Source organism: Lactuca virosa, chromosome 8 (assembly GCF_052849685.1).
Source record: "Lactuca virosa cultivar CGN04683 chromosome 8, Lactuca_virosa_CGN04683_v6, whole genome shotgun sequence".
Lineage (NCBI taxonomy): Eukaryota > Viridiplantae > Streptophyta > Magnoliopsida > Asterales > Asteraceae > Lactuca > Lactuca virosa.
This window is the reverse complement of record NC_136433.1, coordinates 326,194,664-326,266,752: the sequence shown is the minus strand read 5'-3', so window position 1 is coordinate 326,266,752 and position 72,089 is coordinate 326,194,664. Positions and strand designations below refer to the sequence as shown.

At 33.9% G+C, this 72,089-nt stretch overlaps 6 protein-coding genes, 1 long non-coding RNA gene and 1 pseudogene across 8 annotated transcripts in view; 3 read left to right on the top strand and 5 right to left on the bottom strand.

Moving 5' to 3' along the window:
* The window catches only part of LOC145131766 (uncharacterized), a 592-nt gene extending 133 nt beyond the window's left edge, over positions 1–459 (top strand). The window contains exons 1-2 of the mRNA XM_079066420.1: positions 1–219; positions 449–459. The exon at positions 1–219 is cut by the window's left edge and continues 133 nt beyond it. Of these exons, the coding sequence (XP_078922546.1) occupies positions 1–219; positions 449–459 (230 nt within the window). The remainder of the gene's footprint in view (positions 220–448) is intronic.
* A 1,356-nt stretch (positions 460–1,815) lies between these two features.
* On the top strand, positions 1,816–2,583 carry LOC145131765 (uncharacterized). The gene is made up of 2 exons (XM_079066419.1): positions 1,816–1,968; positions 2,059–2,583. The coding sequence occupies exons 1-2, from the start codon at positions 1,816–1,818 to the stop codon at positions 2,581–2,583; spliced, it is 678 nt and encodes a 225-aa protein (XP_078922545.1).
* A 6,717-nt stretch (positions 2,584–9,300) lies between these two features.
* LOC145131764 (uncharacterized) lies at positions 9,301–10,275 on the bottom strand. The gene has a single exon (XM_079066418.1). It carries the CDS (start codon positions 10,273–10,275, stop codon positions 9,301–9,303), a length of 975 nt encoding a protein of 324 aa, XP_078922544.1.
* Positions 10,276–10,466: 191 nt separating this feature from the next.
* On the bottom strand, positions 10,467–11,624 carry LOC145131763 (uncharacterized). The gene has a single exon (XM_079066417.1). The coding sequence runs from the start codon at positions 11,622–11,624 to the stop codon at positions 10,467–10,469; it is 1,158 nt and encodes a 385-aa protein (XP_078922543.1).
* Positions 11,625–19,060: 7,436 nt separating this feature from the next.
* On the bottom strand, positions 19,061–19,721 carry LOC145129375 (uncharacterized). Its single transcript, XR_013717472.1, has 4 exons — positions 19,653–19,721; positions 19,408–19,460; positions 19,230–19,279; positions 19,061–19,137 (listed from the first exon to the last, which is right to left on the bottom strand). It is a non-coding gene; the product is annotated as an uncharacterized LOC145129375 (long non-coding RNA).
* A 16,734-nt stretch (positions 19,722–36,455) lies between these two features.
* Positions 36,456–37,618, top strand: LOC145131762 (uncharacterized). The gene is made up of 2 exons (XM_079066415.1): positions 36,456–37,487; positions 37,604–37,618. Exons 1-2 carry the CDS (start codon positions 36,456–36,458, stop codon positions 37,616–37,618), a joined length of 1,047 nt encoding a protein of 348 aa, XP_078922541.1.
* A 2,311-nt stretch (positions 37,619–39,929) lies between these two features.
* On the bottom strand, positions 39,930–41,212 carry LOC145128635 (NADH-ubiquinone oxidoreductase). 2 transcript variants are annotated; one of them, XM_079063448.1, is made up of 3 exons: positions 41,081–41,212; positions 40,203–40,500; positions 39,930–40,122 (listed from the first exon to the last, which is right to left on the bottom strand). In XM_079063448.1, the coding sequence occupies exon 2, from the start codon at positions 40,496–40,498 to the stop codon at positions 40,208–40,210; it is 291 nt and encodes a 96-aa protein (XP_078919574.1). In that variant the 5' UTR covers positions 40,499–40,500; positions 41,081–41,212; the 3' UTR covers positions 39,930–40,122; positions 40,203–40,207. The 2 variants fall into 2 exon arrangements, with proteins under 2 accessions (XP_078919574.1, XP_078919575.1); XM_079063449.1 differs by having other exon boundaries at positions 39,930–40,116.
* Positions 41,213–43,701: 2,489 nt separating this feature from the next.
* Positions 43,702–46,044, bottom strand: LOC145131761 (uncharacterized; annotated as a pseudogene).
* Positions 46,045–72,089: the final 26,045 nt, after the last annotated feature.

Sequence of the window (72,089 nt, the reverse complement as noted above, 5' to 3'; positions counted from 1 at the left end):
TAAAAGTGCTGACAATGAACCGTTACGAAGATTGTTCGGAATTCGCTTTAAAAGCTTACTTTACAGAAACATTGAGGAAAAATTACGAGGAGTCTGTGAACCCCTTACCAAGTCCATCTGAGTGGGAGATCCCCGATGATGTGATGACCGTGAAGCCACCCATAATGGAGAGACGTCAGCCTGGTAGGCCAAGAAACACTGGACGTATTCCGTCGCAAGGTGAGCGTCCCATACGACAAGAATGTTCTACATGCGGTCAATTTGGACACACTAGGAACGATTGTACCGGTAGGGGATCGGGGAGCGGATCTGGGGGAGGAAAAAATCTACACAAAAGGGCATAATGACTGATGAGTTTGCATCCGGGAGCGGGTCACAGAACGAAAGCGTGTACCCTCTTTTGATTTCAATAGTACATTTGATTTGAATTGTCCTTAGATTAATGTAGGAAAGCAATGAATTCCCGTATTTGTAATTTGTATTGCTTGTATTAAAAAGCACTTCTGAGATTATTAATTAAATCTAGTACTCCACTTATTAACTCCTTTATTCCATGAAAAATAAAACACAAACATAAAACATTATAGAAATCGAGATACACCCTTACGAAACATTACATAAGACATTTCACATAAAAGAGCCTTCTACATGAAACATTTGTTATTTTTAAGTAGGATCCATGCATCCTCATACTCGAAGTCACTTCCCTCGTGCTCCAAAATGTAATGATCTTTAACCATTTCTAAAAGATCTTCGTCGTTCTTTGGATAACGATACCTGTTTTTAAGATGATGATACCATCGATTAAACCATGTGATTTTTTCCTTTAAATCCATCCACTTACCAAAAATATCTTCTTGTGTTCGGTGTTTTCCTTCTCCCAACGAGAGGTTAAACATGGCTGTTATGCGGGTCCATTCATCACCTTCTAAGCAATCAGGGTTAACCATGGTTACATCATCGTAAATGTTCAACCAACAACGTGTTACCACCATTACCTCTCTTATCGTCCATGGATGTGGAGTATTGGACGGAGCAACTGCGTTGGAAGAAGTTGGTTGATTGGAGGCCATTTTTTAAAGTTTTTTGTTAGTTTGTTATATTTTTATAGGAGTACTTAAATAAGAAAAAAGAATAACATACAATTAGGTGGATTCCCATAAGTACTGTTTGAAACTACATTATGAAACCGTAGTCAAATAATGTCAAAGAGTAGTCTGATTGTCAGATACCTTACACGTAGATACTGTTTGAAACGACAAATATACTGTTCGAAAAGACAATGCATTATGCAGGCTAGAAAGTAGTAGTCAAAGTCTATGAAACCGTAATCATATAATGTCAAAGAGTAGTCCGATTGTTAGATACCTTACACGGAGATACCTGTTTGAAACGAAAAATATACTGTTCGAAAAGACAATACATTATGCAGGCTACAAAGTAGTAGTCAAAGTCTATGAAACCGTAGTCATATAATGTCAAAGAGTAGTCTGATTGTCAGATACCTTACACAGAGATACTGTTTGAAACGACAAATATACTGTTCGAAAAGACAATACATTATGCAGGCTACAAAGTAGTAGTCAAAGTCTATGAAACCGTAGTCATATAATGTCAAAGAGTAGTCCGATTGTCAGATACCTTACACGGAAATACTGTATGAAACAACAAATATACTGTTCGAAAAGACAATACATTATTGACCTTGCCTTTGCAGCTATTACTTATTTATGTGTCCACATGTGCAAAGCCCCTAACCCGCACAACCTTACGCACACTAAGTAATTGCTAATTGTCTCTTACAATTGTTTCGAAATGAGTTTCTCCGACACTGACCATGAAGAAAGCTTCAACAACTTGCCTGTTTACCTTCATAACCTAAGGCGAACCAACCCGCATACTCACACTCACATCAAAACGGATTTGATGGATCGTTTCCAATCTTGTTTTGTGGCTATTGGATGGGTGGTATAGTTCTTTTCCAAATCCGTTTTGTGTCTTTACATTTGATAATGTTTGTACATTAAAGTAATTGGTGTGCACTATTAAAAATTACAGGTCCATGCATTCGTGCATTGTTTCTTGCCTATCCTCTACATAGGTACCGTCCCTCTTAGAGGGGACTACCTAAAAACAATGTTTGCAGTTGTTGCTAAAGATGGGAACAATCTGACTTTCCCTATAGCGTTTGGTATGGCGGTTCAAAAAAATGTGGTAAATTCTACCTGGTTCCTGATGAGTTTAAAAGAATGTCTCGGACAGGGTAGGGAAATAGCGTTCATATCCAATATGTACGATGGCGTTAGCTCTTGCGTAGATAATGTTTTCAGTGATTCTTATCGTGGTTACACTTGTAACAGCGTGGAAAACTATTTACGCACAAGAGTAGACTCCGGGAGATCATTGGAAACTTTGTTCTGGATAACATTAAAATCCTACACGTTGTCAACTTTTGCACAAAATTTTTCTAGATTAAGCATTGATGCTCGTGAAGTGCTTACGAATATCGGTCATCCGAAATGGGCAAGAGCCTATTTCCCTAACATCCATTCGAATGTACTCAACATGGAAGTTCCTCAATAGTTTTCAGTAGTATTGCGCAATCATTGTAATGTACCAATAATAGCGCTTATCGAGGGAATTCGTGAGTACATGCAAAATACTTTTGTTGAACGAAGTATAATTGCAGGTATATTTTTGGATGAAATATAAAAGAATTAAATAGGTTGTACAACAACCTTTTGTAACCATATTTAATTTTCAGGGAGTTTGACTGGTGTATTAACACTGTATGCTGAAATGCTGGTTCAAAGAAGGATGCAAAAGTCTGTTCGTTGGCAAGCAACACATATCCCCCAACAGATATCCTCTCCCATGCCGACATATGTGTATGAAGTGTTTGATTTTAAAACAACTTGTGTTGTTGACCTTAAAGCTTATACTTGTTCATGTGGAAAATGGAGCAGTCTCGGTATAGCATGTGGTCATGCCATCACAACAACACGTGATTCAGACATGCATGACATTGTTAATTTGGTTCAAGTATATTACCATGCCGATGTATATCAGCTCATCTACCAGACACAAACCGTTCACGCAGTTCCCCCACCAGCTGAATGGGGAATCCCAGACCCTTTGATGGTTGTTTTATTGCCGATGTAATTTTTATTCCCTTTAAATAATGATGCTTGTAATATATTTGTCCTTGTCTATGTAATATATTTGCTGTTGAGTTTGTAATATATTTGTCTTTGTCTATGTAATATATTTGCTGTTGAGTTTGTAATATATTTTTCAATATCTTATGTTTGTAATATAGTTGACAATGTGTTTGTAATAAGTTTGAAATACATCATGTTTGTAATCAACAAAATTGAACATAACATAAAAGTAAAGGAAATTACAATTAGAATTAAACATAACATTGTTAAAGGAACGTCTCACCACCTATTACATAGTTAAATTGGTTTCCACAGATTAGGAAACTGTTTGGGATACAAGTTTTGTTCACGGTCGATAAAATCCCCTCTAATTCTAACAACATCTAATAGACGATCCCGTTCTGCTTGAAGCTTTTGAAACTCCGTATTTGCATTTCGAATCCACTTCTTAGCTTCCTTGATATTTTTTGTAGTTTCAGCAATCCATTTTTCTTTTTCAATTACTTGATCTGCTATGTCGTTTGCACGTTGGTTGAGTTTAATTTCAGAGTCCCTTACGTTGGCTTCTTCAGCAGCCTTCATAGCATGGAAAATGTCGTCAGGCATGTAATCTGGGAGTGGGAAATATGGGCCTTCAGGAATTGGGTTTGTATCGGAACAAACATAGCAGTCTTCGTCTTCGCAATGCCAAACACCGAAGTCAGATGAATTCATTTTCAATTTTAGAATGTTGTAGTGTATCACGTATAAGTTCTATGTTAGTTGCATATTAATAGTTTGAGAGCAAAAATCACTATTGGATAAGACATCAGGTAAAGTATTAGTCAAATGCGACTAGACAGTAGTCAAAAGCTATAACATAGTAGTCAAACTACAATCGTGTGTCAGAAAAAAACATAACATTACTGATAAAAACATAAAGTAGTAGTCAAATACACTTAACATAAAAATTATTTGAACTTAGAATTACTAATAAACATAACATAATTCTGAAAGGAAATTAGAATTACAAATAAACATAATATTACTGGTAAACATAACTACTAATAAAATTAGTCTAAGTAATTAGTAACGTGTAAATGGTGGTACGACGACCATCTTCTCAGTTGGTATTTCCCAATACAGAAGATTTGGAATAGGATTAATCGTCTCCGCTTGGAATGCATGTCGATACACCGCAGAAGTCAACCTATAATTAACCAATTGTTGTTTCTCTTCAACTGTAAGCCTTCTTAATGATGATATACCATGTTCACAGGGTATGCCGCATTTTTGCCATTTGCCACAAGTACAAATACCACGTTCAACTTGTACCGTTTGTATGGTTAAATTACAACGCACTTCAAATTTGTCACTACCAATATGTGTAACCTCATAACCATTAGATTGGTTCATTCTCCGTTCAAACACGTGTTGTGCATAAGGGGTAAGTTGACCATGCATTCCACCTGTGTAATTAATTTACTTAAAATTAAAAAGAGGATGGAGTAACGGAAAAGAAAGAAAACAATTATTTATTACCTCCAAATTCAGCTCGTTGCGCGTACACCATTTGTATTGACGGATGGAAGAGTTCAATGATTGTCGTTATTGGTAACTCGTGCGTGTTTGATCTAAGCCAACTCAATCCAATCGCAATGCTAATGTATTTAACATTGAAACGGACTTTAGGAAAAAAGGCTCGAGCCCATTTTGCCATTGGGATATTGTCAAGCCAGTCAAGATCATACCCGTTAACCTCATTTTTTAAATTGTTTAAAAAAACGTAAAATTCAGACAAACTATAAGTTTTGCATGCCTTCCAGAACAACTGTTCGACAACGATACTTCCTGTGGAAGCCCGAACTTTATCGGCTGTATTTTTACAACAATACCCATGATAGGAATCTGGGTATACTTGCATAATGGCGTAGTCTATCGAGTCAGACATATGGCTTATGAAACCAACTTCAGTAGTGTCACCTAAGCATTCTTTCAACCTTCTCATGAACCAAGTCCAAGCCTCTTCACAGTCAACACTTCCCAAAGCGAATGCTATGATCAGGGGTTCATGATTACCTTCCAAAGCATGAGCAACATACATTGTTGTTATGTTGGTCCCAATAAGGGGTACATGAGCAACAAATAGTGTTGGTATCATGGATGTGAGAAAGGTAGTAATCTGTAAGAAACAATGGCAACATTACACAAATCTGAACTTGAAATAAATAATAACATAATATAGAGTAGGAGTTACCACGCATCCTAATGCGACAAAACAAAATTGAAACCTGTCTCTCATGTCTTTCTTAATGATTGTGAAAGAGTTACAATTTGTTCTTTGAAGATTATGTAACAGTATCGGTAGGTTGGAAAAGCTTTGTTTGTATATCTCATTAAATCCACTCATTATGAGAATTGGTATGTTTCAATGAATTTGGTCGAGGCTATATAAAGGGATTTCATTTCAAATAGAATTCGGTCAGAAACGTTGCACGGAAATAATGTTTGAAGCGAAAAATCTACTGTTGGAAAAGACTATACATTATGCAGTGTACCAAACAGTAGTCAAAGACTATGAAACCGTAGTCTAATAATGTGAAGGAGTTGATTTTATATAGGGATTAAAGCGACCATCAATGCCTCTGGTATTACATAGGGATTAGAAGGTAGCGTTATCTACAATGGAAATTATATTTATTAAACGAACATCTGACAACCTATTACATAGGGATTAAAACGACCGACAATGGCTCTGGTATTTCCCATTCAGATGGAGGGGGAACAACATTCACATTCCTAGTCTGGTATGTAGTTCGAAACACATCACCCCGATAATATATTTGAACCATATCGGCTAATTCCGTGTTGTTTGTATAACGTGCTGCAGCAAGAGCATGACCACATGCTATACCAAGACTGCGCCATTTCCCACAAGAACATGTGTGTCGATTTAGATCCACAACACATGTACGTTTGAAATCAAAAACTTGGAAAATATCCGAAGGTAACATAGACGAGATCTCAGGTGGGATTTTCGTTGCTTTCCATTGCCAAGACTTTTGCATCCTCCTTTGAAGGACCATCTCTGCGTAAGGTGTGAATACGGTGCTCAACATTCCTGAAAAATCAAAGGATAATAAATTACCGGCATTTAACTGATTTATAAAAAGTTTCTATATTACCTCCCATGACACAGCGTTCTGCAAATGTCTGTTGGATGTACTGTACAATCGCATCAATTAGCGTTATTATCGGTACATTGCGTTGACTAACCGATAACACCATTAGGAATTCTGGAATATTAATGTTTAGTACATTCTAACGTATATTAGGGAAATAGGCCCGTGCCCATTTCATATGTCTGATGTTGTGAAGAACTTCCTGTGCACCATGACTTAACTTAGAAAATGTTCGTTTAAAGTCTTGTGTGGTATATGCTTTGTATACACGGAAGAACAAGTAGTCTAAATTTCTGCTTTGACCAATTCTTAATCGGCAATAATTCAAAACACTGTTACACGAATAACCATGGTAAGCATCAGGGAATACTTGACCAATGCAAGAAGTAATGGTATCGCCCATGTTGGTTATGATCGCAACTTCCGTACCCGCTCCGATAGCATCCTTCAACCTCATAAGGAACCAAGTGCAGGAGTTAACACTATTTGCCACCTCGGAACCAAATGCTATTGGCGTAGTATTGTTGTTTCCATCAATAGCAACTGCTACGAACATTGTATTAAGATACTCTCCTCTGATACCGACACTGCGTATGAAGATGACCGGAAGCATGCATCCTATAAATGCGTTGATCTATTTCAAATTTTATATAACATAATTATTAGTTGTTAGACTAATCTAAAATGGTTTAGCAAAATAATAAACAAATCGATACTACATTACCACACATCGAATAGCAACAAAACATAGTTCGAACCGATCCATAACATCGGTTTTGATGTATGTGTAACTGTGGGGATTTGCACGCTGAATGTTGTGGAGGTAAACAGGCAAGTTGGTAAAGCTGTCTTCATAGTCATTGTATGAGAAACTCATGTTTAACGTTAGGACGGTGAACAGGAACCTTTGTAAAATATATCAATAACGATGATTTAAATTATTTCAAAACCTTTTTATAGAATCGAGCAGTATTTGAAAACTAAAGTAGTAGTCAAATGGTTGTAGACAGTAGTCAATACCTATAACACAGTAGTCAAGCTACAATCCTGTGTCAGAAATTAACAGTTAGATTAGACAACACATAAACCAGTAGTCAACTACAAGTGGACAGTAGTCAATACGTACAACACAGTAGTCAACCTACAATCATGTGTCCGAAATTCACTGTTCGATAAGACAACACGTAAAATAGTAGTCAAATGCTAAAAGGTAACAGTCCAAACCTATAAGACGGTAGTCAAGCTACAATCATGTGTCCGAATATGTAGCTTAATGGCACTATATAAATGAAGATATTTACCTGGCCACACTAATAAAAATTCCATCTCAGTAACCAATGAAAATGGCAAATTGCAGTTGTGGGGCTCAAGGTATTATAAGGACATCAAGGACTTCAAACAACCCTGGACGGCTATTTTACGCTTTTCCTAAAGAGGTATTTGCGTTATCACTTAATTATATATATATATATATATATATATATATATATATATATATATATATATATATATATATATATATATATATATATACACACTAGTGGGGTACCCGCGCGATGCGGCGACGACTATTGTTCCTTTCGACAAGAAGATTCTAGGCGCCGATTAGTTCTTGTTAGGTGAAAAGTTATCTCGGTGAGGTGGTGCGACTGTAATCGTATATGATAATAAATGAAAACCAGCATGTTTCCAATCTTCCTCCAATATGAGAGTTTTTTCTTTTGTTGTTTATAAATTTTAAAAGGAATCAAAATATGTTTTCTTTTTTACCAATTCATACAACAAATGCTTATAATCATTTAATGTAAAAGACTTGTTATTTTTAATTTTTTTCACAAGATTTATGTAAAAACGATTTCATCACATTCATAATTAAATGAATAGTTAATATTGAGGAATGGTTTTATTTCATTGAATTTTTTCAATTAGTTATATATAGAAAATAAATATTTTTAAGAACACAAATAAATTGAAAAATATCATTACCATTTTAATATATATCGATAAGGTTTATACAAGATTTGATCTTATATATCACGCAGAACTTCTTGATACACCACATTTGATGTGTAAATTCCTCTCCCCTGAAATTCTTTTGTAGGTTTCACTAAGACCTTTGTATTCTCACGGGATATCCCTCTGGAAAGCGCCACATAAAGTTGCCCATGCGACAATACTGACTCTGGTAGATAAACACCAACGTTTGGAATTGTTTGGCCTTGAGCTTTATTGATTGTCATAGCAAAGCTAAGCCGAATTGGAAACTGTTTTCTTTTCAATTTGAATGGAAACATGTCATCATCGGATGGACAAAGAGGGATTCTTGGTAAAAAAAACTCGTTTTCCGGCATGAAGGCCAACCGCTATTTCCGCATCGATCACGTTCATCTGAAAACCTCTGCATATCAATCTTGTGCCATTACATAAACCATTCGAAGGATCAATATTCCTTAATAGTATTATAGGGCATCCAGTTTTGAGTCAAAGGTAATGAGGACGTAAACCACTGATATTTATAGAGTTTAAGAATTCCATCGGATAGAAATTGTTCTTATCATCTTCTGCCTCATCAAAACTATAGTAAATCCTCTCCTCTCCACAAAACCTATCAATCAGTTGATCATTAATTTCATCAACACTTTCATTTTTTGTTGATAGTATCGCCCTGGAAATAATATACTCTGAAGAGCCTCCATTGATGTGCAAAGAAGGAAAGATTGCATTAATCAACTCGTTTTTTGATTTGTCTTGGTCGGTGTAAGGAATGCACATATCATCAAGTATTCGGACAAAACTTTCATCGATGGTTTCTTCATCTCCGTTGCCAACTCGTATAAAAAAATCTGAAAACCATGGATCGGCCAGTGCTCTCATATTTATAGTTAAACGTATTTTTTAATCAAATACCAAAGAGGTGACATCCTCAAGCTGGCGTCTACAATCTGTGCTCTAGTACCACGTCTGATTACTGGTAACACCTACCTAAAATCACCTCCCAAGATCATTATCTTTCCACCAAAAGGGAGGCTCACCTTTGTAATGTCTTGCATCGTTCGATCCACTGCCTCTACTGCTTGCCTATTCGCCATTGATGCTTCATCCCATATGATTATTTTGGCCAAACGAAGTAGTTGAGCAACCCCACTTTGCTGATTGATTTTGCACATTGAGTTATTATCAAGATTTATCGGAATCTTAAACCGCGAGTGAGATGTTCTCCCCCCGGGCATATTATTAGCTGCAGCACCAGATGAAGCTGTTGCAAGTGCAATATGACCATGGGAACGAACCTCGGCAAGTAAGGCTTTGTACAAAAATGTTTTTCCAGTTCCACCAGGACCATCTATAAAAAACACACCCGGACGATTCTGATTAACGTGGGTCATGATCTCATCATATGCATTTTTTTGGTTGGTATTGAGAGAATCTTTTGCACGAAGGTGTTCATCATCCACAACGATGGAGTACTCCTCTTGGACCTCGCGATAATCTCCAGATTCCAAATTGATGTTTGTATTTACCATAGGAAGATCAAACTCATTGAGATGCTTACCCATAGATTGCAAAATTATAGAGATATCCATAAGAACCATGGTTTGAACTCGCTCAACACTTTCACATTGTCGCATATAATCTTCAGAAAGTGAATTATAGTGGTCATCCCATAACTTGCGAACATCTCCGGGTTCGCAATAAATGAGTATAGTTGCAAATAACCTTCTAAGAGCACCTGGAAATTGATATAATGAGGCCTCAGTAAGACATTGAGATAGGTTATCATCGGTCTCTATTAACCCTCTCTCAAGAGCAGCTTTACGAAATGTTGGATGTAACACGTTGTTCACCATGTAAAGATCTTCAAAGCATGTTGGCCCTATAAGATGTGATAGGAGAACCCGTAAGTAGTATCTCTCTCCTTCGGCAGGGTTAGCAGAAACCAATCGGCCTCTCATTGCTCATTTTTTCCTTTGTTTCCAACAACGTTTGGTTGCATTCCATGTAAAGTATCTTGGGAATTCTTTATATAGATATTGCCTCGCATTCTCATCCATTTTATTCATGTCAAAAAATGCGGTCAACATTAAACTCTTATCTTTCTCCCTGTCCACAATATCAATCATTGAATCATTATCTGAGAATCTAATCAATTGTTGGTTCGGGAGATGAAGATGCAAAGACATGACGAAAGGGTGGATTTGAGAAAGCGCAAAGCTAAAAATCCTCCATATTGCCTCAGGGGTGAGACGTAACGTGCATCTTGATATCTTTTGATCTCATTGATGATGGGTTCCGTTCCATCTTGATCAATGTGGACAACTTGTTTGTCATGTCCCTTGTAAACGTATTTAAAAGCATATTTCATAGATTTTATGCTCGAGCAAACCTCGACATTCATGTGGCAATTGAACATCATTAACAGCTTCGGGTTATATGGTACCACCCATCTGTTATCAAGTGTATTTCCTCGTACGTTGACCTCTATCCCATTGTTTCTCCTCCTATATAATGGATATGAGTCTTCTCCTTGTGTCGTCGCTTCATTAAATTGTCTAGGATATCTCCACCGACATTGTTTTGGCTCTCCTTGCATACATGGACTGGTTTCTCGTAAATGACCATAAGGACCGTGCATCATATGCTTCACAACAATTTCGTGCATTTTGGGATACTTTTTCGGATCGGGAAGTTCAGCACACACCATTTTGTCATAATGGTCAGCATTTGTCATCTTGTGTTCTGGTCTCATTATCAAGAGGAAATGTGCATGTGGCAAACCACGCTTTTGAAACTCCACTACATAAACATATGCTCGAACCACACCCAGGATATGGTGCTTTAGAAGTTGGTCCTTTAGATCCTCTAATTTTGCACGAAACACTCTTGATACAAGGTCTAGTCGATCTTGTGCACTTTGCCCGGGTTTCAAATCATCAACAATTTCTGGCCAGTTTGGATTGCATGTTACTGTAAGGAATATATCAGGCTTTCTGTCATCTTGAACTAACGTCATTGCATCTAGGAACCTTCGTCGCATGTCACGTGGTCCACCGATGAAAGATGCAGGTAAGACTATCCGTTGACCGACTCTACTTGGTTCAACTTCACCGGCATTGACACAGTCAACAATTCCTTGGTAAAGGTCGGATCTTATCTTCTTTTGGTTTAGCTTACAAAAAAGCAAGCGTGAAGTCTCGATCTTTATGTAGATATCTACCACAAATTGTTGTAGCAATCTTCTTCCCAATAGAATTAAATTTTTAGATGAACGAATCTGGAATTTGTAACAGTAGTACTCACGCATTGTTATGGTATTCCTACCCTTCTTTGACTTAGCCCCTGCATAAGGGTAATGTTAGAAACATGTAAATTTTGTATTTATGTATATTTTTACCGAAATCATTCATTTTCATATTTCAAAAATGTATGTACCTTCTAAATCATCCACAATATTTTCTTCATTACCCACAACTTCATTGATGGACACCCCATCCCTTGCTATTTTTGCATGCCAACCAGACTCACCATTAGGAAAGAACAATAGATAAGACAAAGGATCATAACAACCTTCGTAAGGTTGAATTTGTGTACTATAGTCAGATCTCCCATATACCACAATGCTTCTTTTATATGTTGTTATGTTGTCATTACCTTCTACCCAAATACCAGCAACCTATATAATTTTTGATTTTAGTATGGTGAATATATAATACGATAACTGATATAATGACTTGAAATTAAGAGAAATAATTATTATATCCAAACCTCAGATGTGGTCGGCCGATTGTATACCCTTTGGTCAAGTTCCACTGATGCGTTCAAAGTGACTCTATAGTTATCGAGAGGTCCTAGCTCACGAAGGCTTCGAAACGTTGTAGCATACAAGTTTGTTGAAAGAACGCCCACCAACACTTGAATGATCTTTCGATCAATATTTGGCCATTGAAGTCTATGTGTAAAGTCGGTTTCGGAATCATAGAAATATAATTGTAAGTACCTAGGTAATCCATCCCTCGGTACTAACTGATCAATTCTGTGATATATTGCTCCGTTCGCACGAAATGTATATACTCCGGATTTCATATTGCTCAAATCATCATCCAACTCTACTCCCATAGATGTGAAAGAAAAGTTTGTATTGTAAGCAAATATATTATCTCTAAATATTTTGCTTGACTCCTCTTCTGATGTAAAAAGACGATATAACTCATCAGGAATTTGGGAAGATGCCAACTTTGTTTTCCCACTCATGCAACAAAAAGTAGCGAATTCATGTTTGAACCGTTTGGCTCCACAATGAACACATATATTACTTCCCTCCAAAATAGAATGTACTTCAGGGATACCATCGAAAATAGAATGGTATGGATCCTCTAGAAGAATGTCATCTGGAATTACTTGATTGACATGGACCTCGCTACAACCTCCAACTTCTATAATATATGAAAAAACAACTATTTTAAATGAAAGATAAAAAAGATGTAATTGTTCATTTTAAATAATGATGGTTTATACTAAAATTTGTTGTAGAATTAAATTAGGACTAACCATCTAATGTTTCGTGTGTTAACCCCGAATATATTTGGTTGTTTTCTTCAGCACGTGTAACATGATGTTTGTGAATGACCTCTGCAGTAGCAAATATACTTTCATTGTTTCTTTGTCGGTGATCTCTTTCAAGCATTCTCCTTTTTTCTTTGTTGCGTTCATAATACTTTTTGTTAGTATCTTTCCTATTTTGAGCAGCTTTATCCTTACTACGCGGCATAATATTTTCTTTGTCTCTGGCTCGAGTACCATGTGAGGTTGAATGGTTATTTGCGGATAGCATTATTCCACCACTACATTGGTTTTCCAAGTTTTGTAATGGTACCTTTTCTAATTGTTGTTTGGTCTTAATTCGTACATAATATTCACGATTAGCTTTTTTTCTTTTTTTTGCACTACTTTGGGGTTCCTCACAAATAACAACCTTTTGCTTTTTGTTTTGCGTAAATCGTGTTTTCCAATATTCTTTGTTGTATCGTTTTCTTCTTTCTACAATAATATTAATAATACAATCCTTTTTCTTATAAGTTTTTTAGTTCAAATTAAGAAAAAACAATATATGATTATCATTAATATATTATGCATACCTTTTTCGATATCTAAAGAAATTTGCGTCAAATCACCATTTTCATTTTCACTATCTTGGGTCCCCATTTCACACTATAAGTTTATAAAACATAAATAAAAAGCATATTATATCTACCAACTCAATACATAAATTTGTTCAATACTTGAATAATATAGATCAAAGATAATAAATTGCAACATAATAGATATATTAAGGTTACAACAACAAAATACCAATAGTTAATATTCTTACATAAACAAACCACCAACAAACGTTCTTAAGTTGTTTATTTTTAAAATTGAAATACATAATTATATCATCCATAAATCGCCCTAATAGCATTTGCTTCTGCCATAACCGGCTCAAATGCAACCCTCGAAATGGATGTAGAATCCAAAAAGTTCACTGAAATTAATTTTTATACATTAATACTTCATATGGATAATAAAAATAATTAATTTGTTAAATGATTTGAACTGAAAAGTTTATACTTACTACCCCCTCGGCTTCGATATTTAACACGAGATACATATATGATCCATTTCTCTTGAATTGATCGTGCGAGTTTAAAAGGTAAGGCTTCAGGACCATCATTCAAAATCAGCTGAATTACATAGCCACTATAATCATTTTAAATATTAATTTTAATAGTACTTATAATTAAACTCTTAATAATAATAATAATGATAATAATAATATAAAAACTTACGATTGATCTTGAAGAAGTAAATCAATCGCACAGTCATGGTGTAAAAGACGTCCGTCAATAACTTTGCCAACAACATCTAAACCACCATTTAAGTAAAACAAATTTTAGTTATTTTTAAAAAAATGAGTTAAATATTATATTGTAATAACTATTTAAGAATTACCGATCAGATTTCGTTGACGTGGATTTCTCACCAGATATTCAATAGACTCAACCAATGGATAAGTCGGAAAATGATTTTCAATGACCGGCTCAAGTAGAGTAAATCGTGTAGCTTGGTTGACAATTATGACATATTGATCATCAACAAAGTTGTATCCTTCATACTTGGGGAAGTCATCGGGAGTGGAATTGAGTTTAAAATGATTTATGGAATATAAGCGGCCTTCCATACCTCTTTCTAGGTATCTTCCTATTAAAGAGCTAGGCACAACCACCACCATTTTTTCTCTCTAGTTAATAAAAAAATTGTTAAAAAATAGTAATAGAAAAACTCTTTATATGGTGAAATTAAGCATTATATATTTGGAACTTACATTTTGGTCAACTAAAAGCATAATTAGTTTGTTTTCCCTTGTATCCACCCAAACAAAATCAATCCGAACGCAAGCGAAATTATACCATGCATATGGACTATTGAGTGACCGAAAAGAGTTAACATTGAAATACATATCCATTTTCTACAAAATTTAAAATAAAATGTAAAAGTTAAATAATTGATAACAATATTATTAATTTAAATATTAAAAAGATTCATAATGTTCATAACAATAAATATTGTATTTATAATTATTAAAATAAACAATAGAAAATACAAATATAAAATATTTCAGACTTTCATTTACAATATTAATTTAAATATTAAAAATATTCATAATGTTCATAACAATAAATTATATAAAGTATAACATGTAGCAAAAAAAGATAATGATATGTAAACAAAATAAAACATGTAAATAAAAGAAACTACATAGTATTATCAAGTTTTACATGTAGGAAAAACTAATACTATATTAAAATATAATAGAGTAAAACATGTAGCAAAAAAGGATAATGATATTTAAACAAGATGAATAATGTAAATAGAAAGACTTTCAATTTACCTCTATTTTGGTCACAAGTCAAAAGTAAGCACCGGCCTGTATCATAGACATGATTAAAACAAAAATAAGTTGTTAAAAACCAAATCAAATATAAACAAAATTGTAAGTGTTACTCTAAAGTATATACTAAAAACTTGTTGCTAGGTAAATGAAAAAAAAATCAATACACATCACTTTATATTAAAAATAGAAATTAATCAATTTTAAACAAAATTGTAAATGTTACTCTAAAGCATACACTAGAATTTGTTGCTAGGTAAATGAAAAAAAAAATCAAAACACATCACTCATTATTAAAAATAGTAATTACGATTTAATTTTTGTATATCAAAATACAACAGAAAGAAAAGGGAAGCATACCTTTTTTTTAAAACTCAGCTTCTACAATTTGTTTATCAACCAATGAACATATTTATATTGGTTTTCCTTTTGGAATCTTTTGCTAGTACTGATTTTGATGGTCTAGAAAATAGTGTTTCATAGGCTATTTACTCACTAATAAAAAAAACTAATATCATAAGTACAGTCTATACAAACTGTTTTTATTGTCTATTAAACAGTTTTTTTACAGTCTATAAGCCTTTTTTTAAGAGTCTATAAATTGTTGTTTTCTTTTTACATGCTTTTACCTAATATTCTACTGTTTTTGACTGTCAAATAAACAGTATTTTAGACAGTCTGAAAAATACTATTTATGACCACCTATTTACCTACTAATTTATTGTTTTTGACATGGGTTTTACCTACTACATTGCTGTTTTCACAGTCAACAATATTATCACTGACAACATTTGTACCTAATAAAATATTTTGCAATCAGAAAAATACTTTTTTCACATGCAATCAATTTGTGTTTAAAAAAACGAAATACCTTTATTTGTTTTATTTTATTCGTTATTATAAATTCCTACTTTCACATAAACACAGAATATAAAAAATGTACCTTTACATTTAAGATATGCATTAATTTTTTTTATTCTATTCTTTAATAAAGCATCTAACTTTCACATTAACACATTCAAAAACATATAGATAAATATAGAATGTTATGACAATAAAAAGTGAGAAAATATGATGTTATTATACAAAACTTGTATGATCAATGTTTACAATGCAATAAATAGCATCATAATTTCAATTTTTGGTTATATTATAATCGAATCAATTAAAATAAGATGATATTTCTTATTCCTTACAAGGAAGGGCAAGAAATATCATTGTACTTCAATGCCGACATAATCATGAATAGCAACTTATTTTCGTAAGAAAGAAAAGCATAAAAAAGTAGGATCCCATAATATAGAAATCTTTGAAAGTACGATGTTATTTCCTACTTTGTATTTTAAAAACTGGGAAATAACAAGGTACTTTCACGATTTCTTTATCATTTAACCTTACTTTAACATACATACATACAATTACACACTTATGAACGGATTACATTTTAGAAAAAATATCATATTTCTACCCCTACTAATTTTGAAGGTTGTCCAAACACATGAAAAACTTGTACCTAGCAAAAAAAAAGTTAAAATATAAGCCATCATAAAACAATCATGAATTGTATACATATTTGCATCGTAATTTAATTGTTGACTTAAGAGTATCTTACTTTCATTTCAATGAGAAAAAAAAAGTGCATTTTAAAAATTGGATCAAAGAAATTATGATGTTATTTCATGCTTTGTATTTAAAATATATTAGAAAACAACACTAAAAAAAGGAATCAATGAGAGTTTGTATTTACAAAACACAATATAGGATCAAATAGTGCATCATATAAATATAATCTAAGTTTAATTGTTGCCTTAAAGCTTCATAATTTCATTTTAGTTAAATAAAAAATAGTGCATTATAAAACATGAATAAAAGAAAGTATGATCCTATTTCATGTTTTGTATTTAAATAAGCATGAAAAATAGGATGCTATAAAGAGATTCAATGCAAGTATGATGCTATTTCTAACTTTTTAAAAAAGAAATACTGATACTTGTAATAAAATCTTTATAATTGCATTATACTTTTACATACATACATGATCACATACATATACCATACAGTAGGATGCCATTATATACCTTTCATAAAAAGGTTTCATTTTTGTTCTTTAAATCAAATAAAGGCGCCATTTAAAGTATGATGATATTATCATTCCTGTTTAAACTACATGTTTGTGATATGTTATTTCAGCAAAACATAGTGACCTATTATGTATTTTGTTTAACATATATTCATAAAATTTTCAATGAAATTACTTTGATTTGATTAATAGCAAAGCTATTTATCCGTTTTTATGTTTATAACTTTACCAAAAATGGTAAAAGTTCTTAGATGAAGATGGGGAATAAGAACAATTGTTTCTATCTTTTTGACAAGGGGTGAAATAGGAAATAAGAAGATAACTCCAAATATGTTTTCATTGTAGGATGCTATTTTCGGTAAAATAAGCTGATTTGATCGTAGTATATATTTATGCATATCTGATTTCATTTTTTTTTCCGGAAATCTATTAAGCGTTGAGCCACCGCGTCAAACTGAAAATCATAGACAAAATGCACAATACATGATATAGCATATTATGGTCCTGTTGTGTAATATAATGACAATTCCTGCAACTGTTATTTATAGGGACGATTCTTGCATATGTTAGCATCCTACTTTCATTATATGTTGTATTTTTTAAAATGAAATCATTGACAGGAAGTAAAAGTTGGGTGTTTAATAAATATATTATGTTTAATAAATTATGTGATAATATATTAAACTATTACAAATCTTAAAATCTTAGTTTGCCATCCCACTTATTTGAAATAGTTTTTCATGCCTTTAACTACTTCAAAGATCCAAATCGTAGTAACCGTATCAAATGCTTATACATTTCTAAGAAATAAAATATTTCACTTCTATTTGTATCCATCTCATAAAAAACATTTGTGGTGAATTTTGTATTATCGAACACTTTTGGGTTATATTCTTGATTTACTGAATATGTTTTTTAAGGGTAATGGTTTAATTCATTTACTCCATTTTTTAAAACATTTAACTTTAACTCAAATAACTGTAATATATTCCAATACTGCCCCTTAAAAGTCAATCTGTTCACCATGTTATTTTAATCAGGGACAATTCATGTAATGTAGAGTTATATAATTGTTTTATTTTTATCGAAATTAGGGGATATTATATTTACTTATTTAAAAATATAAATTTGTCTAACAATCAAATTATAAGTTTTAAGCAACATCACCTAGAAATGCATCCGTTGCCTCATCATATGGTTTTCGTGCTTCAATGTATATGGGGTTCTTGGTTAACCTGATTAAAAATAAAAATAAGTAACGGATTTTTTACAAAATAAATGGACCATTCATGTTACACTCGCCTAAATTAACATGTATGCAATAAATTCTGCCACAGCAAATATACGAAGAGTTTAGAAAAATATCAACTACCTTCAATAAGTATTTCCTTAACAATTAATCACACACTTTCATCAGATCTGAAAAAAAAAACCATAAACTATGAGTTAATCATGAATATATATATATATATATATATATATATATATATATATATATATATATATAACATAAAAGTTTAATTGAACTTAAATAAACACCAATAATTATACCTAAATAACATAAAAGTTTGTTGGTGCAAATCTGATATCATTCCTTCTCGATCTACTTGCATTTCATATATACAATAGAATAAAAAATCACAAAATCAGAATTTTTATGTGTAAATAGATAGAAAAAGAAAATGTTGAAATGGTTCGTTCAACAAATAAAAACGCAACAGAAATATAACCTGCTAATATTCTAAAACACCAAGTAAAATCAGAGTTTCGTTCAACATCCATGGGATGCACCGTTTCAGTTTTTTGGACCTGAAAAAAACGATTTTTGTGTCTATTGGAGTTTGTTCATTATTATGGAGAAGAAAACTGAAAAATCAAACCAAGTTAGAAAAAAAAAGAACCTTTCTCTCGTTTGTACTGCACGATCGAAAACCTCAAGATTGTATGAGCCCTAGCACATGGAATCGCAAGCAACACCAAAATCGATTAAAACAGGACAAAAGGTACGCGATTTTGGCGATCTTTTTGAATTCTGGAGAACAAAACTCAAAAACCGAAACAAGTTATAAAAAAACGAACCTTTCTATCGTTTGTTCCGCACAATCTTTGAAAACTTTGGGATTGTATTAACCCTAACACATGAAATCGAAACAAAGAAGCAAAATCGGTTAGCACAGGACAAAAGATAGGGGCTTTTGGCGATTTTTTTGTGGCTAATGGCGTTCGTTCAAAATTCTGGAGAACAAAACTCAAAACAAAAAACCAAAATCGAAACAAAAAACCATCTTTAAACCAAAATCGAAACAAAACTCAAAAAAACGAACCTTTCAATCGTTTGTTCCACACAATCTTCGAAAACTTGGAGATTGTATAAACCCTAGCACGTGAAATCGAAACAGACAAGCAAAATCGGTTAGCACAGGACAAAAGGTTTGGGATTTTGGCGTTTTTTTTGTGGCTAATGGCGTTCGTTCAAAATTCTGGAGAACAAAACTCAAAACAAAAAACCAAATTCGAAACAAAAAACCATCTTCAAACCAAAATCAAAACAAAACTCAAAAAAACGAACCTTTCAATCGTTTGTTCCACACGATCTTCGAAAACTTCGCGATTGTATAAACCCTATCACGTGAAATCGGTGGTTGTAATGACGTTGGTGAAATCGAAAACTTCGGTTATCACAGGACAAAATGTAGGGGATTTTGTCGAGTTTTTTTTAGGCTGATGGGTTCCAAGTTAACTCAGTGGTTGTAATGACGTTGGTGACGATGGGTAAGGGTATTAAGAGAGATTTAGATGGCGAATGGATTAAGAGAGGAGGAGGAGAGATCTTTGGCTAATTCACGATAGGGTAACGGCGGAATGAGAAAGGAAAGAAGATTAGGTTGTAAATTAGGGCATAATGGATACGAGGATCCGTGTATTTGTTTTTCTTGTTTCCTATTGGTTCAAACAATTTCACACGGATTAGAAATATCAAAATCATGACCCTTCATTTTAGATCCAAAGGTCCATAATTGATTTCCTTGATTTTTAAGATAAATGTCTTAAACTATAAGGGGCCCTCAAAGATAAACTCTTTATAAGATGGTATATATATATATATATATATATATATATATATATATATATATATATTGTTATTTATGATTGAATATTTAGATAATACACATAATGTTATTGATATTTATTTATCAGCCACCACAGTCTGGGTTTATTTGTTGGCTGGATGAAGCGAAAGACAATAATTCGTTGATAGTTGCTAACTTAGCTCGATCAAAGAAGAAGCTTCAAAACAAAGTACTACACTTGAATATAGCGTTACTTTGTAGTTGGATTTTCTTTTTTGGTGTTGTTGTGTATAAGTTGTAGTCTAAATCTCGATTATGCAGGCTGTATGTACCACTAAGTAGTAGAAGTACGTAAGATGTAGTAATGTATGTTCTTAATTGTAATGGTTTATGTTTCCATGTATGAGAATTTGTTGTCTTAATTTTCTATATTGCTTGTGTACTATACATGTTGTAATATATATTTATTCTTAATTCATTCGACTATACAACACATGTTATTTACAAATAAAAATTTCAAAAATAGCAGACATAACCATTTCGTTGAGTAATTAATAAAACAAAGTTGACATTAACATAATTAGATTACTAAACATAAGTAAACCAGGAACTATTACAGATTTTGCAGCTCCTAACCAACCACTAATAAAAAAACATAGTTGCAGATATACTACCTTAAAATTAAAAATGAAAGACATACTTGGACATATACTACCTTTATATTACTACAACAAGCAAGAACATTATTAAAATACTACTCATCTTCTTCCCACATCAGAAACTCATACGGATACTCTTTTTTCATAGCAATGACTTCCTTTTTTTCTCCAAATAGTACTCACGAAGTGCTAATTCACTCTTAAGCTTTCGCAAATTTTCTTCACTGGAACGGATCGAAGTCTCGGTAGATTGGATTTCTTGTCTGGTACTTATAATCCAATTCTTTTTACGATCAATGTCATCACAATAGATGTCTAGAAGGTCTCTTTGGAGACGATAATCTTTAAAAGCCTTATCCACTTCAGCTTCTCTTTGTAACAACAATTTTTTCGCTTCCTCATTCATCTTCTCTCCTACTATAGGAGGATCAACGTTGGGAGGGGGATTGGTTGACACGTTATGGGAACTTGTCCCCAAAGGATGCTTATTGTTGGACGTTGATGGCCAATTAAATTTTGCCAAGATCCTTTTCATCTCATCTGATCTTTCTGTCATTTTCACACTTCAATTTTTTTTGTTATTGTTTCTTTCATTTCTGAATTGATAACAAATCCACATTAAATATAACACAAGATAACAGTCAACGGCTAGAAGATAGTAGTCATAACCTATAAAAAGTAGTCAATCAAATCAACTAATAGTCAAATGGTATTAGACAGTAGTCAAAACCTATAAAAAAGTAGTCAAATAACAATCATGTGTCGAATATTCACTGTTCGATAAGACTAAACATAACATAGTAGTCAATGGCTAGTAGACAGTAGTCAAATCCTATAAGACAGTAGTCAAAGTACAATAATGTTTTGGTAGGATGTGACAACACATAATATAATAGTCATAAGTTATTTTACAGTAGTCAACACCTATAAAAAGTGGTTAAATTGTCAATTATATATAGAGACTTATATGTATTCTATAAACCTCAGTCACATAAACTGATGTCCACCTCTCAAGAAAAATAGTGGTTGATGCCACAAGAGAAGCGATCACAACTATTAATAAAAGAAGAAGAGATCAAGAACGAGATTAAAGGCATTGAAGAAGATAGGAAACGATTGGATAAGTTACAAGCCGATATCTGGTCTAAAATGAGGTCGATCCAAGACAAAGAACGCGACATTAAAACTGCACGGGTTTGGGTACAAGATGCAACAGACTACGCCAACAAAGAAGAGGTTAAGATGGAAAAGATTCTCAAAAACATACAAAAAAAATACGACTGGGTGATTCAAGAAAAAGAAAAATTTCCAAATGATTTTCAAAATGTTTGAATTTGATACTTCTTGATTAATCAACTAGTAAGTTTATGCATTATTTATGAGTTTATGTATGTAATATGTATTGTATTATATTTGCTTGTTTATTATAATTAATCTATATAATATGTAATTTTCTCTCGATATGATACTTTCTTTATCTTTCATAATAACGGGACATTTTGATAACATAAACCAAAATACAACTTTATTTTCGACATGAAACATTACACATAATTTGTTACTAAAAAATTACTAATCAAACTAACTACAAAATCGCCTTTGCAACTGATCCATAGTATACCATGCCCATCCTATTGCGAAAGTTAGTAGCCGCAAAAACAGGTGCCGTCGATATACCAATCGCCCGTCCAGAAACAAGCTGCTCCATGAACATCAGCATAAACACACCGCACTCTCCAAACATCCCTTCCTGTTGGGGCACGTCCGTAACATCCGTAACAGTAATGGATGCTTTCTGAACATGCAAACCCATGTGATTCCAATAATCAATGTCAACAAGAATGTGGTCTACAAGATCTTCAAACCGCACAAAATCAATCATGGTGACGGTGCGAAAAGATCGCAAGTTGTCGTACAAATTCAACGACAGCGTGTCCATCCATAACTCCCCAAGTACCCAATGATGTGGGTTTATACAAATTGGAAAATAAACCTATTTTACCACACAACCGTTGGAATTAGTTACAACGTTTAATTAGTGTAATATCAAAATTTAAGTGATTAATCAATAATATTTGTTTACTTACACGGTCAACTTCTAACCAAGATTTGCATCCATCTAACGGGTCAAACGGATGTCCCAATGCACTTCCTACCCACTCGAACGTCTCAAATGCAGCAAAAAATGAAGATGGCATGATTGTCCATCAAGCATCGTTCGGTCTCCGCTCATTCAAAAGCCTTCCCCATAAGTCAACATGCTGCATTTAAATCTAATTTAAACATACAGCCCTTATCAATTATTTAAATTTTAAATATAAACAAATGTCTTCATACCGCTTCATCTAAATATCCCAAGTCAATTGAATAAAAAAGGAGATCCCAAAACCTTGTTTCGATTCTTTCATTGTACAACCGATGTTTCAAATAAACAGCCGGTTTGTTTCCCATGTATAATGAAGGGGCGGCACATCCAGGAATGACATACGACTCCAATAAAAGTGCCGGGGGATCGCTAAAAGAAACGGGGGGTGGTGGTTCATTGCGTATTACCCCACCCGGACGATATCGGGGAGCATTTTGAACCTACAGTATACACGTAGTCAATAAGTATCCATATAGTTAAAAAAAATTTATAGTAAATATAATTTTAAAGAAACTTACAGAAACATATGGAGAGCTAAGATATTGAGAAGGTTTCAATACCCTAACCGGACGACCTGGTTTTGCAACAGGAGGCACGGGTATATGATTTTCCGCATCCACGATGTTGCTGGCAACAATCTTCTTTTTCTTCTTCTACAAAATACATATTAATTTATTTTATATACTCTGAAAAAATATAAAAATTAATATACAAAAAAAAATTATAACCTCCTTCACGGGTTTTTTTTTCTACGACCAACATCATCATCCTCGTTTACTCGATTTGAATTCGGTGGACTACCGAATTGTTCGTTCACCGGGTTTGGCATCCGATAACTACCTCCCACATCTTCATTCCCCTACATTTAAACGAAAAATAATTTAACAAGTAATTATTTTACCTCGAAACCTTCGTTAAGAATTAATAGTAAATTTATAAAATGAAATATTTTACCCCAAAGGCTGCGTCAAAAAATTCATTATTGTCATCCCGTTTTTCAAATCCCTCTTTACATTTTATTCCTCGGATTTCTTCCTCCAAGCTTTGAAGTCTTGCCATTATTTCTCGGGCTGTTCTCCTATTAAGCCCACCGTATGAGTTTCTCCGGTGGACTGGGTAGATCGGCTGTTTCCACAGGATGGATCAGATGAAGATGCTCCCTACATAAATTTTTTTATATATCAATAATAGTTGAAAAATTTTAATATACTAGACACTACTTTTAGTATTTTACTTACATCTTTTCTAAAGTTGTAGCGTACAGAAGAATGGACTTCTGGCGATTCAGGATTCAGACTAGAAATATATGTCAAGTAATGTGGAGTAGATGACTCGACATCTGAGGCAATCATCTTTCTTTTCGGTTGATGTGCCTCGTCCTGGTCAACATCGAAAAGATCGCAAACTTTCTCCCATGTTAACCTCCTAAGGTGAAACCACCGCAACATACGAGGATATAAATTGTTTCATCGTATCGCAGCATTCCCCCGAGCTAGTGGGAACATCTCCCATATCCATATCTTGTAATAAATATACATTAATATATAAGAGTTAGCAATAACTAACAGGGATTATGAAAAAATAAAAACCAAAAAATTTAAAATTATATTTTTACCTTCAACGGAATAACAAAAGCGGATAGTGTATACACACAAGGTTTTGTGGGATGTTTGGACATATGATCCTCAAATTTCTTAAACATACCCGACAATCTAGGGTATGTTTTACTCCATAGGTAACTTCCCCATGAGAACCTATATTATATGCAAAACTATTAGTTAAACATATAAAAAATAGTATTTTTTTATAATATTAAATTGATAAATACCTGTTCCATTCATCCAGGTTCTCCACCACCCACAGAAATTCCTTCGTGACTTTGTCTTTGGGTTCTTTTCCCAAAAAACCTTGATTGAGGATATATAGCAAAATCGCACGGACAGCATCGTCAGCCGATATCTCATTGAACCGTCGGTTCAAGATAAGTAGCTCTAAATCTTCTACAAGTAACGTAGTGTCCGTGCGATACGGGAAGACTCTGGACCGAAATGTATTATCACCGTATCCGTGATTATACATGGTTGAAAATTCGATCCTTGAAGTAGGAAAACGGCCCATGTAAAGTCCCGAGACAATACAAAACTCTTCCGGCCCAAATGATAAAGAACGTCTAGAAAACATGAAATGTAGACGCTCAGCTGCATCACTTTCAGGGGTAGGACGCAGCATGTGAAGTAGTAGGCCATGAATAAGTAGTTCGTCTCCGGACTGAGCCGGTAGATCCAAGAGGTAACCAAAGCTAGTCCTTGAAAATATCTCTCGAACCGGCCCGTTCAACTGACTCAAAACTTCATGCAACTTGTGACATGAAGCTTTCACAGATATATTGCATGTCATCTTTTTGTTAGGAAGCTACAAAATAAATAAAAAATAAAGTTAAATAAGGTTTTATAAAAAAAACAGTGTTGGAGTATCACACAATAAAACAGTTAAACATTTCATATAATCTATTTACTTTCTATAAAATACCAAAGTAAATTATTTTACACAAAATTTTGTCTTTTCTATACTACTTGTATACAAAAAATAGTATTGTACTTTAAAAATGGTGTGACAATAACATATTTTATAACAAACCCGAAACTACCAAAACACAATGTTATTTTATCAATACAGTATAATACAAAATATCTACACATTATACACATAAAAACTTCTTCAAATAGATACTACATTACTATTGTATGCTATAATTAAGACATAGAAAATAACATCATTTTTAACAACATGCAAAACATTGAATCATAAGATACATACAAGGGGATACAATCGTTACAAATACATTTAAACAAATTTTTTTTTAATAAAATTGAAAATAAAAATATATATATAAAACCATACATTTTAGGAAACCTACAATTTTTTTTTTCAAAAAAAATCATAAGATACATACAAGGGGATACGAATGTTTATTGGCTATTAAATTTTTTTTAATAAAAAAAAACGGTTTTTTTGTGAAACCTACGGTGTACAAGTGTTTACTGCACAAACTGTGCAGTAAATACTTGTATACCGTAGGTTTCTAATAAACCTACGGTTTCCCTTTTTTTTTTATAAAAAAATTATACCACAACAAAATACATCCAATTCCTATTCTATTGATACCATTTTTAAAAAAAAAAACGAAAAAAAATAACGTCCGTACGGTTTCATATGAAACCTACGGTGTACAAGTCGAAACTGCACAAGTGCATTGGGCACTTGTACACCGTAGGTTTCATATGAAACCTACGGTTTTATATATATTTTTTTTCAATTTTTTTCAAAAAAAAAATTATCCCCATAAACAAAACCTACTCCTAATCACAAACACGGTAAAATTTTTAAGAAAAGTAGACAAACCTGATTGTTCTTCAGGTGCTCCATTGAGAGAAAAACGTAGCCTAACAATAAAAAACAATAGAAAAATGACATAATCTGAAATTTGTTTCATTATATAGTTTGGGCTAATGGGCCACGAAAAAGTAGACGACTCCTTGAAACAGTAGCCCATTAGGGGAAAAGAGTAGTCAACGGGCGTTGAACGTAGTCATCCCCTGTTGACCGAAGTCAACCGAATGTTGACTACTCTTTTGTGGGCTATTTTTGGCTAAGTGAGTTTTTTTTGTTATTTTTTGATAAGTAATTAGGAAAAAAGGCTAGTTTTGTAATTTCTCCTTTATAATAATATCCTATACAAAAACATATAATTTGTTCAACGAAAATATATTTCAAAAATATCTTGATCCTATTAAAAAAAACAAAAGAAAATTGTATTTGAATAAAAAAAGCTTTATGGTTATTTGATATTCGTGTTTTTTATTTTTTTTTTTCAAAATCTATTTACCAAAAAACAGTGATTTTTATGTTTACAATACAACTTTCTAAAAATGTATAAAAGTAGCTGTTGTATTTAGGCTATCATTTCTGTAACATTCATCTTTTTAGGTTTTAGATTTTTTGTTTTAGTTTCTAATTATTTTAAACTGATAAAATATATAATATGTTATGTTTTTTTAGAAGTTTTTCAAATTTATAAGGTATCTAATCCTAAGGTAAAACTAGAAACATGAAAAATAATTTTTTTAATTTCCTTATTAGAGTTTCTATTTATTAATAGTTTATGTTACTTATTGATTAAAACTTTAATCATAATGACATTTGATGTTAGGTTTATTGTTGTGCTATTTTTATTTTTTATTTTATATTAAATAAACTATAAAATTAAATGATATACTAAAACCGAAATTGAACCGAAACTGAAGTGGTTGTGATATTTCTTTATTGTCTTTTGGTTTCCAATGTCTAAGAACCATTTTGTTACTTTTTCTATTTCATAAAACCAAAATTGGAGGATTAAGGAAAAGAAGCTTTGACCTTTAATTCATAAGTAAAATGGTAATTTTGTCCACTTTATTTTCAGTTTTACACAAAACCGAAGTGCTTGTGATATTTCTTATTGTCTTTTAGTTTCCAATGTCTAAGAATCATTTTCGTACTATTCTATTTTATAAAACCAAAATTGAAAGATTAAGGAAACAAAAGATAATTGTATTTAAATAAAAAAAACTTTATGGTTATTTGATATACGTGTTTTTTTTTTGTTTTTTTTAAAATCTATTTACCGAAAAACAGTGATTTTTATGTTTACGATACAACTTTCTAAAAAATGTATAAAAGTAGCTGTTGTATTTAGGCTATCATTTCTATAACAGTCATCTTTTTAGGTTTTAGATGTTTTGTTTTAGTTTCTAATTATTTTAAACTGATAAAATATATAATATGTTATCTTTTTTTTTAGAAGTTTTCCAAATTTATAAGTTATCTAATCCTAAGGTAAAAGTAGAAACATGACAAATAAAATTTTTAATCACCTTATTTGAGTTTCTATTTATTAATAGTTTATGTTACTTATTGATTAAAACTTTAATCATAATGACATTTGATGTTAGGTATATTGTTGTGCTATTTTTATTTTTTATTTTATATTAAATAAACTATAAAATTAAATGATATACTAAAACAGAAACCGAAGTGGTTGTGACATTTCTTTATTGTCTTTTGGTTTCCAATGTCTAAGAACAATTTTGTTACTTTTTCTATTTCATAAAACTAAAATTGGAAGATTAAGGAAAAGAAGCTTTGACCTTTAATTCATAAGTAAAATGGTAATTTTGTCCACTTTATTTTCAGTTTTACACAAAATTGAAGTGCTTGTGATATTTCTTTATTGTCTTTTAGTTTCCAATGTCTAAGAACCATTTTTGTACTTTTCTATTTCATAAAACCAAAATTGAAAGATTAAGGAAACAAAAGATAATTGTATTTGAATAAAAAAGCTTTGTGGTTATTTGATATACGTGTTTTTTTTATTTTTTTAAAAATCTATTTACCGAAAAACAGTGATTTTTATGTTTACGATACAACTTTCTAAAAAGTGTATAAAAGTAGCTGTTGTATTTAGGCTATCATTTCTGTAATAGTCATCTTTTTAGGTTTTAGATTTTTTGTTTTAGTTTCTAATTATTTTAAACTGATAAAATATATAATATGTTATGTTTTTATTAGAAGTTTTTCAAACTTATAAGTCATCTAATCGTAAGGTAAAAGTAGAAACATGACAAATAAAATTTTTAATCACTTTATTAGAGTTTCTATTTATTAATAGCTTATGTTACTTATTGATTAAAACTTTAATCATAATGATATTTGATGTTAGGTATATTGTTGTGCTATTTTCATTTTTTATTTTATATTAAATAAACTATAAAATTAAATGATATACTAAAACTGATACTGAAGTGGTTGTGACATTTCTTTATTGTCTTTTAGTTTCCAATGTCTAAGAACCATTTTGGTACTTTTCTATTTCATAAAACCAAAATTGGAAGATTAAGGAAAAGAAGCTTTGACCTTTAATTCATAAGTAAAATAAATATAGTTTTAGTAACCTTTAATTCAAAATAACATATTTTTTAAATATATTTTTTTACTTAATAATCAAATGTTAATGATCATGTATATTTATCTACAATCTAATGGGTTTAGTGAAAAAACCTATGGATAAAAGATTATGGAAAAGAAGCTTTGACCATGCAATATTTTGTTGTGTTTTGATTTGTCTTTATATACACCAACATCCCTAGAGGTCAAACTCTAAGAAAAGAGGACACTGTTGAAAAGAAAAAGTGTGACAACATGCTTTATGAAAAAAAAAAGAGAGGAGAAAATGTGATGTTATTTGTGACAGACAAACACTATAACAGGTTGATATCCTCTATTTTACTGATTAGGACTAGAAAGCTGTTGGAATTCTTATTTTCATTTCCCCTTTTTACAACATGTCAATAGATGGAACGCTAGAAGCTCAAGATGGAAATCTTGAGACTAAAAATTCAAAAGAAGTCAACAAAGATGACAATTTATGTAACACCATCGTTTTGGAAGCTGAAGATGGAAACAAGGATACTGAAAACTCTAAAAGCAGTCAAAAAACTATCAAAAATGACGAATATATGGAAGTAACCCCTCTATTGAGTCTTCTTCATTGTTCCTTTATCGTCCATTCCACATAGTCCTCTTCATTGCAACTATCACCTCCCTTCACTTCTTCATTTCTCTTCAACACACATACTCAACAACTCTCATATCTTATCAGGTAACTTACAAAATCTGTAATTTCTTTTGCACTATCTTATTTAGTTATGATTTTATTCATATGTGTACTCTTTTTTTATATCAATGCTTTAAAGTAGGCTATCATAGCTATATATTGGATGAAATATAATAATCATCGAGACTTATTTTATTGTGCTAGAATGATTTATATAGTGATACCTTAGAATATTAATAAATATGGAAATACCATTAAAACTCTATGGATTATATGTTGGAGTAATTATTAGTAAATATGATTATTGTTCCTGTCTTTTTTTTTTTTCATTCAATATGTTAGATGTATACATGATAAAAGTTGTTTCTCTTTATTATACATTATAGATTATAGATGTTTTTGTTTTCCTTTTTTGTTATTATGGTATGTTAAGATTTTGACGAATTTATAAAAGAATAACTATTTATGAGGGTAACTTTATTTTTACAGTTGTTTTTTTTGGTGCAAGTGAAATAAGTATAATCAATAAAAGTATTTAAACAATAACATGTAAGTTATTACATACTAATATAATATGGAACAATTTTGTAGAAGATGAATTCACCTTTTTGTGTTGAAGATTTTGCATCACTCCAAAGTTGTTTTATGTGGTGGGATTTGACAACCGTCACTGTTGAGTTTGTTTGGAAAGACATCAAGAGGAACAGACTATTTATTATCCTTCTTGATAAAAATGTAAGTTATAACTTATAAAAACATGTATATTAGTATGTTTAAAATTATTATTTATTATTTATTTAACTATTATCATATATCAGAGACACAAAATGGCTGCTATTGTCCCACCAAACCTTATCCAGTTATACGAGAAGAAGAATTTGATTGGACAAGTTTTTTCTTTGGGTCATTTCCAAGTTGAAAAAATCATAGAAGATTATCCCAAATTTGAAAATTATAGCTTTGTCCATAGAGATTTGGAGATAATTATCGACAACAAGACAAAGTTTAATCGCTTGACAACCGATATTGAAAAGGGGTTTGCACTTTATCCGTTGGTGGCTACTATTAAAACTCTACAGGAAGATAGGACATGTCGGAAAATGATGATTGGTATATTTATCTATTTATCATGTTTATATATATATATATATATATATATATATATATATATATATATATATATATATATATATATATATATATATATATATATTTTAAGTAATTACACAAGATAAATTTAAATCTTTCTATTTTTAGATGTGGTTGGAAAAATTATCATGGGCAGAATACAATATGTACATGTTAACAGATGGGTCCGACTTCGTTGGTATAATATATATCTTCAGGATGGGACGTAAGTGTGAATATATTATATATATGTAACTTATATTAAAATATAGCAATTTTAAATAACTTTTAACTATATTTGGTTATAAATATGGGGCATATAATAAATATGAAGTTGCATGAAAAACCGCGAACAACTGTTGTAAGGACCTTTTGCGCGATCAAGAAAAAATCCATAATCTATGCCTCTCGAGTAAAATTGGTCCATCTAAATTCAAGTTGTAAGTCCCAAATTTGCTTGTGTATCAATCAGATCCGTTTGATGGTGCGGAATCCCAATCAAACGGATGATTCCAGATCTAAATAGAAGAGAAGGAGAAGAAGAACAAGTGAATCTATAATGTATTCAATGAATAGAATGATGCTCCATACACATAGTACACACAACTAGTTCTTCTCTCTATCACACCTTGGATTTCACACACTTAGGCTCCTCTCGACCGTACACTCATCTAACATGCACTCCTCACCTTATATATATGAGACATGGGCCGTGAATAGGTTCACGGCCGTAAACACAACCGTAAACACATATACAGCCGTAAACACCAAGCTGTTTACGGTCCTAGACATAAAAATACATTTTCCTAGAAAAGTAAAGTATAAACCATATTTTTGACCCAACAAAGTAAGTTATTATTATTATTTTTAAAATATTTTATGTTTGCCAAAAAATATTAAACTCATTAATTTGATCTGTGTTATTAATTACATATTATTTTATTTTCAGTCAACATTTTGATTTCAACCGAATTAACAGACATTGAGTTCGAACCGGAAATGCTAGAAGCGGATAACATTAGGATTATGCATCTTAACATCTTTAATTTTTTGTGAGACGTTTTGTGGTGAATGTTATATTTATGGAAAAGTTTTTATATTAAGGTCATAGGGTGTAGTCCAGTTTATTTTTCTAAGTTTTTTTGTGGTAGACGTTTTAAATATGTATAAGTTTTTAAGTATGTTGTGCTCAACTTGATTTAGCGAGACTTTGTGGTGTGTTATGTTTTATTAAGTTTTTAAGTATGTTGTACTCGACTTGATTTATTAATGTCATCTTTGTGATTTTTTTTTGGTTGTATCTAATGCTGATTTATAAAAAATAAAATAAAAATAATAACAAAGGTCCTAAGTAATTTATTTGTAGCATCCCAACCAAAACTAACTAATAAACAATATAATAAACCAAAACCATATTTGATCAGTTTGCGTGATGAAAAGTTAATCAAATAACTTTAAGTTCAAAAATATAAATAACGTCAACAATAACTACATATTAATCCAAAAAAATACATGCTTGCGCCTACATCTATAATGATAAAGAAAATTAAAACCAACAACTTTTGTTATAAAATAGGTAAATATGATAACCAATGATGATAAATGGATTAAAGTCTAAGATGAAGTTTTATTTTAATTTAGTTTTTTGTAAGCATAAAAATCACTATCCTATCTCGCTAGAACAATTTAGTATGATTAATAATATTATTTATTATTCTTTTTAGGTTCAATGAGGAACGAAGATGAAACTCGATAGGAAGCGGTACAATGTGGTATCATTCTTTAATCTATATATACATTAACTTTTTTAATTTTTATGTTGGTTATGTTTCTAAAAACTTAGGATATTTCATAAACGCATGATTCTAAAAACTAGTTTTTTCATATTTCGTCAAATAATATTTGTAGCAGAAAAACGAAAAAACTACAATAGAAAATACTATGCACGACAAAAGGAAAACAAACGGAGAAGAATAGCTAATGGTGAAAGAAGTAGCCGATCTACGACAATTATGCCGAATGTTGTTGCAAATCAAATGAATATCAATGAAGGAACTACTAATGATGTTGTAAGACTTGAACAAATGAGGAAAATTCATAATAAAAATTATTATGAACGATGGAAGGAACTAAACAGAAGACTATTATGCGAGACAACATGCTCCAAGAAGATCCATATACTTTTGTTTATGATGGTATCCATATGGAGCAAAATGTATTAAAAGTCCAAAATGCATGTGTTCATTGCGGAGCAAAACGATTTCAATTTGAATTCCCCAGCTTTTGTTGCATGTCGGGAAAGACAAAGTTGGCATTCTCCAATATTCACGAAGAATTACGAAATCTTTGCACATCCGATTCTGAACTAAGCAAAATGTTCAGACACAACATACGTGCATATAACACAAATTTCGCATTCGCATCAATGGGTGTAGATGTGGATAAAACAATGACCAATATGAAATCCGGAGTATATACTTTTTGTGCTCATGGAGCAATATGTCACAGAATCGATCAGTTAGTTCCAAAGAATGGAGACCCTAAGCACTTACAGTAGTATTTTTATGATGCTGACACTGAGATTTCATATAGACTCCGAAAACCAAATCTTAATAGAAGCGTCATTGAAATTTTGACCCGTGTTCTTGCTACAAATCCATACGTGAAAACATTTCGAAGACTTGCTGATCTAGGGCCACTTGACAATTATAGAGTCACTTTGAATGCATCAGTAGAACTTGACCAAAGGGTCTACAACCGACCGACCACATCTGAGGTACCATAATAATTACTAATTATAAAATAAATATATCATGTATGACATACAATTGTGCATATTACATATCATATTTAATCATATCGTTTATATGATAAAAATCTCAGGTCGCGGGTATTCGGGTTGAAGGTAATGACAACATAGCTGCATATAAACGAAGTATTATCGTGTATGGCAGATTCGACAAAGCACAAACAATTCAAGCTTACTGGGGATGTTATGATCCATTGTGTTATCCTTTGTTTTTTCCTAATGGTAAGTCTGGATGGCATTCTAATATCCCAAGCATGAATTTCCCATCAATAATATTAGTAGTTACGACGAAGATATCGAGGGGGATTTAGAAGGTACACATATAATAACTTTTTAAAATTTAGTTAAACTCACAAACATTACATTTTGTACATATCATTAATTTTTTTTTCTCCACGAAATCAACATTGTGTAGACTCTAATATAAAAAGAGGGCGGAATACTGTAAGTACGCGAGAGTACTACTGTTATAAGTTTCAAATCCGGTCAAATTATAATGTAATTTTGTTGGGAGGGAGATTACTACAACAATTTGTAGTAGATATCTACATCAAGCTTGAGACTTCACGTTTGGAACTTTGTAGAAAAAACCAGTCCAAAATAAGAGCAGATTTATACCAATGTGTTGTGGACTGTGTTAATGTCGGTGAGGTTCGACCGACTATGATAGGGCAACGTGTTGTGTTGCCAACAAGTTTCATCGGAGGCCCCCGTGACATGCGGCGACGATTTCTTGATGCCATGACTTTAGTTCAAGATGACGGTAAGCCTAACGTATTCCTTACCATGACATGCAATCCAAACTGGCAAGAAATAAAAGATGAGTTACTCCCTTGGCAGAGGGCTCAAGATCGTCCAGACCTTGTGTCTAGAGTTTTTCGTGCTAAGTTAGAGTATCTTAAGAAACAACTCGTCACGAAGCACATCCTTGGCGTAGTGGGCGCGTACGTTTATGTCATTGAGTTTCAAAAACGCGGTTTGCCACATGCACATTTCCTCATGATAATGAGACCTCCACACAAGCTTACTAATGCAGACCATTACGACAAAATAGTTTGTGCTGAAATTCCAGACCCACAAAAGTATCCTAAAATGCACGAATTATTCGTCTCACACATGATTCACGGTCCTTGCGGTAGCTTAAACTCTGACTGTCCTTGTATGAAGAATGAGCAAAAGAAAATGTCGTTTTAGATACCCTCGACAATTCAATGAAACAACATTACAAGGAAAGGATTCATATCCTGTGTACCGAAGGAGAGATAATGGTATAGAGGTGGACATACGAGGCAATAAGATGGATAACAAATGGGTGGTCCCGTATAACCCAAAGTTGTTAATGATGTTTAACTGTCATATTAATGTTGAGGTCTGCTCGAGTATAACCTCTGTGAAATATGTTTTTAAGTATATTTACAAGGGTCATGACAAACAAGTTATCAATATTGATTCGGATGGATAACCTGTTGTAATTAATAAGATAAAACGGTTTCAAGATGCACGATATGTCTCGCCTCCCGAGGCAATATGGAGGATTTTTAGCTTCCCTCTTTCTCAGATCCACCCTTTTGTGATGGCGTTGCAAGTGCATCTCCCAAATCAACAAATGGTTAGGTTCAGTGAGGATGATATGTTGACTAGCGTTGTTGAAAAAGAGAGATAACATATCAATGTTGACTGCTTTTTTTCTAAAAAATAAAGAAGATATCAATGCGAGACAATATAAATAAAAAGATTTTCCAAAAAAATTTACATGGGATCCGAGCTCACATCGTTGGAATTGTCGAAAACTAGGATTAATGCGAGGTCGTTTGGTTTCTGCTAATCCCGCTGAAGGAGACCGATACTACCTTCGCCTACTTTTATCACATATTAGTGGCCCAACATGTTTTGAAGATCTCTACACAGTCAACAACGTAAAACACCCAAAATTTCGTAAAGCAGCTCTTGAAAGAGGGTTAATAGAGTCTGATGATGGTTTATCTCAATGTCTTACAGAGGCATCTTTCTTTCAATTTCCCAATGCTCTTAGAAGGCTATTTGCAACGATATTGACTTTTTGTGAGCCAAGAGATGTTCGTAAGTTATGGGATGACCATTACAATGCTCTTTCAGAAGATTATAGGCGACAATACGGAAGTGTTGAGAGAGTCCAGAATATGGTCCTCACCGACATCATGGTATTCGTACAATCAATAGGGGACAATATTGATGATTTTGATCTTCCACAGATAAATGAAAATGTCGATTTAGAATCTGGAGTTTTTCGTGAGGTACAAGAAGAATGTTTTATAGTGTCAGAATTTGAACATTTACAAGCAATAGATTTTCTTAATCCTGAACAGAAATTTGCATATGATGAGATCATGCGACATGTCCATAATGATATTCCAGGAGTGTTCTTCATAGACGGTCCCGGTGGAACAGAAAAAACATTTTTGTACAAAGCTCTACTTGCTAATATTCGTTCGTGTGGTCATATTGCACTTGCAACCGCTTCATCGGGTGTTGCGGCTAATAACATGCCTGGGGGAGAATAACTTACTCTCGCTTTAAAATTCCTCTCAATCTTGAAAATAACTCAGTCTGCATGATTTCAAGACAAAGTGGTATTGCTCAGCTACTTCGGATTGCAAAGGTAATCATATGGGACGAAGCGTCGATGGCTAAAAGACATGCATTGGAGGCGGTTGGCCATACAATGAAAGATATCACTGGGGTGATGCTCACAATTGGTGGAAAGATAATGGTTTTGGGAGGTGATTTCAGACAAGCGTTGCCGGTCGTTAGACGTGGAACACGGGCACAAACTGTGGATTATAGCATACGAATGTCGCCTCTTTGGTCTTCGATTATCAAGTTGCGATTAACTATAAATATGAGAGCACTAACCGATCCATGGTTCTCAGATTTTCTGTTACGTGTCGGTGATGAAGTTGAAGAAACGGTGCATGAAAACTTTATTCGTATCCCTGATGATATGGTAATTCCCTTCACCGAAAAAGAAAAGTCATTAAATGCTTTGATTGATGCAATCTTTCCATCTTTGGAAATTAATAGATCTAAATCAGCTTATATTATTTCCCGTGCAATATTATCCACAAGAAATGATAGCGTCGATGAGATTAATGATCGTTTGATTGGCCGATTCATTGGAGAAGAGAGAATTTACTACAGTTTTGATGAAGCTATAGACGATATAAATAACTTCTATCTTGTGGAATTCTTGAACACACTCAGTGTTAGTGGTTTACCCCCTCATTACCTACGACTGAAAGTTGGATGTCCGATAATACTGTTACGAAATCTTGACCCATCAAATGGATTGTGTAACGGCACCCGATTGATTTGTAAAAGTTTTCAGCATAATGTAATTGATGCCGAAATAGCTGTTGGCCAACATGCTGGAAAGATGGTATTTTTGCCAATGATACCTCTATGTCCATCTGATGAGAACATGTTCCCGTTCAAGCTGAAGAGAAAACAATTTCCAATTCGATTATGTTTTGCGATGACAATCAATAAAGCTCAGGGACAAACAATTCTAAATGTAGGAATTTATCTTCCAGAATCGGTTTTCTCACATGGCCAACTTTATGTGTCATTATCCAGAGGGATTTCACGCGCCAATATAAAAGTATTAGTGATCCCTGATGGACAATTCAACGATGGTGGAGTCTATACATCAAATGTGGTATATAAAGAAGTGTTGCACGATTAATAAGGCATAATCAATTGTATGTCTTCATATACATTTGTAAAGAATCCCAACTTTTAATTTTTAATTTTTATTGTTTTTGTTTCTGTTAGCATGACTCTTATTGATAATTATTTGCATAACGAACTAATTGCCTTTAGAGATGTGTAGACCATTCAAATTTACAAGTTACCATATTCCAAAGCAAATTAGATTTTAATCTTAGGGGTTTACCTTTTCATTACCTTCGTGTCAAAGTTGGGTGTCCAATCATACAAGTTTCCGAATAGAAATAATTGCTGAATAAAACTATTCACACCCGTCGCTTGACGCGGGTAAACGTCTAGTATATATATATATATATATATATATATATATATATATATATATATATATATATATATATATATATATATATATATATATATATATTGTTAATGACATTATTTTTGACATCATAATTTTAGTTTTATATACGTATTTATATTTTATTATTATTAATCGTTATTAATAATAACTAATTAGACAATTATTTATGTTAATATTTGAAAACTATATAATGTAAAAATGTGTTAATTAATATTAATATGTATCAATAAAAAGTAAAATAATAATCATTACTAAATTACTAGTATAATACATTTAACTAAAAGATGCTTTTTTTAATAGTTAATTTTTTTAATAAAAGCAATTTTTTAAGTAAATAATGGTGTTTATTTGATCAATCCCATAAAAATCAACATGCCAAATCTACGCTACCATAAAAACAACTTTAAAAATGCTCAATGATTCACATTGCCATGCGTTATAAGGTCATAGTGTCGTACACTTTCTAGAGTCTTGCTCAAATTGTTAACCAATATTGTTCCAGTTTTTGAGTTTTAAGGACGCGCTTATTTTAAACAACGGAACCAACAAACTAATCTTATTCATACAAATTTATCACTTAGAGTTGTGGTACATACATGATTCAAACAAAAAACTCACTTTCTTTATTCTTTTATTTAAATTTTATTACTAAGTTTTTATAAAAAAAATATATCAAAATTCATAATTTTTTTTTTCAGTCATCCAAAGATTGAATTTTTTACTATAACAAAAACTATTCGTTTTGTTATTATTTAAATAGTTAGTTTTATTTTTATCCAAAAAATAAAATAAATATATCAAAAATAATAATTCTTTTTATATATTCTTTAATAGACATTTATATTGATGCATAAAAAAAATTCAAAATTTTAACTTAGATTCACATTATTAATACGAAAAACTGAATTATCTTCGGTTAAAAATCACAATTTGAATATTAATAAGCTAAATTCACATTGTGAATTTTAAAAACTGAATGTTATATAAAGTTCAGATTCACAATGTGAAAAAAAAAATTCATTTGTAAATTTGACAAAACTAATTTATGAGTAATTAAAACTTTACAATATTATAAAATTATAAAAAATATACTTTGATTTACATGTAAATTTCACTAAATTAAATTATCAATGATCAAAATATTGAAATAATAAATCAGATGTACATTATGAATGATAAAAAAGTGAATTATTCACAATCCGACCAAATCAAGATAAAAAAATTATATCTATGTTGATGTCTATTTATTGACAAAAATATTTTAAAATTTTGGTTTATTTAGTTTTTTTAAACAAAATAAACCTAAATATTGGGGGAAAAAACAAAATAACAAAGTGACCTTTTTTTTTATAACAAATATTATTTTACATACCAACATAGATGTCTATGGAAAAAAAAAACTTATAAATTTCGTTATATTCGGTTCTTTACTATAAACTTATCCTAAAAACAGGAAAAAAAAACAAAAAGAACGATAGTTTTTTTTGCTATGATCCTATGCATCTGTGCGTCTAGCCTCTTAAGATAGATTATATCGATGCAATGTCTATTTATTGACAAAAAATTAAATTTTTTTGGTTTATTTAGTTTTTTTAAACAAAATAAACCTAAATATTGGGGAAAAAAAACAAAATAACAAAGTGACCTTTTTTTGATAAAAAGATTATTTTTTACATACCAATATAGATGTCTATGGAAAAAAAATTATGAATTTTGGTATATTCGATTTTTACTACAATTTATCCTAAAAATAGAAAAAAAAACAAAACAAAAAAAAACAAAAGGAACATAGTTTTTTTTCTATGATCCTATGCACGTGTGCGTCTAGCCTCTTAATATGCACCTAATTTTTGCATACGTACGTAGGTACACAAGCACGCACGTATATGAAAAGGTTTAAGCATTTAAGTTCCAATGTTATTTAAACTCTTGTTCCATATGTATATATGAAAGTATGAGATATTTTTGATCTTCTACCATCCATGAAAAAAGAAAACCTATGTTGTTTATAATAAAAAATACATAATACAAAATGAATAATGGCTTTTCAGATACTTCAACTGGATTACCTTTTTTCTGAAAACAAAGTTTTTATTTAACACACACCAACAACATTACATCCACCAAGTTTGGCAGTTATCAAAATAGTCTTGATACACATCGTTAATAACAAATATTCAAGTGAACATTCAAAATAGCACAAGAAAGTACCTGCCTGCAATATCTGAGATTGGCCAACTTTTTTTTTTTGAAATTTCTGACCCTAGGCAACAAATTATTAAGCTTTGTTTAGAATATAGCAAAAAGTAAAATAAATAAGTTCTGGAGTTTAAAGAAACTTACAGTGTTTACTTGGAGGAAGAGGATGATGATTCAGTTTGATGATCTTGGAGAAGATCATCATAAGGGTCCCTACGACCTTCAACTTGGCTAATTTGGGCATCCCAAAAGATTTGAGCATTGTGGCGATCAAATGTCCAGAAACCATAAGGGCGAATTGGGTAACTCCACATTTCCTTTGTTTTTGCACAACGTTCCTTCATGTGATATGTATGTTCTCTGAATTTTCTGTCTCTTTCAACTGGATCTTCCATCATTCTCAGGATTAAGTTCTCAGCAAACTCCATGATGAAAGACATCTCTATGAACAGTGTGATTATGGATCAGAATGGTTGAATCAAAAGCTAAAACTTCAGACACTAACATGAAATAAGAGCTTCTAACAAATTAATCATGACTCAAAGTAAGTGAGCCGAAAAGACAAGTTATAGACTAAATCTGAAATGAAACACAATGTTTTTCAGCAATATCGAGATATTACAGGCGAACAGACAAATAAACGCAAATGAAGCGTCCAGTTGATGATAAATCCAATAATTAACAGAGGATGAGTTCTTTAGATCTAGACTCTGACAATAAAAAATAACATATATTGAATCGAACACCAAACCCTAGGTTTCACAATCAGTTCGACATAGAACGGACTAAATTTCAAAAAATCGAATCAAACTCAACAGCTCTATAAACATTACAAGAATCGGTAACATAAATTTATTGAAACAATATTCACGAATCGATCAGGTGAGCAGGTTTTACATATCACAAAACAATTGATTTGACCATTTAATACAAAATCAAGACCAACAGATGATATTCGAAAGAAAATACAGCCTCAAATCGATCGACAAAATCGATTAGCTAAACTTGGAATATGTAATTACCTGCTCGCCTAATAAAATCGATGAAGATGAAGAGGAACAACCACAGCAAGCGAGCAACTATGAAATCAAAATACGTCTGGCCGAAACTTCGTTGAAAAACTGTTCAATTTAATTTGGGCCATGACAGAGTTTGGTTTCCCTCAAAATAATAGGCTTACGCACTCAGCCTCGATCCTAAGATAGTATGTGGATCCGGCCCATTTAAATAACAGAACAATTTTGTATATACCTTTATTAAATATTTAAATACGGTATTTGTCCGATTTAAATTCTAAATATAATATTTAAAATATTGTATTTTTAGTTTTTAACAGTTTTTGTAATTTAATAATCCTTTTTATGTTTTAAAATCATTAAAAATAAAATAACAAAATAGACCATAATACCCTTGTCTTCTAAATCATAGGTATACCTTATTCCTGCGACATGGTACGAATTCTACTGGCCAATCAACATAGGAACTGTGTCTTTTTTTTTCTGCTTTTCTTCTCGTCAAATCTGTTGCAATCGACTACATCATCAAGTAAATTTAAGATTTTATTAGTTAATGGAATATTCAATTCGTTGTTAGATGTATGGATCGCTTCAATTTTTGTTGAGAAACAACTAACAAAAAAAAACAAAACATCACAAGTCAATCTGGACTTTACTTTTGGATGAATGGAGTCATAAAAAAGTTAACCTTCAATCGAAGAAGTTTAATGAGCGTAATCTATCCAGTAACAATGCATTCTGTCCTGCTGTTTCCACTATCGCTTCTGTTCCTAACCCATGTCCAATTGGATCCGGGTGCTGCAGAATTCCAATTCAAAACCCAAAAGATTAAAAAATGAACTAAAACTCACAACATATTATAAAACAGTTTACAAATATAATCACCCTAATTTGGAACCTTTATGTAGTCACAAACACAATTGATAAACATATTACAACTACAATCACCCAATCCCCTAATCTCCTTTCAGCAAAGAAAGTTTTTAAAATACTCCAATTTATCATGAACTTTAAATTTTCATTTAAACAGAGAACACCCATTGATGACCAACGGCTTAGTATTTGGATCAAAAGTTAACCCGATAATTAAAAACAAAGTAAAACAGCAACAACGCTCCTTCTGAGATACAGTCGTCACCACCCAAAAGGAATCGCCGGACAATCCAACTTGAAATTCTCGATACAGATACAACACGAGATTCTCAAATCAGCCTCCAAGATCACCTCCTAATCCTGCCAAAATTAGGATAGCAATGGAAAATAATCTCTAAACTTAGAGAATTAATTTTAAGGAAACCTCCAAAAACTGTCTTCTTTCCATTCATGATTCCTCCATACATACAGGGAAAAAAAGGAAAACAAAACCCACCACCAACGTAGCTACATTTAGGGAAAGTAAATAACTGCTGTAGAGAAGCCAAAATAAACTAAAATAATAAGGAAAATAAAATAACATGGAAATAAAACAAAATACTCTTGACTGATATGTAGAGAAACACATGGGGTAATATCTACAATCAAGTGATGGAAGGTTTTGATTGAATTAGGCTGACCCATGTGTTCACGTGATTGGGTTCTGGAGTCGGTTTCGGGTCCGTCATATTGGGCGGGTCTTTAGGAACTTGCCTATCATCCTCCCCAGCTTCAGAAAAGTTTGCCCTCAAACTTGGAATAGGATCAGCAGGGTCATAGTAAGGTTCAATATCAGCTACATTGAACGTGGCTGCTTCTTTAGGAGTTCCAGGCAGGCTGACCTTATAAGCATTGTCGTTAACCCGTGCTAAAATCTTGAAGGGACCATCAGACCTGGGGCTAAGCTTGGATCGACGTTTGGCGGGAAACCGGTCCTTGCGAAAATGAACCCATACGAGATCACCCAGTTGAAATAGGATGTGTTTGCGTCCTTTATCACGCCGGTACTTAAGGAGTTCATTGGACTTTGTGATTTTATCATGTACATGTTGGTGCAAAGCCTTAATCTGAGTAGCTCGGTCGCTAGCTTCCGGGTTAAATTTAGAAGATGTATTAAGGACGGCGAGGTCAAGCGGTGTCTTCGGGTTCAATCCATAAACGACTATAAAAGGACTAAGGCCAATACTCTTGTTGGGAGCCCGATTATAAGCAAACTCAGCCTGAGGTAATAAATCTTCCCACTGTTTCAGATTAGTAGTGATGAGAGCACGAAGCAGTGATCTGAGGGTGCGGTTGGTAACCTCGGTCTGTCCATCTGTTTGTGGGTGACTAGAGGTACTAAATTTGACTTTAGTACCCATTTTTTGCCATAAAGTTATCCAAAAATGGCTAAGAAATTTGACGTCCCGGTCACTAACCATAGTACTTGGAATCCCATGGAGGCGAACAATTTCTTTAAAATAGAGATTAGCCACCTGCACAGCATCATACGTGGTATGACAAGCAATGAAATGCGCCATTTTTTAGAAACGGTCAACCACCACTATAATAGAATCCTTTTGACGTTGTGTCCGGGGTAAGCCGATGATAAAATCGAGACTAACGTCTTCCCACGGAGCAACGGGTACAGGTAATGGCATGTATAATCCATGGGGAAAAGAGTGACCTTTGGCTCGGTGGCAGGGTAAACAGCGACGGACAAAATGCTCTACATCTCACATCATCTTGGGCCAAAAAAATTGATTCTGCAACATTGTGAGGGTTTTATCTATACCCAGATGTCCTGCTAAACCAGCTTCGTGGGTCTCTTTGATCAACAGTACTCGAATACTATGTTGAGGTATACATAATCACTCTCCCCTGAAAAGAAAACCATCAGACAAGTGATATTTTCTCGTAGCATGATTTTGACAGCTAATAAGCAGCTCCCCGAAATCAGGATCAGAAGAATATTCGTGCTTGAGGAGTTCGAGACCAATAACCTTCAGCTGTAGAGAATTAATTAACGCATACTTACGAGACAAAGCATCAGCCCCCTTGTTTAATTTCCCTGACTTGTGCTTAATAGTGAAAGTAAAGGCTTGTAAATACTCCACCCATTTGGCATGTCGAGGCTGTAATTTGTGTTGGCCCTGAATGTCCTTGAGTGCTTCATGATCGAAATGCAATATAAACTCCTTAGATATCAAATAATGCTGCCAATGGTCTAAGGCTCTAACGATTGCATAGAATTCTTTATCATATGTTGAGTATCGTCGTTTCACATCATTAAGCTTCTCGCTAAAGTAGGCAATTGGACGACCCAACTGTGACATAACAGCCCCAATTCCCACTCCTGAAGCATCATATTCAACCTCAAACACCTCATCAAACACGGCAACGCCAGCACAGGAGTAGAGGATAATTGTTTTTTTAGTTCTTCAAATGCGGCTTGTGCTTGAGGGTTCCAAACAAACTGTTTAAGCTTGGTAATTTCAGTCATGGGTGCCACAATAGTACTAAATTTTTTTCACAAAACGTCGGTAAAAGGAAGCCGATCCATGAAAGCTTCGAACTTGTTGAATAGTTTGAGGAACCGGCCAATCCCGAATGGCTTGAAACTTCTTTTTGTCAACCTGGATCCCCTGAGCAGAAACTAAGTAACCAAGAAATGCTATTTGGGTAGTAAAGAAGCCACACTTTTCTAAGTTCCCATAGAGCTTTTCATGGTCAAGTACTTCGAATAATTGTTGGAGGTGTGATTGGTGATCTTTTTTGGTTTGACTAAAGACCAATATATCATCGAAATACACAACAACAAATCTGCCTAGAAATGGTTTTAATACATGATTCATCAATCGCATGAAAGTACTCGGTGCATTTGATAAGCTGAAAGGCATAACTAACCATTCATACAACCCCTCCTTTGTCTTAAAAGTTGTCTTCCACTCATCTCCTTCATAAATTCTGATCTGATGATAACCACTTCTCAAATCAACTTTTGAAAATACTGTGGCACCATGTAGTTCATCCAATAGATCATTCAACCGTGGAATCGGGAATCGGTACTTGATAGTGATCTTATTGATTGACCTACTATCCATACACATTCGCTATTCTCCATTCTTTTTGGGCACTAGAATAGTGGGGACTGCACATGGGCTAAGTGACTCGCGAATAAGTCCCTTTTGTAGTAGCCCATCAACTTGTTTCCTAATTTCTTCTGTTTCTTGGGGGTTGGATCGATATGCAGGTTTGTTAGGTAGAATGGAACCGAGAATGAAATTGATTTTATGTTGAATGGTGCGTAGAGGAGGTAAACCGGAAGGGATTTCAGCAGGAAATACTTGGTTATATGATTGTAAGAGGGAATGAACATAAGGGTGTGGGTATGTTGGTGTGTTGAGTTCTTCTTCATCAAGGCCCAGGAGTATGAAGTCCTTACAAAAATAATACTCCTGATGTTCAGCTTTCAACAGTGTACTCAAAGACTGGGTAGGATTATTGGAAGGAGTGGTTGGTGACATTGGTGTGAGCACAATTCGGTGGTTATTGTGGTTGAAAGAGTAAGTGTTTTGGTATCCGTCATACATGACCTGACGATCAAATAACCAAGTGCGACCCAAAAGTACATGACAAGCATCCATAGGAATGACATCACACCAAATCTCATCTGCATATGTCTTACCAATACTCAAAGATAATAGAATTCGATGAGAAACACGTATTCCTTTACCTTGATTGAGCCACTGAATCACATAAGGAGATGGATGAGGTTGGGTAGTCAGATTTAATTTGGACACCAAGGTTTGAGAAGCAACGTTAGTGCAACTGCCTCCATCAATAATTACGGTGCAAACCTTTTGAGCAATGGTACAACGCGTATGAAAAATGGCTTCACGTTGCAGGTTCCCACCTTGATCAGGAGTGTTGCTGAGTGCCCGCCGAACAACAAGACATGTTCCCTCATCAGGTCCAACAAGTTCCTCAACAACAGATTCAACATCCACACCTGCTTCCAATGTTGTGTCAACTACGAAGGAATTATCTACCCCTTCGTACTCAGCTAAAGTGATCATTTTTTTGTTTGGACACTCGGAGGCAATATGCCCTAATCCCTGGCATCGAAAACATCTTCACGAAACACGGTTTGGAGTTGATGAATTTTCAGGTATAGTGGGAGTTTTGTTGTTTGGTACTGTTTTGGGTTGGGTTGAGTTTTTAGTAAAGTTTCGTCCAGCTTCAAACTTTCCCTTGTTTCGTTGCTGGTTATCTACCTTGTGGGCCAACAGGTTCAATTCATCTAGAGATGAGTAAGGGTACAACTCCACAATATTAGCAGCACGGATATCTAATCCCCCCCAAATATCGTACCAGAGTCCGCGGGTCATCCTCGGGTAGATCACACTTCATAAGTAAATACTCGAATTCCCGAGAGTACTCCTCTACTGGTCGTTGATTTTGTCTAAGATGGTGTAATTGGGAAAAACTTGCCTGAATGTAATAGGAGGGCAACAATTTCTGTTTCATTAATTTTTTCATCTTTGGCCATTCCTTAACCTTCTTCTTTCCCAACCGCTCCCGCTTAATGCACGTATTAGCCCATCATGTTGATACATACTTTCTCAATTTCATGGCTACAATCTTTACTTTGTGTTCATCAGATGTTTCTTTGTAATCAAAGGCACATTCTACTGTTCTCATCCATTCTACAAACTCGTCAGGATCGAGTTTTTCATCGTACTCAGGGATTTCAACCTTAATATCACTAGACCGCCACTTACCAGGCCCTCTCGAACGAATCCCTGATCCACCAGTATCGTTATCATCTTCATCTCGACGGTTAATAGAGAGTTCAAGGATCTGATCTTCCATAGCCTTCATCTTTGCAGCCATTGCTCTTTTTTCAGCCTCAAGACTTTCAAGAGCTTTCTTCAACTCAGCAGAACTCCGGGTATCCATAGCTCTGATACCAAATGATGACCAACGGCTTAGTATTTGGATCAAAAGTTAACCCGATAATTAAAAACAAAGTAAAACAGCAACAACACTCCTTCTGAGATACAGTCCTCACCACCCAAAAGGAATCGCCGGGCAATCCAACTTGAAATTCTCGATACAGATACACCACTAGATTCTCAAACCAGCCTCCAAGATCACCTCCTAATCCTGCCAAAATTAGGATAGCAATGGAAAATAATCTCTAAACTTAGAGAATTAATTTTAAGGAAACCTCTAAAAACCGCCTTCTTTCCATTCATGATTCCTCCATACATACAGGGAAAAAAAGGAAAACAAAACCCACCACCAACGTAGCTACATTTAGGGAAAGTAAATAACTGATGTAGAGAAGCCAAAATAAAATAAAATAATAAGGAAAATAAAATAACATGGAAATAAAACAAAATACTCTTCACTGATATGTAGAGAAACACGTGGGGTAATATCTACAATCAAGTGATGGAAGGTTTTGATTGAATTAGGTTGACCCATGTGTTCACGTGATTGGGTTCTGGAGTCGGTTTCGGGTCCGTCTTATTGGGCGGGTCTTTAGGAACTTGCCTATCACCCATGTTCGATGAACAAATATAAAACCCACACACTCATAATTAACTAAATTTAAGCATACATAGGCACAAAATTCAAACGTACCTTCATGAGGGAGACGACGTAGTAGGTGTAGGGGTTTTGAGCGAGTAGTAGGTGTAGGGGTTTTGAGCGAGGAAAAGAACAGGGGAATGGTGGATTTTGGGGTGGCGTTTGACACATGTAAGGGGTGCCCTCCATGGTGCATCCTTTTGTAGCACATCTCTTCCTTTCTTTGACATTAATTGGTTATTTGTTATGGTTGAATAGTGAGGGAGGACTAGGAAGGATGAAGGAATGAGGGGTAAATTGGTCGATCCAATTTATAGTTCTAATATTGAAGGGTAATTTAGTCAATCAGCTTTTTTTTGATAAATTAATATGATTATAAAATATAAAAAATTGATTAAAAATGTTTAAAAAATAGATTTGGACAAATCCAATATTTTATAAGATTAAGAAGGAAAAATACGTTATTTAAAGTTAAGACTGGGTAAATACAATATCTTAAAGCTTAACAAAGGTATATACATAATTCTCCATAAATAATGAAATCGCACGTGCAAAAATAAGGTTTAATCCTAAAGGTTTAACACTTTTTATTACGAAAAAAATTCAAAAATAGATTAATCATTATAGTGAGATTTTTAACAAAATTAATTAATTTTGTGTGGTTTAGTAAAATAGCCATTTGATTAAATATACTTTTGGTCTCCGTGGGTTGTCCACAACATCAATTTTGGTCATGGTATTGTGATTTGATCATAGAAATCTCTATTGCAATGTTTGATAATAGTTTTGGTCTCTAGACTTAACCTCATATGTTTATTCTAGTTAGTTACATGAGAAAAGACAATTTTCCTGGGATCTCTCGTTATGTATAATCGTAAGATTTTCTGTTAACTGAAAATTACATTAATGAATGGGTTTTTGAAGTATATGTTTGTAACGCCCGCTTTTCTGGCTAAACATTAATATTATGATGTAATAGTCAGGGTCAACAATTGCAACCTGTTTTGAAGTAATAAAGAAGAATTATTTGAGTATTATGTGATTTATGTGCTTTTATGTGCTATGTGTTTATAATGATATAATAAAATAATAATAAAAATATGCGTCAAAAATAAAATAATAGATAGATCCAATATCTATGAAGAAAGTTGAAGTGGTCGGGATATTGATTCCGGAGATATAAATAACGCTAAATTCCGACTTATAACGAAGAAGTTATGACCCGTCGAAGTTTTGCGACAAAACCGGTACGATGTTGTGTATCGTAAAAAGTGAGTTTGCGATAAAACACTTTTTAACCTTATAAATCTAAAGGAAAGTCATAGTAGACGTTAAAACGAGAGTGTACATATAGAGAACATCCAAATCTGACTTCGTTAGAGGAGGTTATGATTTTTCGAAGATTTGGCATAGCAGTATGCAGCCCGGAAATCGAATTTTAGATCGATCGATTTTTAGCCGACACAATCTAAATGAGAATCAAATATCTCGTTAATAGGAGCTCAATGATATAAAGACAGACGAAAATGGACGTCGGATGACAAAGTTATGAAAATTTAACGGATTTTATTTTTCTAAGACTGTTAAAATATAACTTTAAAAACAAAGTCAAAATTAGCTGACGGAGTCTATACAAAACTTGTAGATCACGTCGCTACCTACGCGCGGATATAAAGAACGTCAAAAACGGAGCTCGTATGTGAAGGTTACGGAATTTAGAAGTTAATTAAATTAAGGGTTGAGATGCGAGGCTGACACGTGACACAATCATGACTGTTGCTTCCTCCCATGCCTTGCCACCGAATCTCGACACGTGGCCCGCGTAGGCCCAACATAGGGCTTCATATTCCCAGCGTACCGAGTACGCCCTGCGTACTCCGAGTTCCCAACCTATAAATAGAGGCGTAGACCACCTCATTTCCTCACACCAAAACCATTCTTTCTCTCTCAAATACCCCCCTTAGCCCTCCCCTTCCCTAGCACTTCCCAAGTGTTAGAGGCGAAGCCCAGAGCGCCAGAAGGCTCCGAGAAGAAGAGCTTTCATCTTAGAAGTTCTGCTCCTGAAGAGCCCGACTCCTAGCTAAAGCCCCTCGTAAGTGAGTTATGCTTACCCTACTTTAAGTATAACTTGTGTTTAAGTTCATTATCGTTATTATGAACCTATAAAAAAGATTTATCAGTGATTCCAAGTCGTTATATTGATTGATCTACTTACGGGGATTATGTCTAGGCTGTGATTTAGTGAGGTGTTTAAAGTGAGATTTCCAAACAGTATACTTCGTTTACCAAACGGACCCTACCACCGATATGATCCTACCTGCTTATTCTTTACTTGATAGATCTTGAAGTAGACTTTGAGTTAATGATAAATCTAGACTAATAATTAGTCGCAATAAATATTAGACTGAAATCTAGTAATAATGATACTAGGTTTCGTCGAAGGAAAAGAAAATTGTTAGAAGCGAAGCGTTGCCCGAATTTCGAGTCATCGCTTTAACAAGTGAGCGCATAGTTACTTTCATCTTACACATAGATATGAAGTATTTAGTATAAATTACGTGCTATGTGTGCATATTACATGTGTTCTTGATATCTATGTTGGATGAACAAAATATACATGTTTATTCGATTTAAATTGTATATGTATTTTATACCTATAAATATGATGGGTAAAGATGGGTAGATGAAAGATGAGATGAATGATGAGATATGAAAGATGATATATATGATCAGAGGTGAAAGATTGTAAGTCCCAATTCTGCTTGTGTATCAATCAGATCCAATTGATGGTGCAGAATCCCAATCATTTGGATGATGCTAGATCAAAACAAAGAAGAAGGAGAAGAAGAATAATATGAATCTATGATGTATTCAATATTGGAATGATGAACAATACACAAGATTCACACACACTTGCACCTTCTCTCCTTTCTCTCTCTACAATATGCTCTCCTTTTCTAGCCGTGAACTCTCCTCTTATCCCCCTTGTCTAGTCGTACACTCCTCACCCACCTAACATCTATTTATATGGCACATGGGCCGTGAATGGGTTCACGGCTGTGAACCAGTTCACAGCCGTAAACACAACCACAAACACCTATTACATGACTGAAAAATACATTTTGCTAGAAAAGTAAAGCATAAACCAATATTTTGACCCAACAATCTCCCCTTTGGTTTATAGCTTTCTTTTCTAATTGACCCAACAAGGTCCCCCTAAAAAGTAGCTGACTTTTCTTGTCAATCTTCATTTGGAGCTTGGCTTCAGCATTTATCTTCGATTTCTTCAGAACTTCAAGATGAACATGATGAATCTTCAATAAATGACTTCATCTTGAGCACTTGGACTTTTCTTCAGAATTTGGCTTTGAACGCACGTTGGGTGAGGAGGCTTCTTGAAAAGATTCTTGAAAGATGGTGCTTTCAGCTTGAGAATATTCAGAGAGAACAATAGAGAGATCTAATCTTCTGGATCACTTCAGCAGGTACAAGAATAGCAGCAAATTGATTGAGGAGGCTTCAATGCAATCTGTCACATAATCTTCAAGTCAGCTTCACCTTGCTTCTGGGGTAGAAAAATTGAATGTTGAAAGAATAGTCTTCATTTCTTGCTCCTTCGAATGAGAATTCTTCGATGATCACAGATGAAGCGTTGGCTCAGAAAATCTCGATACAGTCTCCATGAGTCTCATCCACATCTGAATTCACTTTTCAAGAAAAAACAAAACTAAAAGAAAACTTAGCACACAATATTTGTGTATTTTTCATATTTTCTGAAAATTAAAACATAAACAAAAATATTTTTGGATTTTTGATTTTTCTGAACAAGAAATAAAACAGAAATAACACTATTTTTGGATTTTTAATTTTCTGATTTTTGTTTAATTTTTGAATTTTTGAATTTTTGTTTGATTTTTGAATTTTTTTAATTCTCCCCCTAAATTTGTGCATAGAGGAAAACTATGAACAAATTTAACAAAGACAAAAATATTTGGGATCAAAGTTGTGAGACAGTCTTAACTTTGTTTATCAGTACCTTCACCATCATGAATAGATCTGGTAAACTGCCGGTATTGTGGTCCACTTAAACACGAAGGATATCGACAAATTTTTCCAAATATACCATCTAACTAACGACGACCACGGGTATTGTTGTCCACTTAAATTAAGCAGCGAGATCTACAGACAACCTCTAAATGGTTCAATTTTAGTTGCACTAGAACGTGTTCCCCACTTCCCAATATACCCTGGTTATCAAGAACTTCCAAAGAACTCCTTACTTTAGGTGAGTAAACAATTATTAAGGAGGAAGACAGATTTAGAGATAGGTGCATATGTTGTGTCCCAGGTCGGATCTCTTTCAATCACGCAGAGGGGACAACATATGACTAACAAAGATAGAGGGATTGAGAGGTAGAATGTTGCATATGCTGTGTCCCAGGTCGGATCTTCCAATCACGTAGAGGGGACAACATATGGCTAACAGATAGAAAGAATTTCATAGATAAGGAGGTGCGTAGAATTAGAGTTGCATATGTTGCATTCCAGGTCAGATCTCTTCCAATCACGCAGAGGAAGCAACATATGACTGACAAATATAAAGCAAGAAAATAATTTCCTACAGACCTACTTTATCAGAACCCCCCAGTTGCCCTATCAGAACCAGCATTAAGGACAAAAGTCCGTACATCAAGGAAAAGTTGAACCACAATTCTAGATGCGTATTAATTTAGTGTATCCCGTGGGTTCCCGTGTTTATCTCACTGCTCAATCTACCCGCGCGTCGTATGGTCAGTCCAAACGATCCTATCTAAATCCACACTGTCAAATCCTTTGTGCCTACCAGCACATTGAACACAGAGTCTAGAAATTCAGATTCAGTACGTTACACATGTTTCGACTACCCGTTATCACTTTATCTTGATATCACTTCCCAAAACAACACCTACAAACGAAAAACTATAAGAAAGAAAAGATTGTCTTTGAAACGAATCAGCGTAAGATAAACTCAGGAGTATCGAGAAGAAAAAGCAAACCGTAAGTCACTGATTGAGTTTTCATCCAGAAGGTCTGAGAACAGCATGCATAATCTCAGAACAGATCTGAAAATTCTTCACATCGTTAAGCACTAACCCCATGAGTGATCCCTTCCTTTCTTCCTTTCCTGCAAAGGACACATACTCTCAAACAAAGTTCTGAATGTTGTACAGTTGAAAGATGCCTCCTATCATGTGCCAGGAGCAACCACTATCAACAAACCGAAGTCTGATGATATGCCTCCATAGCTGCTCCGACACAGAGCGGGATCAGATGGTCTTTAGAACCCAGTCCATTTTGAAACTGGGTTGACCATTGTCATCTTTGCAAGGTAACCTCTCCCATGACATATCCTGTTTATTACAAACAGAAGATGAAGAAACGTTAGAAGCATTAGGAGATTTGGGAGAGTGAACCTTCGAAACCCATCTGTAGTCAGGTTTGAACCTTCTTTTTCGATTTGTTGGGTGCCTTATCGCTTGCTTTTGAACTTGAAGTCGGCCGTCGAGATGGCTTTGACCTAACTGGTCTTGGCTTCACTGGAGCATCTCTTGAGCTTGGCTTCTTAGCCGACATTTCCTTCTTGCCCTTGGGATTTGATTTCTTGGTCTTCTGCGCGTTCCAGTCACCATTGCGCGATCATGACCTGGAAGGGATTCTTTTGGGGTATCTCCCTCTTGGCGCGTTTTTCCATCCTTGTGCGTAGTAGGGAACGTATGCGCGATTTGGACAATGTCTGGCAATGTGTCCAGGTGTTCCACAGTGAAAACACGTTTGTTTCTTCACATAGGAATTGTTTCTTCCTGCCCCTGGTGGCATGCCCTTGCCTTGTTGCTGATTATTCCCACAAGCACATTTGCAACAGGCACTCTGTTTAGCTTGAATTGGTGGCCTGTATTTACCAATAGCAGGTTTGTCAAAAGTAACTGAGTTAGAAGCAACCGATTCTGAGTTCAAGCAGTCATTGGTTTGACCATCATCAGAATTTGCAGAACTAGAATTAGTTCTGTTCTCCTTGTCCTCATCCTCTACTACTTTACCTGCATAAGAAGTAGAAGTATTAAAATCGTTCAGCTCAACACTTTCTGGCATAACCACAGCAGAATTATCAAAGATATCATCAAACATATCAAAAAAATTTGAGTCATCTGATTTTGACACACTTTCTTCAGCTGCTTGATTGCAATGACTTAATGGTGGATCTGCATAGGATGTAGGAACATTAGTATTCTCAACCTTAGGACCACTTTCCGGCACAGATACAACAGGTTTTCCATACACTAGATATGGTTCTCTGTCAATTCTTCCTGGGTCATAGGGATGACAGTGTAATTGTGATTGAATGGAGGAGGAACTTTATCATACCCTAAACCCTTTTGTTGTTTATTTTTAAATCTCAAACTATTTTCCATCATTGACGCAACTACTTCACTTGACACATCAAATTTTCTGAAATTAAAATCTGCATTTTCAAACTTATTTTTCAATGTGTCAAGCTCGACAGTCACAGTGGCAAGTTGTTTCTCGATAAAATTGTAGCTCTCACACTTATTACTATAATCTTCCTGTAGTTTTCTAAAGTCCTGAGTCTTGATCTCTAATTTTTCTTTTAGAGGTCTTTGGCCTTTTCTAAGTGTATAACCTTCGTACTTTAGGTCCTCATTTTCCCTTTTTAGTAACTCAATTTGTTCACGAAGAAATTTAATAGTAGTTTCACAAGATTGAGAACATGAAACTTCAGTGACCGGGATGTTTGAGGAACTCATTTTTATAAAAAATATGCCCTTTGACTAAAAACTCAAAAGTCAACCTTAAAAGTCAAGCTTAAAAAGTCAAACTTAAAAAGTCAACTTAAAAGTCAAACCAAAAAGCTAAAAATGAAAATTTGAAGCTTAAACGAGAAAGTCAAAGTTTAAAGTCAAAGGTCAAACTTGGAAGTCAAAGTCAATCTTTTAAAGTCAAAAGTCAATTTAGAAGGTCAAAAATTAAAAGTTAAAAACGTAGGTTGAAAATGGAATTTTAAGATTTTAAAAAATTAATTTTGGGTAAAAAGTGTGAAATTTGCGAAATTAGAAGCGAAAATAAGATACTTGAATTAAAAAAGAAAGAGATGTAACACAAAGCTTGGTAGATGAGTTGGTAAGACGCGTGGGTTTAAGAGGGAGTGCACCCGGGTTCGAATCCAGGCAATTCAAAAATTTCCTTCCCCTTTTTTTTAAATGTACGCTGCTTCGCACCAAAGCTGCGAACTCTCGCATGAGCTGACCCAACACGTTGTGCGAGGACCGAACACTCACTGGGCCGAACACGCGTGGGTTTAAGAGGGAGCTCACTACTTTTGCTCCAAAACTCGATCAAAAACTCGTTTTTATGAAAAACGCGAAGAACAAACCCCCTATTTTGCCAAGTTCTATCCAAAAATGCAAAAATCCTTCAAAAATAAGATCAAATACGCTCCAGATCTGCAAAAATTGATTGATACAATCCATGCTCTGATACCAATTGTAAGTCCCAATTCTACTTGTGTATCGATCAGATCCACTGGGTGATGCTAGATCAAAATAAAGAAGAAGGAGAAGAAGAATAATATGAATCTATGATGTATTCAATATTGGAATGATGAACAATACACAAGATTCACACACACTTGCACCTTCTCTCCTTTCTCTCTCTACAATATGCTCTCCTTTTCTAGCTGTGAACTCTCCTCTTATCCTCCTTGTCTAGCCGTACACTCCTCACCCACCTAACATCTATTTATATGGCACATGGGCCGTGAATGGGTTCACGGCCGTGAACCTGTTCACGGCCGTAAACACAACCGCAAACACCTATTACATGACTGAAAAATACATTTCGCTAGAAAAGTAAAGCATAAACCAATATTTTGACCCAACAAAGATGATGAGAAGCCTTGACCTTAACGATGATCCAGTCATGTAGCAAAGTATAGATGACGACCACAGACTATTGTAGACAGTCTAGTGGAACGCTAGCAGGCTCGCAACCTGTAAGTGTTTTTGAACTACGTGTTCACCAGATGTACTCTAAAAACCGTGGCTGCTATGAACTTAGTGCCTTATAAGTGAACGTTGGCAGCTATGGATTTAGTGGCCTATAGATGAACATTGGCAGCTATGGAGTTAGTGCCTAACAGATAACATTGGGAGCTATGGACTTAGTGCCTAATAGATAACATCGACAATTATGGAATTAGTACCTGTTGGCTAAGCCCTGACAGCGATGGACTTCGTGCCTATTCCTTAGGACAATCCTTAGGAATGAATGAATGAAGAATATATGATTCTTAGGGTAGATCCTTAAGAATAAAGAAGATAATAGGGATGGGAAGTAGGGTTAACTGTTTGATGATTAAACATAGTAATATATTATTGTGGGTTGAAAACCCTATGTACTCACCAGGTTTCCCAACCTGACCCACTCAGTTTATTTGTATCACAGGTGTCGATATGAAGGTACATTACACTGAGAGATTAAAGGAGATGTAAATCATTAGTGTAAATGAATGTAAGGTCTATTTATGCTTATGTTTCTGTATTGACGATGACATCCCAATGTTTTAATATAAACAAAACACATTTCTTCGGAAATGCTTTGATAATATCTTTATCATGTTTTCTGGGAACAAATTCCGCAATATTATTCTTTAAAATGGATACTCTGATTTTTAAATAAGCATAAATAAATTTTTTAAAATGAACATAAATTTGGGACTGTTGGGTTAGGTGTCTAAGCCCATAACTATAATTGGTATGTACTTAATTTGATATGTAGCATGGTCCTTTTGGGTTGCCTTCGCTTATGCAACTTGAAAGGATCACCAGAGGAGAGAGAGAGAGAGTAGGATTTATTATATGAATAATAAATTGGTACTCAGAATGATTTTATTAATATATTATATGATTAATATATTATTTGGAAATCATATTATTAATTAGTAATTAATCAGAAATTAATCTAGTATTAATTTTGGGATTAAAGGAACTAATTAATAATGGAGGGGCTGGTTTGCAAATCATTGATAGTTGCAAAATCGGGATGATGGACTCAATAAAGTGGAGTGGACGAAATTTATGGGTAAGACCATAATATTTCGTCCAAGGGCTCTAAAGAGGAAGTCCATGGGCTGCTTAAGCCTTAAGCAGGAATTTGGGTTTCCTCCAGAAACCCTAGCAACCCAACAACTATATAAGGAACCCCCCAAGCATAAGAATTTCGGCCCTAAGCTTAAGAAACCCTTGGATAGCCGATTTTCCACCTCTCTCCAAGTCATTCTTTGCATTGGGTGTTTGTGACTCCATTAGAGGTGTAACACTTGGGGCACTAAGCTTTCAAGAGTCAATGTGGTTCTTGTTATTACAACATAACAAGTGAGGTAATCATCTAACCCTATTTTATATGTCAATTTTGGAAATTGTATGCTAGATATAGATATTTCTTTGGTGTTCTTATTTGTATGTTCAATAGAGAAAAACTTAGATCCAAAGCAATTAGGGTTGCATGATCACATAGGAATGTAGATATGCTCAAAACCCATCAGTGGTATCAGAGCCTAGGATGTTTTTCAATTGAATTGGTGCAAGAGTGAACTGTCCAAAGAACAAGAAATCGATTTTTTAGCTGTCTGACTGCTGAACTCGACGAGTTCAATGTTGTACTCGACGATTTGGGTGAACTCGACGAGTTCCTTGCCCAACTCGACGAGTTGACTTGTCAGATGCCTAAAATTTCGATTTTCAGATTTGATTTTGATTTGGATAATTACCATAACTCGTTTTTATTGCCTAAAATCGATTTTTCTGATTGGTAACATGATATCCTCTTCAAAACTAAAAGATTTGGTTAAAATTGGATAATATAAGACTATTTTGATTCAAAGATTTAACCTAGATTTTGAAAGGTTTCAAATTACACCCTTTTGGTTTTATAGTTTGAATTTGAAATTAAAAGTTTTAAATTTTTTTGGAAATTTAAATGTAAAACCCTAATATTTTTAATAGTTTAAAAATACACCCTCATGGATTTTATTAATTAATTAATTAAGTGTTTTAATTAAAAGACTATTAATAAATCCATAGGTAGGTTTAAATTTAATTAAATTAAAAGATTAATTTATTAAAAGATTAAACCACTTAGTATTTTAAATGTATAAAATATGCTCTTATACTATATAACATTAAAAGTTTAATTATATATATATATATATATATATATATATATATATATATATATATATATATATATATATATATATATATATATATATATATATATAAGAAAAGGTCAGTCTTACCGTTAGTAGGCCTCATTCACGAAGCTGGTCTATAAGGGGCGTTTAAGGAAGCGGCCTGTAAAATGACCGCCATTGGGTATCCACTCTTACCCACCGCACCCTTTGACTAGTGGAGGGTCGTTAGCCGAATGGGTTTGATAGGACATTAAATCTCATTAAAAGTATAGTGAAAATACAAAGTAACTAAATGTTTTATAAATTCCCAAATCTTAGTTACTTTAGGAAAATGTGAATTTGATGCTAACCCATGAAATTGCACATTGCACCTTATTGGTCAGTTAGTGAAGCGTGTGTGGTTAACCGACACACTAATGTGGACTAATGAAGGATGGAAATGGGTAACTCGTAAATTATCATAGATCGATGTAGTGTGTGTGGTTAACCTACACATTGATTAGGTGATAAATGACATCGAGAGTACCAAGCTAATTTGCATTGTTATTCACACCTTGTTTTTGATCCTCGGTATCCCAGTCACAAACGTGAAGGGCATAATTGAGATTAAACATGCCATTGAAAAGTTCAATGAATATCAAAGATCTAGTAATTTCATTTAAAACCTAATTAGTTTAAAATTTCATTTTCGTGGTGGAATTGGTAAATCGTCATTTACTGTCACACCCCAAAACCGGAACGGCGGAAACGTTCGGGGGTGGAGGACGTCATGTTTAGTATCACAAGATATGCATTATAGTAAGCAAGTAATGAACAACCATTTCATTAGAAAGAAAGTGTTTACAATGTGTGTGTTCACAAAACATAGAATTCATAAGCAAATAACAAAACAAGACTTGAAGCTATTATGATCCATCTTCTGAATTCCCAACACGAGTACCTGCTATTAGTCTCCTGAGAATACAAGTTATTTGAAAGAGTTGATCAGCAATTAAGCTGGTGAGTTCATAAGATTTTAGTGATGTAAGTAAGTTGTAAAATGTTGTTGTAAAATGTAGTTGAAAATGTAGTAAGTTGTAAGTTCTGTTTAGAAAGGTTCGCCTATTCCTCTAGAAAATCCTATATTTCCTACTTTAATGAAGGATAAGTAAAAATGACTTTACAACCCTTTCTATGAGTACTAAATGGATACAAGTTATATAAGACTCAGAGTAAACAAACAATCGACTGTGCGCATCTGCCCTAAGCCCACAACCAAACAAGGAACAGGAAGTAAGGCGGATAGCATACATCCCATTGTTTGTTAGATCATTGTTGTATATAAACCTGGCGTATTCACTTGTTACTCATGGAGTTAATTGTAATAGTTCCTTTATATTTAATGAAAAGATTCTTTAAGAAAACCCTTATTTCTTATAATAAAATGGTGACCACAGTGATTACTTCTATAATCACTTAGTTTATACTGACTATATATGATCTAATATCTAATAGATAGTTAATTGGGTGAATCTGCCCTAAGCCCACAACCAAACAAGGAACATGAAGTAAGGCAGAAAGCACACATCCAACTACCTGTTGGGTATTAATGATATATAACCATGATGTATAAACTAAGGTATTATAGAGTTAATCACCTAAAGTCCTTTAAGTTTATACTGGTTTAATAAAATGGATTAAACCCTTTACTGGGAAGTTTCTAGTTTTGTATACCAAAAGTTCTGATTTGGAAAGTATGTTTTGTACTAGAAAACTGTGCATTGACTTTGTGTCCTATGACTTGACCCATACCTGGTACCCTTATGATGACTTAATGTATACTGAACATATATATATATATATATATATATATATATATATATATATATATATATATATCTAAAATCGAATAGATAATAGATCGGGTGAATGCGTTCCAAGCCCACAACCAAACAAGGAACAGGAAGTGAAGCGGAGAACACACATTCTATTATCTGTCGGATCCTATTGTTATATATATATATATATATATATATATATATATATATATATATATATCCTTTGATGTATACATTAAGGAATCATAAGGTTAGCATTATGGTCCCTTTCTACTGAATGTACTAGACTCGACTGTTCTGTTTGTCGTTTGTAAAATGTAAGTTTTCCCTAGTTTATAACTATCTTAACTCGAAAATAGTTTGCATTTGACTTTTAAGTGGTACTGTCACTTTATAAAAGTAATGGGAAATGTAAGTACACAGTTGTCGTTTGAAATGACATACGGATGTACTGATGACCTTAAAACATGTTTGTTTTATACTGGTCATATTGTGAAGGCTAGTACCCCTACTATACGCTCTCCCTGTCTAGAGATTAAGGGAACCAAATGCGACCTCTGCAATCAATTGCAAGCCGTGTAATTCACATTAAAGTTATATGATCATGTATACCCAATATAACTATCACCTTTTGTTTAGAACAATGAGTTAGTGATTCATTGGTATAATCAGATCCTGTAGTAGTTCCATGCTATAGCAACTTAATATGTTTGTTCTGTTTGTTTCTCATCATAGTATGTTCGTTCTGTTATCATGTATTATATCTAGTATGAACTGAATCTCTAAACTATACCCATTATAGTTTACTAATGTTTTACTTGAACTGTTGTTGAAAAGACTCATTTATCTACGAAGTTATGCTTGTACTTTAAAAACGCAGTTTTGCTAAACTATGAAGTAACATAACTTTAAAAGAGTTTTTGAAATGTTTTGATCACTTATAAAAGACATAAGCAACCCTTTGGAAGATGTTTATAACAAACAATTACACAATTATCATCGTGTTCAACTTGTATTCCCCCCCCCCCCCTTAAAAGCATTTAAAACAATTTAAAAGATTCATTACGGGGTATGAACTCACCTGATGTGGGTGATTCAACGAATACGCGTGTAAGGATGAGAAGTTCCACGAATGAAGTCCCGAGACACAACAAGTCCTAAATGACATATATTGGCATGAATATAGTGTTTATAAGCAACTATATGAAAGGAAACACCTTCCGGGACTAGGAAACACTTTGACCAAGTGTTGGAATCACATGTGATTCATCAAAGGAAAGTGAAATGACACTAACATGAGTTTACTACCAAGGGTTTACGGCCCAAGGGAGTTTACGGCCGTAAACTCATGGTCAAACATGTATAAGTGTGGGTTTGAATGCTAGGGAAACTTTAGGGACTTTTGTTCTACACAAGGATGATAAAGACCATCATAAGGAAGGCTTTTGATGAGTTTACGGCCAAGCAAGGAGCTTACGGCCGTAAACTCATGGACATTATGAAGTGAGTGTGGTTTAAGGTCCTATACTCATCAATGAACGGTTCTAGGCCACAAGCTTTACATATAGGGGGGTTTATGGCCAAAATGGCACCCTTAAAGGGGTTTACGGCCATGGGAGATGGATTGGCCGTAAACTCCTTTTGTTCTTGTGTTCTTGATGTTTTCAAGGCTCTAAGCATGAGTCCTAACTAGATATCAAGTGTAGGGAAGAGTACTTACGATATAGAGGCTTGAAATGGTTGATTTTTGCCAAGAACACTAGTGTGTGTTCTTGGTGTTCTTGGTGTTTCTTGAAGATCTAATAAAACATGATTTCCATGGATGAATCATGAGGATGAAGCTAGTTAAGAAGGATTAACAACAAACTAGAGAAAGAACATTTACACTTTTGAAGATCTAAGATGAAAAGTTGGATGATACTTGAGAGAGAGTGGGACTTTCTTGACTTGGAAATGAGAATAATGAAGATTATGAAGGATATGAGACTTAAGGAGGAGTTTACGGCCCACCTTGAGTTTACGGCCGTAAACTCAAGTGTTGTGGCCGTGAACTCTTTTTGAAGAGTTTAAGTCTTGATTTGTTGGACAGTGTCTCTAGCAGGTACATTCTAACACTCATTCCTTAAGTGTACTAGGCTTAAAACTCCTTAGAATGACCTTTAACCAGGCTAGAACTCATTACCAATGAGTCTGACACTCAGTTGAGTTGACTGACTGAGCTTTTAAAGCAAAATTTTTTCGGGTTGTTACATTTACCTATCTTCAAATAATTTACAATTTGGATTACGACATCCCACTTCCGAATTGTGAATTATTGTGTTGGGTCCTAGCCTTAATATTTCATTTCGGTGTTATATTAAGGATTAAATCAACTAACTTGAATTTCTCCCCTTTTATAGATGTCTAGTTCTGACAACTATGGTCTTCCTCATTCCTTTGGAAAAAGCTTTCCTTCTGAAGATGATGTTCCACGTGTCGATCGAGGTGAAAGATTAATCCCTTCTTCGTGCATTGGTGGAACTGGAAATCGTACTTCTCTTCCTCCACCTCCTCCAGTGATTCTCCCTGACCCATGTTTTCGTCGACTTGAAAAGTTCAAGATCACTCAAGCCCTATTGGCATTCAAACACCAAGATGGAAGTTTTGTGTGTGCACACGTCCTGAAGATGAAGTCGCACATTGACAGGCTGGGAATGTTAGGTGTCGTTTTCCCAAGGAAGCTAACTGTTGACTTGTTTCTTCAGTCACTTCCCGAGTCATATAGTCAGTTTGTTAAAGACTACTATGTGACAGATCACGACGTGACCATCATTGACCTGATATATTTGCTAATTGCTGCTGAAGCAGCAATGCTTTGGCGCTCTGGTCAAGCAAATTTGTTTGGAAGATCTACCTCCCAAATTTCCATGGACATAGGAAATAACAATGATCATCCATAAATGATTTCTTCTCCTAAGGGAGAAAAATTGGCCATGATCAAAAGGTTTGACCATAAGAGAAATGCCAAGTTTGAGATTGTTCCATGTGTCATTCCCAAAGAGTCCATATGTTTCTATGGCTAAGAGAATGGACATTGGATGCGAAGCTGCCGTATCTACCTGAAAGATCGCAAGATAGTAAAGTCAAATTGTATGACTCTGCTTCAGGTATATCCACTATCTAACTCTGTTAAGTTCCTATTTATAGATTCTCTATACTTGATGTGATAAGATTGCATTTTGATGTTTTGTAGGTTCGAAGAAAAGTAAAGTAGCTTAAGGAAAAGAGTAAGTTGAGTCTGATCGTGAAGAGATGGATTATGATCGCATGGTTCGATGATCAGATTTTGAGCTATTGCTTTAGAGTTATGATAGATTTCTTAGGAATATTTAGTAACATAGTTTTCATGTGTAATTGCATTGTAAGGACAAGTTTTTCCGCATTTTATCAATAAAATAAAATTTGATTTTATCTTATTTTTAAGTTTCCTTGCAATGACATTTGTGAAAATTGGTGTTTATATATTTCTATTGTTTGCAATATGAAAAATGGATTTGATTCTTAGTTATATCGTTTGTGGTAGTGTCATAATTTACCAAGTGAGGAAAGATTCTCATCACCCAAGTTTCAATTGGACAGACACTTGGAATCATGCGATTTAAATTGTGTGATGTATGAGAATCTTGATCTTTGGAAATTAAGACTAATTCCTTGTTCACATGTATATGTGAGTCAAGTGAAAGACTGAAGGATCTAGTACACATTGATGTGGACTGTCAGATCAACCACAAAGGAAGATAAAGTCTGTTCGTCATGATTTACCGTTGGTTCAGTAAATATGATTATACTTACAAGTTTAAGTGTAATTCTGATACTTTGAAAAAGTTTCAAAGTATAGCAGAACGAATAAAGAAGAGTCAATTAGGCAGAAAGATAAAAGTTTCTCCAATTTGAAAGGAAAGGAGAGTGCCTTGGTATTGTGTTTTATGATCATCCTAATGATTGTGGAACCATGTCACAATTGATCCTCTAAGGACACCTTAGTGCATTTATATGACTAGGAAGAAGAATCGGGAATTGTTGAAATGGTTAATCAAAAGGATAAGTCGTACTTCGTTCCAAAATCGAGTTTTTTAAAGATATGATCAAGTTACTCCAAGTTCTACATTGAGTAACATGTTCTAAGTAGGTTTATAACACGTCATAAAATGTGGAGTAAAAATGTTTTCTAACTCTTGCACATTTGAAATTGGTATTTGTGATGTTTTGGATAAAACAAAGACCAACTAAGACCAATCATATGGAGTGTTGTCTTGATAAGAACCCACACTGACACTTGAATATTTTTTTGTCAAGGAATGTTCCTTAACAAGAGAATCTTATATGTCAAGAAGTCAGTGGGAGTCTTGTTGATCTTGAAAAGTTTCAGGAGCTAATCAAGAATAAACCTTTTAGCAATCACAAGCACACGACCTAAGGTTGATAACCTATCGTGTTGACATATTCTTGTTTCTGTGCCCATTCCAGTTGACTGTTCATGTGACTTCTATGAGTTCTCATTTGATTGCATAAGGCAAAGCACCTTGATCCGTGAAAGTACATTGATCTGTATGGGTGAGCTGCTCAATAACTTGGAAGCATTGTAGGCCCTTGTGCTGCCATATGGCAAGAAATTAAGATTAAACAAGTTCAGTCCATATGAGTTTGGATTTGTCATAAACCTTGTCTTATGATAATGGTTGGAAATGACAAATTCACATGGATAGGAACATATACACCATAAAATCTAAGTGGCAAGAGGTTTCTCTCTACTTCACGAAAATGATCGTGAGGAAACGCTTTCGCTAGTAGATTTTAAAGGATTAGCAGTTGTGATAATTGTGTACTCAAATTCGAGTATGATTACGACATCCCTTTTCATAGTTCGAATTGTGAGAATTGGAAAATAGTTTGAACACTCGGGGACTTATTGCTATAAGTTTTAGAAGAGTTTAGACACACACATGAGCTATCTAATGAAAAGTGTATGAGCTTGAGAAGTCTAGGTAAAGACTTATCAAAGCACCACGTATCATAAATCTGAACTTTGGTAAGAAAGTCAATAAGTATTGATTTCTAGAAGTCCATCTAATTTTTGGATGCATGTCAAAGCTAGTGGGAGCATAATCGTTATGATAGTAAAGAATATAATAGTTATGTTAGTGGGAGCATAATCATTATGTTAAGTGTTGCAAGTTGGCAATGCTATTTATAGGAAACAAAGGTTACAAATTTGCAAAGTTGCAGAGTTTGGAATTTGTTTCGCTATAGAAAGACTTAAGGGAGAAGATACTTATGCTTCATTTTGAATCTAAAAGCTTAGATTGAAATTTTAATGGAACTTAGTCATAAACGTATATGAACATCATGTTGAAATGTTTCAACATAGGAAATTCTATATATGGAAATATTATAGCAAGAGACTGGTCAAGTATCATGTGTTTATGTGAGACATTATGAATCGTATCCTACATACTTCGATAATAGGATCGATTGCATATGCTATAATATTTGCTTGTTCTAATTTTCCAAATGCCTAGCGCATTAAGAGGGAAAAAGACTAGAACTAGATATGACTAAAGTTATTAAACAACTGTCAAGGACAATCTGAGGTTTACAAAAGATTGGCTACTTATGGACAATTGGAAGTATAGTACAATCATGGAAGGACCATATTGACATGCTCTGAATAGAGGAAACTCTTGTTCAGAATTGGTAGTCATATGGGCATATGTAAATGTCTCCATAGTAGGAGTTAGTTATTGAGATCTATGTGTAAGTTAGAAACTTGAATGCAAGAAGGATGTTCAAAGGAATGTACTTTGAATGTGAGACTTCATTTCCATGGAATTGTTTGGTAACAAATCTCCAATGGAATGCTTTATAATATCATTGGCCAAGTCTCTGTGACTTTGGTGCCGTGACATTACAAAAGGACCATTGCATGTAAGTTTAGACTCTAACACATTCTAGTAAGTGGTAAGAATTTGGTATTCTTACACTTGTGATAAGGATTTGGATTTGTGAAATGAGCATCATTGGAAATGTATTCAATTGATCTGTTTCACAAAGAAAGGACCATATATAAACATAGTGTGCATGCTTGGAACATGGGATGACTATTGTTTTAATTCAAGTATTAAGTTGATTGTTCGAAACATTATTCAATGAATAAGGTCTAATCAATATGGTGATTGAATAATAAGTGTTTTATTTATATTCAAAAGTTTTGAGACCACATTGGATTAGATTATTCTTGTGTTTCACTTTGCATGTTTTACTTCGCGAATAATAAGATTATTCAAACATCCACAGTCAATCATACTTTGGAAGTAAGTAGTTAGGTAAGACTGTCATGAATCCGACTGTAGATTGTCTAAGTGCTTAGACATAGCAAATGTTTGCTATAGTGTTCATGAGTACTCCTGAAATAGGAATTTGAGTATTGGATTAAACCCACGCTCATTTGAATCACTTCATGGATTTTATCACGAGTAATTGTGCGACGATAATGTCTTATATTCTTGAAACAGAGATATATAGTTGTTGTTTACAAGTCGGTTGTGCATTGATTATACGTAAACGGATCGATAACTTGATGTTATAAAATGTATTGTTGTGTGTGATTTGATGAGTAAATAGTACAAGCATATGAGTCGAAGTTTATCCATTCCTTTTAACCTAAATAGGATAAAAGCGATATCTGTGGGCCCCTCGATGATTTAGTGATGACACCCTAAGCGCTTGGCCAAGCCTGGACTAAGTTGATGTGTTCAACTGTAGTCTGTTGTCGGTCGTCATAAATCGGAAATCGGGAAACAGAACTTAGATAGAGAGAATAATTATAATCCATGTCTCATGTCCATAGGATATCTCGTAGAATGGAGGAATATTTGATCCCTTATCTAAAGGACGCGTTGCTGATATGATAAGAGTTCGACAGTGACTTGTAAAAGCTACGATTGCTAGTCAAATTTTGAGGTCATACTTGCAATAATAGTTATTAGACTTATCCAAGTGGGAGACTGTTGGATTAGGTGTCTAAGCCCATAACTATAATTGGTATGTACTTGATTTTATATGTAGCATGGTCCGTTTGGGTTGCCTTCACTCATGCAACTTGACCGGATGACTAGAGGAGAGAGAGATAGAGAGTAGGATTTCTTATATGAATAATAAATTGGTACTCAGAATGATTTTATTAATATATTATAAGATTAATATATTATTTGGAAATCATATTATTAATTAGTAATTAATCAAAAATTAATCTAGTATTAATTTTGGGATTAAAGGAACTGATTAATAATGGAGGGGCTGGTTTGCAAATCATTGATAGTTGCAAAACTGGGCTGATGGACTCCATAGAGTGGAGTGGACGAAATTTATGGGTAAGACCATAAGATTTCGTCCAAGGGCTCTAAAGAGGAAGTCCATGGGCTGCTTAAGCCTTAAGCAGGAATTAGGGTTTCCTCCAGGAACCCTAGCAGCCCAACAACTATATAAGGAACCCCCCATGCATAAGAATTTTAGCCCTAAGCTTAAAAAACCCTAGGATATCCGATTTTCTACCTCTCTCCAAGTCATTCTTTGCATTGGGTGTTTGTGACTCCATTAGAGGTGCAACACTTGGGGCACTAAGCTTTCAAGAGTCAAGGTGGTTGTTGCTATTACTATATAATAAGTGAGGTAATCATCTAACCCTATTTTATATGTCAATTTTGGAAATTGTATGCTAGATATAGGGTTATTGCTTTGGTGTTCTTATTTGTATGTTTAATAGAGAAAAACTTAGATCCAAAATAATTAGGGTTGCATGATCACATAGGAATGTAGATATGCTCAAAACCCATCAGATGTCACAGTTGGTATCAGAGCATTAGTTTAAGCGAACTAGGAATTTGTAGGAAATTTCTAGACTTAAACTTAGAATGCTAAGCGATGACTGTGAGATGAGTGTCTTCTATACTTAGAATGTATGCATGAATAGACACGAGCACTAGCTTATTTAGGGGAGATGCCTAAATTGCTTTTATGTGCTAAATGATTTATGCTATAATATGTATTATATGCTTTATGATGTTATCATTTGATCGGATCTATGGTCTGTTGCCGACCGGATCTGGAGATTTTAAGTGTTCAGATTTCTAAACGTTTAATTATGGTATTAGAACTGGCATGTAACTTTTCGAAATGATAAGGAGATTTATACGTCTATCATAAATAAAGCTTTCCCTATCTTAATTCTTATCACTTCACACCGAATGTATGATTTGGTGTATAGATCGAGATGGTGAGAACTTCAAGCGTATTGAGAAATGGTAACCATCAACCTGAGCCACGAGTGATTCAGCGTGCACTAGAGGTAGCAGCTGCACCCGAGCCAATCATGATGACAGGTGTCTAAGAAATGATTCGGGCTATGATGGCCAAACAAAGGGAGGAGATGAGGCAAATATTGCTTAATAGGGATGAACCTATTGTTCCCATTATACAACTTGAATTGAAGATTGAACAGTTAGATGAAGGAAACTATAGTCAGACTATCAGTCAAGCTGAGCCACGAGTGGTTAGAAGAAACCAACCCAATGGAGGAAATGATGGGCATGGATGTAAGTACAAGGATTTCATGGCATCTAAACCACCAAGTCTCTTTGGAAGCCCAGCACCGGTGGAAGTCATGGATTGGATCTCCGAGATGGAGATGATGTTTGAAAGTTGCGACTACAACAACAAACAGAAGACCGCTATCACGGTTACACTGTTGAAGATTGAGGTATTAAGCTGGTGGAAGCTACTAGCTGATACTTTTTGGTACAACTGAAAATGTAGTACTGCTCTGAGCAGGATCTTCTAGAGATCAACAATGAGTTCCAAAATTTGAAGAAGGGAAGGATGAGCGTCAGCGAGTACGCTGCAAGTTTTACGGAGAAAATGAAGCTTGTTCCTTATTTAGTTCCAACTGAACTTTCCAAGGTCAACAAGTTTGCCAATGGATTACTAGCAGACTTTGGTCCAATTGTCAAACAAGCAACCACCTTGAAAGCCGCCATCTGGGTAGCTAAGAATGTTGAGACCTAGATAAGGGAGAAGGGTCTGGAGAGAGCTAAGGTAGGAGAGAAAAGGAAATTAGATGGATCTTCAAGGTGCAACAAGAAAAGCAAGTTCTCGAAGTCTGGTTCCGAGATACTATGCAGGAAGAAGATGGTGAGAGTAAACCCATCTGGAAAAGAGTCGTTTATGGTGTACGGGGACAAACGTAGAGTAAATTCTGGAATCATTTCCCTGATGAAAGCCAGCAAATGTTTGTCCAAAGGATGCACATTATACTTGGCATTTGTGATCGATGCAAAGAAGGAGAAGAAAAAAGATACAAAGAATACCAGTGGTGTGTGACTATCCGGAATTCTTTCCCGAAGATCTTCTTGGATTACCCCCTAATAGATAAGTGGAGTTTCGAATAGAACTATTGCCAGGATCGACACCATTAGCAAAAGCACCATACCGATTAGCACCGAAAAAGATGAAGGAGCTTATGATGCAACTTCAGGAGTTGTTGGACAATGGTTTCATTAAACCTAGTTCATCACCCTGGGGAGATCCGGTGTTATTCGTGAAGAAGAAGGATGGAAGCATGAGGATGTGCATAGACTATAGAGAGCTGAACAAGGCAACGGTAAAGAACAAGTATCCATTTCCAAGGATGGACGACCTGTTCGATCAGCTGCAAGGTTCGAACTATTTCTCAAAGATCGATCTTAGGTCAGGATATCATCAACTGAAGGTGAGAGAGCAAGATATTGAGAAGACCGCATTCAGAATGAGATACTGACACTATGAGTTCTTGGTTATGTCATTTGGACTAACCAATGCTCCAACAACATTTATGGATTTGATGAACAGGGTTTGTAAACCATTCCTTGATAAATCCGTGATGGTGTTCATAGATGACCATCTGATTTACTCAAAGAGCCAGTAGGAGCATGGCTAGCACCTGCGAGAAGTATTAGAAGTTTTGAAGAAGGAAAACTTGTACGCAAAGTTCTCCAAATGTGATTTATGGATTCGAGAAGTCCAATTCTTGGGTCATGTGGTTAACTAAGAGGGAATAATGGTTGACCCAACAAAGATTGAAGCTGTGATGAAATGGGAACGACCAAAAAGTCCCACTCAGATTCGAAGCTTTCTAGGATTAGCTGGATATTACCGAAGGTTTATCCAAGGCTTTTTTTTCGATAGCTGCTCCATTAACAACTTTGAACCATAAAGGAGAAAGATATATATGGAGCGAGAAACATGAAGAAGCATTCGAGAAATTAAAGAAGAAGTTGTGTGAAGCACCGACTCTTTCTTTACCTGACGAAGTTGAAGACTTCGTAATCTATAGAGATGCATCTGGAGTTAGGTTAAGTTGTGTTCTGACCAAAAGAGATAAAATGATAGCCTATGCATCTCGACAATTGAAAGAGCATGAGAAGAACTACCCCACTCATGATCTGGAGTTGGCAATGGTAGTATTCACATTCAACATATGAAGGAATTATCTTTATGACACAAAATGCAAACTCTTCACTGATCATAAAAGTCTCCAGTATCTATTTGATAAAAAGGAATTGAATATGAGGCAACGACGCTGGCTAGAGTTACTACTGCGAGATACTTTACCACCCTGGTAAAGCAAATGTCTTAGCTGATGCTCTAAGTCGAAAAGTAAACCTGGAAAGAAAAAGGCTAAGAGCGTTAAGAATAGAAGTTGTCTCTGTTGGATTAGGTGTCTAAGCCCATAACTATAATTGGTATGTACTTTACCCGAGAGTAGCATGGTCCATTTCGGGTTGCATTCACTAGGGCAATTTGATAGGATGGATATTTGAGAAAGATGTCATTTGTGATTTATTAATATATTAGAAGTATAATATATTAATTGAGAAATCATATTATTTAATTAGTATTGATCAAGAATTAATCTGGAATGAATTTAGTGATCAGAAGAGACTAATGAAATTAACGGGGACTGATTATGTAAATCAGTGATACATATAGTTTGGGCTATTGATCCATGATGGACTAAGTTTATGTGAGAGTCCATGAAGAGTTAGTCCATAAGATTATTGGATCATAAGCCTAATTGTAAGAATTAGGGTTTGCATATGACTCTTGGAATTCTACACTATATATGTATTTCCCTAAGCCTAAAATCGGACCTATGAGTTCAAAGGAAGACCTAGCCGATTTTGTGTCTCCAAACCTCTCTCTCATATTCATCCAATTGTTCATGGTGTATTGTGAACCGTTTGAGGCATCACACTTGAGGTGCTAAACTCTTGAAAGGCCAAATTCAACAAGCTACAACAAGAGGTAATATTCTAACTAGTTTTTATGATTCAAATATCAAATGTATGCTAGTTATAGGCTTCATGCTTTAGATAATTTTTTATTGCTTGTATAACTAGAAAAAACATAGATCCAAAGCATTAGGGTTGTATGTGCACCATAGGACTGTTATAGTACATAAAACCTAACAATGGTATCAGAGCCATGGATTGTTTTCTGTTATTTGATGCAATTGTTGTTTGTTCAAAGCTGAAAAAATCATTTTTTTTGGACTCTGCCTAATCACCACGAGGTGGTGACGGGTCTGACAGATTTTTTGGATTTCTTGGCTTAATTTGGAATTGGATAATTACTATAAGTTGTTTTGTTGATCAAAATTCAATTTTTATGTTATGAAAATAATTATCCTCATCTAAATTAAAAGATAAATTGTCAAATTTTAAAATAATTACTAGATTATATGATAAACTAATTGTTTGTGTAATTTGATTTGAATTACCTTGCTATATGAGTTAGATTAGATCAACTTGATGAATAATAAATTATATGACAATTTAATTAGTTGTATTTGATCTAAATGGTTCTTGAAGAGAGTTTCATAACTTGTCCCGAAGTTATGAAATATGAAAAGTCTCATTCATGAACATTAAACTCATAAGTTATGGAAACCAAAAGTTTTCAAGAGTTACCAAACTTGCCCTCAAGTTTTGGAACTTAAAAAGTCTCTTTTATGAAACATTAACTCTAGTAATTGAAAGGTTTCAAAAGGTGCAACTCTTGGGTTCATAACTTAAAAAAAATTAATTAAATAGTTTTTAATTTTGAATTTTTATATTTAGAACCTTGATGTTTCCTTTGAATAGTTCAATCACACTCTTATGGATTTTATTAAATTAATTGAATGTTTAATTAAGAGAATATTATTAAATCCATAGTCACATGGTTTAAGATTAATTAAATTAAGAGTATAATTTATTAATAGATTAAACCACCTAGTATTTTAAAAGTTTAAAATACACCCTTATACTATATAAAATTAAAAGTTTAATATATTATATATGTATAAGTAAAAAGTCAGTCTTACCGTTAGTAGGTCTCATTCGCGAAGCTA

Coding starts and splice junctions, on each gene's coding strand:
- LOC145128635 (XM_079063448.1), bottom strand. CDS start 40,498: ATGTCTTTCATCATGGAGTTTGCTGAGAACTTAATCCTGAGAATGATG.
- LOC145131765 (XM_079066419.1), top strand. CDS start 1,816: ATGAGTTTCTCCGACACTGACCATGAAGAAAGCTTCAACAACTTGCCT. Junction 1,969..2,058: donor TTGTGGCTATTGGATGGGTG/GTATAGTTCTTT, acceptor TAAAAATTACAG/GTCCATGCATTCGTGCATTG.
- LOC145131762 (XM_079066415.1), top strand. CDS start 36,456: ATGGCTAAAAGACATGCATTGGAGGCGGTTGGCCATACAATGAAAGAT.
- LOC145131764 (XM_079066418.1), bottom strand. CDS start 10,275: ATGAGAGGCCGATTGGTTTCTGCTAACCCTGCCGAAGGAGAGAGATAC.
- LOC145131763 (XM_079066417.1), bottom strand. CDS start 11,624: ATGCGTGAGTACTACTGTTACAAATTCCAGATTCGTTCATCTAAAAAT.